The 72,089-nt window shown below is 36.4% G+C and overlaps 2 protein-coding genes and 1 pseudogene across 2 annotated transcripts; 2 read left to right on the forward strand and 1 right to left on the reverse strand.

The window, feature by feature from the left end:
• Positions 1-8,897: 8,897 nt before the first annotated feature.
• LOC137739698 (pleiotropic drug resistance protein 1-like) lies at positions 8,898-16,880 on the forward strand. The gene is made up of 24 exons (XM_068479370.2): positions 8,898-9,634; positions 10,193-10,313; positions 10,407-10,495; positions 10,605-10,689; positions 10,787-10,946; positions 11,050-11,126; positions 11,372-11,425; positions 11,529-11,619; positions 11,707-12,008; positions 12,097-12,378; positions 12,507-12,823; positions 12,913-13,073; positions 13,175-13,278; positions 13,388-13,544; positions 13,628-13,750; positions 13,850-13,959; positions 14,096-14,428; positions 14,674-14,964; positions 15,052-15,135; positions 15,263-15,396; positions 15,526-15,753; positions 15,881-16,052; positions 16,132-16,386; positions 16,484-16,880. The coding sequence occupies exons 1-24, from the start codon at positions 9,309-9,311 to the stop codon at positions 16,739-16,741; spliced, it is 4,314 nt and encodes a 1,437-aa protein (XP_068335471.2). The 5' UTR covers positions 8,898-9,308; the 3' UTR covers positions 16,742-16,880.
• Positions 16,881-38,213: 21,333 nt separating this feature from the next.
• LOC137721833 (L10-interacting MYB domain-containing protein-like) lies at positions 38,214-39,337 on the forward strand (annotated as a pseudogene).
• A 3,863-nt stretch (positions 39,338-43,200) lies between these two features.
• On the reverse strand, positions 43,201-45,177 carry LOC137740815 (gibberellin 3-beta-dioxygenase 1). Its single transcript, XM_068480620.2, has 2 exons — positions 44,516-45,177; positions 43,201-43,929 (listed from the first exon to the last, which is right to left on the reverse strand). The coding sequence occupies exons 1-2, from the start codon at positions 44,998-45,000 to the stop codon at positions 43,299-43,301; spliced, it is 1,116 nt and encodes a 371-aa protein (XP_068336721.2). The 5' UTR covers positions 45,001-45,177; the 3' UTR covers positions 43,201-43,298.
• Between the last annotated feature and the right edge of the window lie 26,912 nt (positions 45,178-72,089).

The following is a 72,089-nucleotide window of genomic DNA, read 5'->3' on the forward strand; positions in this document are numbered from 1 at the left end:
GACTCTTCAAGTGTTCTGCATACCACATTATATATTGATAGCAAAATCAAGAATTTTCATGAATGCAGTTTTTCTTAGTCATATGACAGTGAAAACTCTGAAGTTAAGCAGCTTATTCCACTCAAGAACTTCTTTCTCTCTTTCTTTCTTGTTTTGCAAATCGTCTGTTACTGATACTGACAAGGAGGTCATAGATATTATCATATTACTATATCAAAGCAGTTGCTTCTCTTTGGATGTAGAGAAATAGGAGTATTTTTAATGGTGCTAGGGGAAGGATTATGAATCATTTGTGGAAGTGGAACACATTTTGTTTGTTAACGTCCTTATTGGCTTCAGTTTTCTCAGAATTTGAGGTTTGGTTCTTTCGTGCTATTGGAGCACTGTTGTGTATGAGTTTTTTTGTCCGTTTTCATTGATTTTCTATTTTGTTGTTCTCTAGTCAGGTGTAGTTTTAGGGGGATATACGGAAATGTGCCTCACAAAAATGTATATAAGAAGTTTTGTAAAAAATCGCACCGAACTGAACCAAACGGTTTGGTTTCATTTTGTTTTTGGCTTCAAAACTGCACCGAACTGCAACGCAAAAAGTTTCGGTTTTGGTTTCGCTTTCACTCGAAACCGCACCGTGCCCACCCTTAGTTCGTACAAGAAAGCCAATATTTTTCTTTTAGGTATGAAGAACCAATTACATTATTATATCTTCAATGAAATGCTTTGTTGTTTTTACTTTTAATTGTTTAGTTTAATGGTTTTTTGGATGCTTAAAATATTCTTCGTTCAAAGCTCTCTTTAAACGGATAATTAATTCTATTACCATTTGTTTTATCAGTTAATCTTACTTATTTAAATTAAATGCAAATTCCAATACTCCATTGTTAAGCCCTAAAATTTAAACGTAGTTTTTTTTCACATGAAAATTGAAGGTTTCCATGATTGAGAACTCTCTTTTTGTTCAAATTGTGTTACAAGTTTTGTGTTTTTTTTTTTCCTTTCAACAGGTCGATCTAAAAACGATCATGTTAAACTTCTATTGCGGTCTTTTTTATTTTCATTAAATATTGATGAAAACATTGTTTAATAGAAACCTTATCACAATACCAACAAGGAGATAGATTAGAAATAGAGAGGTGCACTACTAGAAAATGTGCTATAGGCACCGATTTAGAGGCACCATTCTCTATCAGTGGCTTTGTGAATGTATGTCACTATTGTATGAATTTGGTGCCTCAAACATTTTCAACACCATTCATTGGTGTCAACTGTAAAAATTTTGACACCAAAGTCATATTGTTTTGTTTTTTAATTTAGGATTCAGCTTTACTCTCCTATTTTTCAACCAGTCGTTCTCTCTCTGTCTGTCCTCCCTGCGCACAACCCCTCTCCTCCTCCCTAACCCTAGCTCCCTTACCCTTTCGATTGTAAAGATTTCTCGGGTCCTCGCTTGTACGCGGTGTCGTATGGCTTGGGGATCTACATTCTCAACGTCCTCATCGGATTTCTCTCTCCTCAGGTCGACCCGGAGATCCGCGACCTCTCCTCATTGACGTCTCAGACGTGGACGGTTCAGTCGTCAGCTCGTTTGCCAGGGACAACATGTTTTCAATTTTATGATTTGATTTTTTAGATTTATTTTCCCTTTCATGTGTGATCTGGGCTGAGGTGTGATTCTTGAGAGCTTTTACTCTTTCCTACTTTTAGGCTGAAAAGCAGCTGAACTCTAGTTGGTTGAATAATGTCTTTTAATAAGCATGCTCTTATTTCCTAAGCTTACTACTTGGATATTTTATTCCGATTCTCTTTCTTCTTTTGAAGATACTAGTTCGTTTTTTGGTTTCTTCAACGCCTTACAACGTAAATTATAATATTCCAGCTTCTGGTGCAAATGGTGCTATCATACATTACAGAGCAGAACCAGATTAATGGGCCCTTTTTTAAAAAAAAAACATATTACAACATGGCCACCGATGTATAAAAATTATATAATATTTCAAAGGTGTAACTATTCATAGTGCCACCGTTATCTAATTGGTGGTGATTGTAACAATAGAGACTTCTATATAGGACATGGACTTCTATTTAGTGGCTGTTTGGTGGCAATTGAGGTTTGCCACCAACGTCAGTGCCCATTCTTTATAATAGACACCAATGAAAAGGGTGTCCTTTAGCCAAAATTCTAGTAGTGGTGTTAAGTTGATGTTATGTTTACTTTAAAGATTTTGGATAATGATCATAAATTTTGGTGATATTGCATATCTGCTTTGCATATCAATGTGATAGCTAAATGATTCGGTTTGCAGAACATGCTTAAAAATTATAGCTTTAACTAATCACTCATCTTTCATCTATGTCCCTCTCTCTCTTACAGTAATACATGTATTCCGTTTGCTTTTGCTGCTGCCGGTATGCAGGTAAATCTTCATTTTCCTTATAAAGTTTGCATTTTTCTATTCCTAGCACAATCATTTGACACTATGTTTTCTTTCAAGTTGGTCTGTGAGGCATTTTCCATTGATCTTCTCTTGGATTCTTAAGTGAGTTCCATTTAATTTTGTATATATCAAAAGCCATACAAAATCCAAGCATGACTATTAGGAACAAAAGCTGTGTATTTCAGAAAGGCAAGACGTTCCCTGAAAAACTATCTGGAGCAAAAAAAAAAAGAGTAACTACATTTTACATCCATTAGGTTGAGGTTGTTTTTCAAATTGGGCCATGATGTTTTTATCTTTTTCACATTATCACAATATTGTTTGAATTTTCTCCTTTATCCTATGTTGTTTTCAGCTTATTTCAACTTTTAATGAAAATCCATTATTGTAGCTCTCATGTTCTGTCAAAACCTTCTTTGCAATTAGATCATAAGATCTCGATCTCGATCATAGATTGGTTCGATAAAAGCAACACTTAAAATATACATATATTCTATTGATACGGATGTTGCAGATAGAGATTGAGCATGGTGAGCTGAAGGCCTAGTTGTTTCTCTTCGATCGTTTTCTAAATGTGTTGTAATCTACTTATTTTACAACTTTACCATACTCTTTTGGTAATTAGTTTTTGAATAATCTGTAGACACATCTTAGTTATTGGATTGCATGTTTGAAAATTTAACTCTTTGTTTGCAATTTGAATTGCATGACTCAAAATGTATTATATTTTCTTCCATTTCCAGCTTTGAGTTTGGAGAGAAGTAGATGCCATAGTTCAAATCCAATTTCCAATCTTATATCTAAGCCTTTTGTTTTGTCTTTGTTCAGGTAAGGGTCAAATCTATCAAATTTGTCTTCATTTTGGATTGCATGTCTACCTAAGATAGTTAATTAAGGTTTTCTGAATCATCAGTGGTATTGGTTTTTGCATGCTAGTTTCGAAATGTGACTTTTATTTGTTTGTTTTGGTTGATTGTAGATTAGCTATTGTTAAATATTTAATAATTAACTTTTTTTAGGGGTTCTCAGTTAATTATCTGCTGTTTGGAGTTTGAACTTTTTTCCAACCATGTTAAACTCAATAAAATGATACAAAGAAGGCCATATTGTTGGTTCTTCCAGTGGCGTACAAGCTCTTTTAGCTCTTTATATGATTCCATCTCCAAATAATGATTCCATATTTCCTATTTTTACAGGAAGCAAATCTTGAATACACTTGGAAAATTAAGAGTTTTAGTTTTTGGATTCGTATTTGATAAATGGTTTGAAATGGAGAACTTGGTTGATTGAGATAGAGAATTTGACAGCTCAAAACTTTGATTTGCTGATCTTGAAATGGAGAAGTTACTTCTCGCTTCACTTTCACAACGTAAACCAGCTTCTAAGTTCAGTTCTTAGATGTGAGGTTTCATACTAGGTATTTTAAATTGATTACGTTTTGGATTTAAGATTTCAATTTAATAACTTTATATTTTCAAAACTCAAGGTAAAAATTGTTACATAGTTTCCAAATACATAGGATTATTTTCATAACTTTTTGGGTTGCTTTGTTATTGTCTTTTTGTTGCAGATTTAATCCCTTGAACTTGAATTGGATCACTCTTTGGTCAAATGCTTATTAATATTAAGTCCTCCTTCCGCATATGGACCGTCATCCTAGAGTTCCTACTGTCAGATTATAACTAAACCGCACCAGCTGCTTCTCCACCATCATTTCTGAAAAATTAGGTAAAAATCTCTCCTCTGCAAATTTTTTTTAACAATGAACCAATGGATGCACAAAAAAGTTTTGTGCGATCTGATTTTTATGTCTTTGGCTCATTATCTCATGGAACAAATCAATTCCTAGAAGCCATTTTAAGTATGCTAAACACTTTAGATTTCACATTTTGTGTGTCGAATATCAAGATAGAGAAACTTTTCTCTAGAACACCATTTGTCCATTTATGCATTCGTTTTTCTAAGTAAACAATTCTGCAAAATGAGGGTTTATATTTCACTTCTTAAACACTTTAGGCCAAATTTGTTTTAGCGTAATTCAATTGATTGGTTTGAATGCGAATAATTTGTAAAACTTGGATTCATACAGTATTTAAGGTTTAAGGTCATAGTTCAAACCACACATGTTTTTCTCATCGTTATCATCCATAGTTCAAACCTCACATAACATAAAATTTGACATAAACTTTACATATTTGGTTAATAATGCTTAATGTTTTTGTCATTGCAGGACCTGCTGTGCCAACAGTTTTCAACTGTGCGTATAGAAGTACTATAACTTATGATATATATATTTAAAGCATTCCACATGTTTTATACAATTTCAAAATCCATAGCACCGCATGACACTCTTGCTAGTAATATAATAAACTGACAAAAAAGATTACTAAAAGGGAATAGGATCCTCTTCGGATCCTCTTTGTGAGGATCTAGATGATCAATCAATCGTGTTCGTTCATCGTACATCGTACATCATACATCATACATCATGCGGTAGAAGTTATTTTGAATTTTTTCATTTAAAATTGAATATAAATGGTACTTAATAAAAACTGATTGCATGATGTATGATGAAGGACACGATTGATTGATTTTCGAATCCTCACAAAGAGGATATGAAGAGGATCCTTGTTCAACTAAAAGAATATGCTATTAAAAGTTGTCAGGAAAGAGAAAAAAAGAAAGGGAAGAGAAAAATCAGCCATAGAAGCTTTCATCTTCATCGTCTTCTTCAAACTCTTTGCAACTAAATAAAAAAACCAGATTTTTTCCAGCTTTCATCAACTTTTAAACAAAGTCGACGCCCATAATTGAATGCCCCGAGGTGCGCCTAGGTGCACCCTGAAGAAGATAGGTGCGTTTTTCACAGGCTTCCACAAAATAGAAGAGAAATTGATGCCGCCCTGGCCTGCCTACAAAGCTACCTAGGTGCGCCTAGAGGCGAGTTTTTTAGAACATTGATGGTAATGCTAGATATGAGAAAGAGAGAAAGAGAATGATGATGGATAGAATCATAATGTGGTAAACCCTTCAAAGTTACATACAGAAAAAGGTAGTGTTGTAAACATATATGCATGGTTGGTGTTATTTTCAAGATTGTTCTCATGTTTGACAAGATCATGTTGGCTTCTAAGAGAATGATAGTAAGACCAAAGTTCACCAAAATTTTCTTATGCTGCTATTTTAGATTCTACTGCATACGTTTTGTTTTTATATTTCCCAAAAGCTCAATTAGTTGCAACGGACTTGTAGCTAAGTTGGTTAAAAGTGTTTATTGTTGCACTTGAAGTCTTGTAATCCATCCTCCCTCCCCCAATGACTCTTGAATCTTGTATCTAAAAAAACTTTAGTTAAATGAGCTCACCGATCAGAAGGATGTAACAGGATTGTACTAAATCTCTTTTTTGGTGGATGCGAGAAGTAAATTTTGTGTTCAAGCAGAATCTTGCGACTTTTAATCTAAATATGTAGTAATCAATAGCATTCTTTTCTTCTCATTTGAAAAAAACAATAAAAAAACAAATAAAAACAAATATCACTATTCTAATCTACTGTGAAGGGAGGAGGAAGGGTTTGAGTAGGCTTGGTAAACGGGTCATATTGTGTCATACCTGTTAAGAAAAATATTTTTTTTTTCTTAAATTTGCACATGCCACATATTGACACATGAATATTTCTTCAAAACATTAAAACACATTTGTCGTTTAAGCACTACATCTACACTCGAAAATAAGAGCCTAACAAACAAACATCCATACACTACTAGTCTATTACAAAATTTTAAATGTGCAAGGATATGCAAAATGAAGGAGTTTTTGTTTTCAAGATTGTGAAGCCTTTCTCAAATTTTTAAACCTTGCCAATGAAACTCAAAGCTTACATGTTATTTCTTTTATAAAATCCTCAATTTTCATCGATCATCATGACATAAGATTTTATCGTATCCACTAGCGTAAATATTTTAAATTGAAGATCGAATTCTTTCATTGTATTCATATAGGGTCAAGTGTAGCTATAAAAATCATCAAACTGGAGTTACCCGTTAAATCGTGATTTTTCGTTGATAACCGTCAAAAAGTTTTGTCCCATTATTTGATCTATGAATGTTTGTTTTTGCGATTTTTGGCATATACGATCTTGAAGCATATGCAAACAAGTTTGATGGTTGAATCGTTGAAATTAGTTTCGTAGAATGCGTATCCCATCAAAATAATAGATTGACTAACACTTAAGAGTTTATTCATACTTTCATTAAGTATAACATAAGATTTTGTGGTATCTACTAGTGTAAATATTTTAAATTGAAGATCGAGTTCATTCATTGTATTCATATAGGGTCAAGGAGTGTAGCCGTAAAACATCATCAAAATCGGAGTTAAAATAACCGTTAAATTGTGATTTTTCGTTGATAACTGTCAAAAGGTTTTGTCCCGTTACTTGATCTCTGAATGTTTGTGATCAAAGCAGGATAGATTAATTAATTGAGTAATGTTAGAGAGACCATCAATTTAAATTATAGTTTGTAAACCATACATGTCACATACCGGCTCGGGGCGGATCACTTCCCGGACCCGCTCCACCACCGTAGCACGATATTGTCCGCTTTGGGCTTACCATTCCCTCACGGTTTTGTTTTTGGGAACTCACGAGCAACTTCCCAGTGGGTCACCCATCATGGGATTGCTCTAGCCCCCTTCTCGCTTAACTTCGGAGTTCCTACAGAACCCGAAGCCAGTGAGCTCTCAAAAGGTCTCGTGTTAAGTAGGGATGAGAATATACATTTAAGGATCACTCCCTGAGCGATGTGGGATGTCACAATACAACATGGTTGTTGACGATTGGAAAACTTTTTGGGTAGAAAATGACCTCTGTGCCACTTTGTACTATCACGGATGCAATGGTGGATTCAAGAAATTTTCCGATTGTGTGCAAGATGATGAAGAGCATGAAAGATGTTGAAGGTCTTTTCTAAAACCACAAACATTCTATGATGCTTTAAACCATTAAATCTTGATTTTTGTAATTTTGAACAAAGATGGAACAGTTGAAAAGTTGGGAACATCTCATACTCTAGATCACCATAGAAAATCCCCTAAAATAATCATCTTGCATTCGTTCTTTTGGTTTTTCCAATAACCATTAGTGCAATGTTGACTATTTTACCGTGCTAATAACTAACTCCACACAAAAAATTGATGTCAGCGTTGTTTGTAGGAAAAAGAAAGGGATGCAACTGCTAACTTCCATCCAATATTTCAAGAATATGTGCATAATGTGAGCGTTGGCAAACCGGCCAAGACTATGGCATAGAAATTAGAATATGTGGTGTAAGCTTGTTGTGACCTCGTCGTACATGCCTTTAAGAATCCAGCACGTCGGCCGCAGGACTTTTGAGAAAAATATAGTGGCGGTTCAATTAACATTTAATGCACGTTCATGTTTTGTCTCAAGATAAAAACCCTTAAACCACAAGTTTATGATGGAAAATGACGTCTTTCTATAATTTTCAATTTTCAATACTCAATATGATGTGATGTTGTGATGAATCTATTATAATCCTAACTCAGTAAGGAAAATTGAAATGGAATGCGAATGGTCGGTCTGGTCGGTAGATATCAAACTCTCACTCCTTTTCGAATGTGGAGTCGTGTCCTTTTGGTTGGTTTTAAACATTAATACTCCGTATATAACTTATAAAACACTTCAGAAATATGTTCTAGTAGTTTGACTATCAACTCAGATTGAAGACACATATTTCATATGAAGTTGTGTCTCTTAATGAAGAGGTACAAACCAAGTTGTACATGGTTTTTAAAGAAACGATAATAATGTGGTTCAACTTCGTCATTGGCGAGAATAAAAAATAAGACTTCTTACTTACAAGTGAAATGAAGAAAAATACCACTAAACTGTAGTACTAAGTGGCTACAAAAAATAGTCACTTGAATTCCTTCTCAACATCCTCCATTTATTTTAATGACATTAAAACTCTAGGAGCCAAATTCTGTAGATTTAGTTTCTAGAAGTCTTGAGTATCCTTATCGATCTCTTCTTGTATTTCAAAGGAGCTATTTTCACGGTTTCAATTATAAAATTTTATACAATACATATTCGTTATTCACAATAAGTGAGATATGTGCATTATCATAGAGGGATTGAAGTATTATATATCCTTTGGCAAGGGTCTAACATTGTATAATGACTGGCATTAGTAATTTTTTGTTCTTACCGCTCCAATTTTAAATACATGAAAGAAAGAGAAAAATTTATCTTTGAGATTTAAGTCTTCCACTGCCGTACACGGTACACCTGCCTAGCATGGTACATTCTGCTCACACACACCCCCGCCCCTTCCTCTTTCTAACCTAGCACAAATGGTACTTTTCCCTCCCCCACCGTCCCCCCCACCGCCCCGCCACCCACCCCCTCCTTTCTCTATCTAACCTAACATGTTATTATATAGACGCATGTGTGTGTCTGTGTGATAGTCTTTCTCTTCCGTATTTCACCAGTGCACTACCAAGAGCCCTTTATTTTTGAAGCTCTCACAGCCTTGCATTTCAAAGTTCAATATTTGATCAAACATTTGCAGAACAAAATGCATGTTTGCTAAGGATTTAACTTCTAGAAGCTAATATCAAATTAATCCTGGGAATTTGGATTTGATAGTTTTCCCTTCTGGATTATTTCTAGAGTTTTGTATTTGTATTAAGTTTCCATGACCAATTTTTGTGTTACCAGAATTTAAAATTTTGCCTCCATTGGTGCAATAGTTTTTGAAAGAAATTAGTTTTATTTCATGTGTGCGCGTGTTTCATTTGGCGGTTTTTAGTTGCTTTTGCGATTGCAGCAACAATTTGCATTGTCTAATTGGAAATGGAGAGCGGTGATATACATAGAGCCGGAAATGGTCGCCAATTAGGCAGTTCTTTGAGATGGAGGAACAATGGTATGGAAGTTTTTTCGAGTTCTTTGCGTGGAGAAGATGAAGAAGTTGCTCTTAAATGGGCAGCACTTGAGAAGCTTCCCACTTACAACCGTTTGAGGAAAGGTATACTCACTATGCCGGGTGGTGAAGCTAGTGAAATTGATATACCAAATCTTGGCTTCCAAGAAAGAAAGGAATTGATTGAGAGGTTCCTGAAAGGCAACGATGAGGACAACGAGAGGTTCTTGCTGAAGCTTAAGAATCGAATCGATAGGTAATAAGATCCTCCTTATCCCATTTTTTACTATTATTCTTTTATATACAGTTAAGATATGAAGAGAATAATTCTATATAGGTTCAAGAACATTGATAAGTCAACACGAGAAAAGGTATTCAGATTTCAGTTTAGTGCAGGATTCTGAAGGCCTAACTTACAATGAAATTCAGTTGATGGATTCTTTAGTGGTGGTGAATAAAGCCGTGTGCGAGGCGAGAACCGATTGTCACTTGACATAATAGTTTTGATTTATACGGGAGGTTTATGCCTCCAGTCTTTTTATTGGTGTTTTGGCTCTGATAACAGTTTCCATGCAGTCTGCCACTTCCCATCTGACCATGTGGATGTTGAAGAAAGATAGTTGTAAAATTGTTACCTACCGTCCTTAACACGGATATAATTTTTCTACATACATTATTGTTTTAGTTTTTGTATTGAATGTTGATTTGTTAGCATTTAGCAAGTTTCTTAATAATCAAACAAGGGAAATGTGTACTTAAATGTTTTAGCTGAACTTTTTTTATGGGCTGTTTCTGTTTGGTGAATACTTTTCAGGGTTGGAATTGTTCTTCCAACAATTGAAGTTCGATTTGAGCAGTTAAACATAGAAGCGGAAACTTATGTAGGCGGCAGAGCTTTGCCTACACTCTTTAACTTCTGTGTTAACATTATCGAGGTAACATAGATGCAGAAGTTGGTACTTTTTGTTGATTGACTTTTCTGCGACATTGTTCTCACAGTTTAATTACTTTGTCCATTGATCTTGAAGGGCATCCTGAATGGTCTCCGTATTCTTTCAAGTAGAAAGACTCATCTGTCGATCCTCCACAATGTTAGCGGAATCATAAAGCCTAGCAGGTGAGCAAAGGACCTTACTTTGCACTTGTTTTACTTGCTCACCACTAAAAGGAGAAGAAAAGGATATTTTGGCCTCCCAGATTTCATTTGTTTTGGATGCATTTTGTAGGATGACATTGCTATTGGGTCCTCCAAGTTCTGGTAAGACCACGCTCTTGTTGGCTTTGGCAGGAAAGCTGGATCCGGACCTAAAGGTGAAAAGGAATCTCACTTTAAGCTCTAATTTTTCTCTAATTGGTGTCCAGAAATTTATTCACATATCTAATTTGAAAAGAAATTTTTTTGCTTCAGCTTTCTGGAAGGGTGAGTTATAATGGGCATGGAATGAATGAATTTGTACCCCAAAGAACTGCTGCCTACATCGGTCAACATGACCTTCATATCGGAGAAATGACTGTAAGGGAAACATTGGCCTTTTCTGCAAGATGCCAAGGGGTCGGAACACGTTATGGTTAGTTCATTTCGTGGAACTACTTTCTTTTCCTTCCATACTGTTTTTTACGGTACATTCAGACGGGTTTGTGTATCATTTTCAATTATTTGGCCAACTGTAGATATGCTCTCAGAATTGTCCAGAAGAGAGAAAGAAGCTAATATCAAGCCTGATCCAGTCATTGATGTCTTCATGAAGGTGAGAAATAAAGCTACAGTACATTGTTGAACACACAAACACGCACACACGCATCTGCATGCACACGCGCAGTGTCTATAGCATGGCTGGCAGATATCATACCATGGAATTTTTACTGTAACTGATAGTTTAAAAAAAAATTGACAATGATAATAATAGGTGGAAATGAGATTTAATTACTTTTTTCGAATTAAGAGTACTTGCTTGCTTCAAGTGGTTCCAATGATTGGCTTCCAATGTTGTAGGCAATATCAACAGAAGGGCAGGAGGTGAACGTCGTGACAGATTACATTCTAAAAGTAAATAACGCCGAGAAGTTTACCTTTGATCATAAGTGTCCCTTCAAAAATCTCTAAACAATTTTCTTAAATCAGTTATATCTAATTCCTTTTCTTTTAAAAGATTCTGGGACTGGAAGTCTGTGCTGATACCATAGTAGGGGATGAAATGTTAAGAGGCATCTCTGGAGGACAAAAAAAGCGTGTCACAACAGGTAGAGAAATTCAAAAAATAATGTATAATGCATCATCGAATTCTTCTTCTCTGCATACATTCAACATGTTAAAAAATCCTTTTACAGGTGAGATGCTTGTTGGACCTGCGAGGGCATTGTTCATGGACGAGATATCTACTGGTTTGGACAGCTCGACGACATTTCAAATTGTGAATTCAATCAAGCAATGCATTCACATTCTTAATGGAACGGCAGTCATCTCACTGCTACAGCCAGCACCAGAGACTTACGATCTTTTTGATGATATTATCCTCCTCTCGGATGGGCAGATTGTGTACCAGGGTCCCCGCGAACATGTGCTTGAGTTTTTTGAATCTATGGGGTTCAAATGTCCTAAGAGGAAAGCTATTGCCGACTTCCTACAAGAGGTAGCTAGCTGTAAATTATCTTTTGTTATTCTCACCTACTAATTATCATAGAACAATGTAATTGTTTACTTCATCAAATTTTCCATAGGTGACATCAAGGAAAGACCAGGAGCAGTATTGGGTACGGAAAGATGAACCCTACAGTTTCATAACAGTTAAGGAATTTTCGGTGGCATTTCAATCATTCCTTCTGGGACAGAAACTTGGAGATGAACTGTCCATTCCATTTGACAAGAGCAGAAACCACCCGGCAGCTTTGACAATCAAAGAGTATGGTCTTAAAAAAGGAGAACTGTTGAAAGCTTGCTTCTCAAGAGAATATTTGCTCATAAAGAGGAATTCCTTTGTCTACGTCTTCAGGCTGACTCAAGTAGGTTTTAATTATATATATATATATATATATATATATATATATATATATATATATTATAGTTCTTGATTTAGTATTTTAGAAAGAACTCTTTATTAATTAGTTAAAATTCTGTTTGCTGCTTCTAGTTGATAGTTATGGCTCTGATCACCATGACAATCTTCCTACGAACAAAGATGCCCCATGATTCAGTAGACGATGGAGGAGTTTATATGGGTGCTTTGTTCTTCTCAGTGGTCATGGTGATGTTTAATGGGATGGCAGAGCTTTCGATGACCATTATGAAGCTTCCCGTCTTTTATAAGCAAAGAGACCTCCTATTCTTCCCTGCATGGGCATTTGCTCTTCCCACATGGATTCTCAAGATCCCTATAGCAATAATAGAAGTAGGAGTTTGGGTGTTCATGACCTACTATGTGATTGGATTTGATCCAAATGTCGATCGGTAAACAAGTTAAAAATCAGAACTAACTTGTTTGTCCTTCTGCATGCATTTCGATCCCTGATGCTTGGTTTTTTTTGCACATGCTGCAGGTTTTTCAGGCAATATGTACTGCTGTTACTTGTCAATCAGATGGCTTCTGCATTGTTCCGTTTTCTTGCAGCAGTGTGTAGGAACTTGATTGTTGCTAACACCTTAGGGTCATTTGCATTGCTCATACTTTTCACACTGGGTGGCTTCGTGCTTTCGAGAGGTAAGACCAACATATTAACATAACATTTATGCATACGGGAGAGATAGTATTTATTCTTTTTGTTGCAGCTTATATGATGCTTTAATTCCTTAATGTCACAGATGATATTAAAAAATGGTGGATTTGGGGTTACTGGATTTCACCTATGATGTATGCTCAGAATGCAATATCAGTTAACGAACTACTCGGAAACAGTTGGAGACATGTACTTCCTTCAAAATCATCTTGCATTTGTACCTCTTCAAGATAATTCATATATTTTGTGTTTGTTTCTTTAAACGTATCTGATATCTGCATTTACTTTCCAATAAAAGGTGCTCCCAAACTCCACAGTAGCTCTGGGAGTTGCAGCTTTGAAGTCCCGTGGAGTCTTTCCACACCAATATTGGTACTGGATAGGTGTTGGGGCAATGGCTGGATTTGCATTACTATTCAACATTTTTTACATTGTTGCTCTCACGTACCTAAACCGTGGGTATCTTTACCTTATCCGTCCATTTAAACATTTGACGAATTAAGATTATCTTTTCACGTGGGAAACAATTGCCATGCAGCACTTGGGAAACCTCAGGCTGTTAAATCTGAAGAGTCACAAAGCAATGAAAACGATGGAAGAACAGAAAGAACAAGTCAGTTACCACGCAGCCAAAATAGCTCAAGTCAACAAACCAAGCCAGGTGCTAATTCTCATACATAATGTGCATACCTCTAACGCTTGTGTGTGTTTGTGAACTTCTTGCTCTTGGATGAACATCAAAATCTTAATTGGCATGCAGAGAGTAGGAATCAAGAAGCTATTCGTAACAACAGAAGAGGGATGGTTCTTCCATTTGAACCTTATTCCATCACTTTTGATGAAATTATATACTCAGTTGACATGCCACAGGTAACTTCAAACCGAATGCAGTGTTTTAGATCATTTTGTTAGGTTACTTTTTCCGGTGTAGTTTTGTCAAATTACTTCAAGAGAACAGTTATGCCAAACGAAGTCTGAACTAACAGGAAATGATCTGAACTAACAGGAAATGAAGACCCAAGGGGTCCTAGAGGACAAATTAGTGCTTCTGAAGGGGGTGAGTGGTGCTTTCAGGCCAGGTGTTTTAACAGCTTTGATGGGTGTAAGCGGTGCTGGAAAAACCACTCTCATGGATGTATTGGCGGGTAGGAAGACTGGCGGATATATTGAAGGAGACGTCAAAATTTCTGGCTACCCAAAGAAGCAAGAAACATTTGCTCGGATTTCTGGATATTGCGAACAAAATGACATCCACTCCCCTCATGTGACTGTCCATGAGTCTTTGCTCTACTCAGCATGGCTACGTTTGCCACCAGAAGTTAAGGCTGAAACCAGAAAGGTTAGTGTGATGATATCTAAATCTAAAACCAGAATATGTTTCAGGTTTTATGATTAGTGTTACAAAACAAGAAAATTGGGTGTGATCGTGAACAATCCAAACAACCCTTACATTTTCTGTCAAGCCGTTTAACCTTTTTAACAAAAAAAATATAGTCTTATAGTTTTCTTTCTTCTTTTCCGCATGGAAAAAAAAAATATAACTGGTTGTGATAACGTTGATTTCTAATTGTGAATTAATTGCAGTTGTTCATTGAGGAAGTGATGGAACTAGTAGAACTGAAGCCATTGAGGCAAGTGCTAGTTGGGCTGCCTGGCGTGAATGGTCTCTCAACTGAGCAGCGCAAACGGCTAACCATTGCAGTTGAGCTAGTAGCGAACCCCTCGATAATATTCATGGATGAGCCAACTTCAGGTTTAGATGCAAGAGCTGCTGCAATTGTCATGAGAACAGTTAGGAACACAGTGGACACTGGAAGAACAGTTGTTTGCACCATCCACCAGCCCAGCATTGACATATTTGAAGCTTTCGATGAGGTGATAATAATGTTAATTGATTGCAAGTCTAGTTTTTCTTTTCTCTGTCATATATTCGAGTATGATAGAATCATAATGTGATTGCAGCTACTCCTACTGAAGCGAGGAGGACAAGAAATATATGTTGGGCCATTGGGTGGCCACTCTTGCCATCTAATCCAGTATTTTGAGGTAGGATGTGATGGACGAACAAGTAGATGGTCCTATTTCCCTAAAGCAACAATGAATGTTTTGAATTCTTCCTTCATTTCAATAACTTGGGTTAACTGTACGTTAACACTCATTTATTTGAACGAAGGGAATTGAAGGAGTCAGTAAAATAAAAGACGGTTATAATCCAGCAACTTGGATGCTGGAAGCTACTACTTCAGCACAAGAATTATCTTTGGGGATTGATTTTGCCCAAGTTTACAAAAATTCAGAGCTATACAGGTTTGTTAATTGATATGTCACTGCTACATGGTATAATAGTGTACCACGGAAAAATATTGACATCCTTCCCATATGTTTATATATCTTTAATTAGTAGCTGAAATCATTGCTCGGCATAATATGGTTCAGGAGAAACAAGCAACTTATTAAAGAATTCAGCACACCTACTTCTCCTTCAAAGGACCTCTATTTCCCTACTCGATACTCGCAACCATTTCTCATACAGACCATTGCTTGCTTATGGAAACAACATTGGTCATATTGGCGCAACCCTTTATATAATGCAGTAAGATTGCTCTTCACAACTGTCATAGCGTTGATGTTGGGGTCAATGTTCTGGAACCTCGGCTCCAAAACGTAAGTTAGAACAAGGAAACAAAGAAATGAGTTGGTGAAACTCGTTAGCCTTTTCTTGTTTTTTTCTTTTTTTTTTTTTTCCTCTATTTGTCCTGTATTCCGATTTGCTTTGTATTATTTGATGCAGAAGAAGGCAACAAGATTTGTTCAATGCAATGGGTTCTATGTATACTGCTGTTCTCTTCCTCGGGGTACAAAATGCTACCTCAGTGCAGCCTATAGTGGCTATTGAAAGAACAGTCTTCTATAGAGAAAAGGCTGCAGGGATGTATTCTGCTTTGCCATATGCATTTGCTCAGGTCTCTCTCTCTCTCTCTCTCTCTCTCTCTCTCTCTCTCTCTCTCTCTCTCTCTCTCTCTAATTTCTACCTTGTTACAGGTTTTGATTGAGCTCCCATATATTTTACTACAAGCGGTTGTTTATGGTGTCATAACTTATGTGATGATCGGATTTGACATGACTCTTGTTAAATTCTTTTGGTACCTGTTCTTCATGTACTTCACATTGTTGTACTTCACATTTTACGGCATGATGACTGTGGCTGTGACACCAAACCATCATGTTGCTGCGATTGTTTCCTCTGCATTTTATGCACTGTGGAACCTCTTTTCAGGATTCATCATCCCACGGCCGGTAATTGTTGATTATTGTTATGAACTAGAAGAATTTTTCGCGATATATATCAGGTTCTAATATTTCCTTGTCTTTCATTTTTCCACTTGCGCAACAGAGGATTCCCATATGGTGGAGATGGTATTACTGGGCGTGTCCGGTGGCTTGGACCTTGTATGGATTGATCGCATCACAGTTCGGAGATCTGAACGATATGCTCGATAATGGTCAAACTGTCGAACAATTTCTGAGAAGTTACTTTGGTTTCAGACATGATTTTGTGGGAGTTGTTGCAGTAGTGCATGTTGGGGTTACAGTGCTCTTTGGATTCATCTTTGCCTTCTCTATTAGGGCGTTTAATTTCCAAATGCGATAAATGTATCTTTGCATTATTCGCGAAGAGAAATTTTAGATTACTAAAATAACATACATATCAAGTCATTGTAATTCCTTTAATCACCGTTTCATAATTTGTGGTAGGGTAGTGCTATCCGCACACCTATTTTTACTTTTTACACATCTATTTCGATTTTCAACCGTCAAATAAAATGAATTGAAGAAGATTAATGATAAAAAATAACAAGGGTGTGTGAGAGGTAATAGGTGTGTAAATAATACCTTCTTTTGTAGTAAACCCTGAAATATAGAAATATTGTAATGCAAGAAATCGTGTCAATCAAATAATCTGCAAAACCTCATGCTTTGGTAAATACTTGTAACCAAAGAATTTCACTCTGTTAATTAAAAAAATAAGGTAAAAGAAAAAATTTTAGTCGTACAAGAATGGGAGTGCTAATATAAGATGTACAAACGGATAATTGTTTATATTTTGAAGGTATACTAGCTATAAGGGCTTTTTAGCAAAAATGGTCATTGATATTTGCATAACACATCACATTGGTCTCTGAGATTTGAAATCAATAGAAGTGGTCCTTGAGATTGTCCACTATCAATCATTTTGATCATTCCACGCAAAATTATGTTAAATAAGAATCAAAATGACAAATATACCCTCAATTTAGTAAACAATGAGCCAAAATGATTTGACAAAAATTAAATGTATTTTGGTCATTCTATTCTTATTTAATAGAGATTTTTTAAGGAAGGACCAAAACGATTGATGGTGGACAAAATCAAGGACAAATTTTATTGATTTCAAATCTCAGGGACCAAAGTGAGAAGTTATGCAAATCTTAGGGATCATTTTGGCTAAAAAGCCAACTATAAATCATATGTAAAATACTTGATTGATAATAACTTTCATCTTATTTATGAGTTCAGTGATGGTTCTAACCTGTGACATCCAATGTAAATAAATATCTATTGTTGGAAATGGCAAAATAAATTCTGAAGAGAACAACAAATTGTTGATGTGTAAATCGAAGAACTAATTTGAGAGTGTTTACATGTTTTAATCTGTGTAAAATCTCAAGCTCATAGGCTGAGTAAATTGATTAAGAGTAATTAGCTTTATTAGGTCTCATAAGGCTTAGTGAGTGACAATTGTTATAATCTCAGAGAAGTATAAGATGGATGGCTGAGATTACACTTTGAATTGTAACACTCTCTCTCTCCTCCCTAACGGTTATATTTTGTCATGTACTAAGCTCATAAGCTCAGCATGTTTGATGGAATGAATTGGACTGTAGATTGACATTCTATGTGACCCTTGATTGTTTCCTTTCTTCTTCGAAGCTCTCTGAATATTCTCTGACCATTTCATCATCTATTTTCATCACTACTCCTCATAAATTGTATTAGAAGTCTACTTTAACATGGCCTCAAAGCCAAGTTAGGTTTGAGCTTTCCAGGCGTCATTTGTGAAGGATTGAACTCCTATTCACAACAAACACTCATTGCAGTGATTCATGTTTGTATCAACGATCTGAGTCTAATATGGCTGGATCCGGTAGAGGAGAACTGAGAGCACCGATCTTTAATGGTGAAAATTAAAGGATGCTACAACACTTGAAATCATCCAGGGGTGCTGCCTCCGATCAAATTTTCCCATGGATTGTAATGCAAGAGACTGCAAAGGCAGCTTGGGACATTTTGAAGCAAGAATTTGTTGGAGATAAACAAGTAAAATCTATAAAACTCCAAGGTTTTAGACGAGATTTTGAATACACTAGAATGAAGATGAATCACTGTCTGCATATTTTGTTAGATTGTTTGATTTGATCAACCAAATAAGAAGTTATGGTGAAGAGTTAAATAACCAAAGAATAATACATAAGCTATTAATTAGCCTGCCTGAATCGTATGCAGCATTGCATCTATGATATAAAGCATTAAAGATTTATATACCATTCATGCTCAAGATATGGTTGCCATTTTGAAAGGGGTATGCGCATAAAGGTTAAATAGGCATGGCAAAAGTAGCATTAAGGGAGCATTTGCTTGTATGAACATTTCATCTAAGTAAAATAGATTTAATGGTCAAACTAACAATGCGACCAAGTATCAAAAGAATTTCAAAGAAGAGAAACAATGGGGAGATAAGGTTGTTGTTCTTGTGAAAACTGAAGTTGTCGGTACTCGAGAAAAGGGAAATTGTAAGCATTGTGATAAGCTACACTATGGAGAATGCTGGTTCAAGAATGAGGTCAAATGTCACAACTATAGTAAATTTGGTCATTTTGCCAAGAACTGCAACTTGAACAAAAATGTGCAACAAGTTAACTTTGCTCATCAACTAGAAGAAACTAGCAATTTGTTCTATACTAGTCATTCAAATGAAGTCAAAAAGACAAATGATGTGTGGTACATAGACAATAGATGTAGTAATCATATGACATCTAGAAAAGGTTTGCTTGTGGATATCAATAGAAATATGAAAGCCAAAGTCCAAGTAGGCACTAGAGTTTTGGTGGATGTTACAGAGAAAGGAACCTTAGTTATTTAAACAATGAAGGGCAAAAGATATATAAGAGAGGTGATGCTTGTACCTGGTTTTGCATAAAGCTTGAGTGTAGGCCTGATGGTAGAACATGGATATTTTATTCTATTTGGTTATTATAAACTGGGTGTGTTTGATAATAGGTCACTAAGCAATCTTGCGGTCAGTGTCAAATAGAAGGGAAATAGGCGATTTCCATTAATCTTTAGCACAAGCAAACAACTTGCTTTGAGTAGTTGTGTGCAATGAAGTGCAAAGATATAGCACAAAAGGTATGGACATCTCAACTACATAAGTCTTAAGCTTTGGCAAGACCAAGAAATGGTATTGGGTTGCCTGAAATCCAAGAGAGTGAAGAAGTCTTTCAAGGTTGTGCTCTTAGAGAACATCACAGAGTCATTTCCCATGGAATCTTCTTGGAGAGCAAAAGAACCACTTGAATTGGTGCATTCAGATATCTGTAGTCCTATGCAGGTTCCAACCATGAGTGGAAACAAGTATTTCCTCACATTCATTGATAACTATTCAACAATGTGTTGATTTACTTTGTGAGAAACAAGTCTGAAGTATTTGGGATTTTTAAGAAATTCAAAGCTATAGTAAAGTTAAGTGGCTACTCATTGAAGAAGTTAAGAACAAATAGAGAAGGAGAGTTCACTTCTACATAGTTTAATGAGTTCTGTGAGTCACTTGAAATTGGAAGACAAATCACTTTTGCATATACTTTGCAACATAATGGAGTTGCAGAAAGAAAGAATAAAACCATAGTTGAGATGGCTAGAAGCATGTTGCATGAAAAGGGTCTTCTTTACAAGCTTTAGGGTGAGGTAATCAAAACTATTGTCTACTTATTGAATAGGTGTCCTACAAGAGTTCTAGAGAATGTAACACCCTTTGAAATGTATAGTGGAAGAAAGCCTGAGATTAAGCATCTCAGAATATTTGGGTCAGTTTGATACTCACTAATTCCAAGAGCTTTAAGGCACAAATTAGAGGAATGAACTATAAAAGGGATCTTCATTGGCTATGGTTCATATGAAAAGGGATTCAAAATTCTCAATCCCTTAACAATGAAAGTAATGGTGTTTAAAGATGTGATATTTGATGAGAATGGAAAAGGAATTGGGAAGAGAATGAAGTCAATGAAATTTGTGTTCCTTTAATTTCAACTGAGAGTGAAGAGATACGAGAAAATGAAGAAGATAGTGTTGTTATGATACCTGAATTCTTGAATAGATTATGTTCAACAATCTCTTGTGAAGCCTCTAACTCTCAAAATACAAGTGTGCAAGTTAATTATGATAATCCACATAAGTATGATACAACTCCATTAAGACGGAGAAATCTCAGTGAAGTGTATGAACATTGCAACCTATGCATTATTGAACCCAATAACTTTAATGATGTTGCAAAAGATGGTGCTTGGAAAATTGAAATGCAAGAAGAAATGAATATGATTGAGAAAAACAAGACTTGGGAGTTGATAAGTAGGTTACTTGACAAGCCTGTGATTGGAATAAAGTGGCTTTACAAAGCTAAGATGAACCTACATAGGTCAATCCAGAAAAATAAAGCAAGATTAGTAGCAAAAATGTATGCACAAAAGCCTGGAGTTGACTATAATGAAACCTTTGCACAAGTGGCAAGGTTGGATACAATAAGAACATTGATTGCTCTTACTGCAAAGAACAATTGACAGGCTATTTCAACTAGAAGTTAAGTTAGCATTTTTGAATGGTGTCATTCAAGGAGAAGTTTATGTGGATCAACCAAAGGCTTTACTATAAAAGAACAAGAAGACAAGGTGTATAGATTACATAAAGCTATCTATGGCTTGAAACAAGCACCTAGAGCGTGGTATGTAGAAATTGATGCTTATTTTGATAACTTTGGGTTCAAGAAAAGCAGCAGTGAATCAATTTTGTATACAAAAGGAAAAGAAGGTGCAAAAACTCTAATTGTATCCATATATGTGGATGACATTATATATACTAGAAGCTGTATGGAGTTAATGGAGGAATTCAAGTCTAATATGATGAATAAATACGAATTGGCTGATCTTGACAGTTGCATCATTTTATGGGATGAGAGTTATGAAAATCGAATCAAGCATTTTGATTCATGAGAAGAAGTATGTCATCTCACTAATCAAGAAGTTTGGATTGTAGGATTGCAAACTTGTTAGTATCCTTCTTGTTCTAAATGAAAAAAAATGAGAAAAGATGATTACATTGATTTTGCAAATAAAGCTCAATATAGAAAGGTTGCTGGAAGCCTATTGTATCTCACTACAAATAGCCAGATACCATGCATGCTTCTTGCTTGCTTGCAAGAATCATGCATTGTGCAACAAATAAATACTATGGAACTGCTAAGAGAGCTTTGAGGTACATCCAAGGAACTTTGGATTATGGCTTGGAGTACAAGAAAGGACAAGGAACTATGTTGTTTGGATTCTGTGATAGTGACTAAAGTGGCTCTGAAGATGACATGAGGAGTATATTTGGTTATGCTTTTACACTTGGAAGTGGTGTGTTCTCATGGTCATCTGTTAAGCAACACTGTGTTGTTCTTTCAAATGCAAAGGTAGAGTATATCAATGCTGCAGAAGCCACAACACAAGCTACTTTGATGAGATTTGTTTTGGAGTATTTTGGAGAATTCCAAACTATGGCAACACATTTGAACTATGACAATACTTCGGCAATTTCCATCACCAATCATATCTTTCATCAAAAGACCAAACATATCAACATGAGGTATCATTTCATTAAGGAAGCTTCGAAAAATGTAGTTATTGATCTGGTATCTATCAAACCAAAGAACAAGTAGCTGTTGTTTTTACAAAAACTTTGGCTAAGGATCAATTCTACTATCCTAGAGAGTTATTGGTAGTGAAATCAATTAACAATTTAGGAGTGTTGATGTGTAAATCAAAGAACTGATTTTGAGTGTTTACGCTACATAGTGTCAGTTCGTATTCAATCACAATTAATAGGCTTTACAATTAACAATTTAGCATGTTTGTGTGTTTATGAGAACTTATGAAATGTTGTGTCTACTTTGCTGCAATGTTGTCATTTTGTTTCTTCCACAAGCACACAATAAATTTTGATATTGAAAATAAAGCCAATACACTAGTACACACAAACATATAACTCCCACATCCAATTTTAAGTATTGTGTATGTACTCGTCCCACTCTCACAACTAAGATTTAAAGACTTTGTATGATCATTTGAGAACAAAAAAACATGTACTTAACCTACTCCCACAACTAAGCTTGAAAGACTTCTATGATCAATTGTGAACCAAAAAATATGTACTTATCCCACTCCCACAACTAAATTGGTGAAGCATTACCAAATGCAAGGACCTCTTGTACGGTTACATCATGAATGGCTTGATCATTATGCAGCACAAGTTGAACATAAAACTTAAAATAATTAACCTCTTCCTACACAACAAATTTCTTCTTCAATTCTACATCCTCATTAATGTAGGTGCAGCCCTTGGATTTACCTATTGGTTCACTTTTATTCAAGTATTTCATGTGATAGACCCAGGTAAGATTCCTAGTTACCTTTGTTTTTAATTCTATGTTAACCTTATCAACGGTTCCCAACTCGCAACGAATATGTTCAATTTCCTGAACCAACTCAACGTATCTATCTTCCAAAACAAAAAAGACTATGGTGAGCTATATATACCTAAAAGCAGACGCTTGGAATGACGCCTAGCATAACTTCTGTCAGAATGTGGCCGCTTGTGGCGAGAATTTGATTCTTTCGCAGCTCATGTATTGAAAGTAATTGGATTATACGATTTTAAATTGGGCCTTGAACAAACATTTTTGGCGGTTGAAGTATTAAATACAGAACTAGACTTTGTTAGGGAGGTGGGGTATTAAAGAGGATTGCAAGAGGAGTTATAGGTGTTGGTGTATTTAAGAGGATTGGATGAAGAATTTTGGGTGTTGGTGTATTGAAGGGGATTTGAGGAGTTTTGGGTGTTGGTTCCATGATTGAGTGGAGTTAATGATTAATTAAAAGAGTATGGAATTAAAGAGGAGTGGAGTTAATGGAAGAGGTTGAATGGAAGGAGGCATTTTAGGTAAAGATGGGATTAAATTTTCCTTTTTGCGTAGCAATGACCGAGGAGTTGGGAAGGAAAAACTCCGCCAATTTTTTCATTTTCCGCCCCCAATTCCCACCACCAGATTGGCCATGTGGGCGGCTAAGATTCGCATCAGTTATAAAACTAAAACCCAAAAATTTTTCATCTTCCCTCCCCAATAGTCGACTCACTTGGACGCATAAGCTAAGATTCAGCCACATGTAATTAAATTGTTAACAAACAAGTACTAAATAAAAATCATAATAATAAATGTTTAAATGTGAAAAAAATTACGGAAACTCTTTGGATGATATCCTCTACGCTTTCATGAAGGGTAGATGGTGATATGGATTTTGAGACCCTCGAAACCTCTTGAATAGTGTTTTTCCTGTGACTCCCAAAAAAATTGAAAACTATGTAATAATTAATTTGTAAGTGAGAAAATGTAAAAAAAATAATGGAAACGCTCATACTGACAAGGGCTACAGCTTTCGTGAAGGAGTCAATTCGAAATAGGTTATCACAATAAATAGATCTTAGTGACAAACAGTATCCGCTGGATTGTTGTTTACGTTTGTTCTTTGATTTTTCATCACTGGTAGCCTTTTTAGAGTTTCTTTTATGAAAACATTATCTTGTAATGAATTTAAGAATATGAACGATCTAGATCGTTGACATTACGTTCTGATGTTTAAGCTTAGTGCAAATATTGCTTGATGTTAATAAACTCTTTAGAGATTATAGAACATTGAGCAATATTTCCCCTAACCATCAATTTCAGAATGTGATGTCGACAATCCAAGTTGTTTATCTTTTTCATTCCACTACGAGATCACGTTTTCATAAAAGAAACTCCGAAAAATGCTACTAGTGATTAAAAATCAAAGTACACATAAACGACAATTCGACGATTACTATTTGCTACTAAGATTTGTTGATGAGGGATCCTGTTTCGAATTTGATTTCTTCAGTAAAGTTTTAGCCCTTGTCATGACAAACGTTTCGATTATTTTTTCACATTATTCCCACTTATAAATTAATTATTACATATTTTTCAATTTTTTTGGAGTCACAAGAAAAACATTATTCACTAGGGTTTCAAGGGTCTCAAAAATCCATATCACCATCTAACATTCGCCAAAGAGTAGAGGATGTCATCCCATGCATTTTTGTAATTTTTTCACATTCATACATTTATTGTTATGAGTTTTAATTAGGATTACTTGTTTGTTAACAATTTAGTTACACGTGGCTAAACCTTAGCCAACCAAATGTCCAAGTGAGTCTGCTATTGGGATGAGAATATGAAGAATTATTGGGTTTTGATTTTATAACTGAGGCAAATCTTAGTTGACCACATGACCAATATAGTTGTGGTAATTGGGGGTGGGAACTTGAAATTTTTGCCTGGAAATGAAAGGGCGTGTGGCTCTGTGTGCGACAGTTGGGCTCCCCCTAGATTCTGTCAGTTGTTTGAACCGTTGAAGGAGGAAACCCCTCGGCTGTTGTGACCTTTCAATTTTCGTAGCCTCCATCTTCATGACCTCTCGTTTCTAAGCACTTGTTGGTTGGTTGCACACCTCTTAACACCTCTATTTATTGGTGGCCTTAATTGTTTGAAAATTTTACTTGCATATCTCCATCTTTAAACCCCAAACTGGAAACTATCAATTTTTGTCCTACAAACCACCAATAACATATAACTTCCCAATGATTGCTAATTTCTCCTGCAGTCCACGATTAATCTTCAACCTAGCATTCGCTTATGGGTTCCCATTCCTAATTCTTGACCCCAAGAAAGATACAGTTGTCGTGAAAACCGACATTTGTACCTTCAGCATGGAAAATGGTGTAACAAGGGTTCACACTAACCAGGTCTCCTCAATTACTGTGGAACATATGAAGGCAAGGGTCGTCATGGGAAGAATGTTTAGGATATCTTTGCAAGAAGAAGTCATCAAGATGAAGCTAGGTGTGAGTTGGAAGATGGTGTTAAAAATACCTTATATGTGGACCATTTTGTCCACAAGTGGTTTTGTCCTGGAGTTTATAGATGAAGATGAAGTTTAGTACGTGCTTAACAATTGTCCTTGGTACCTGAGAGGACAAAATTTTCATTTGGAGAGGTGGATTGAGGAGTTTAGGGAATGCAATCGTATTAGTTTGTTGACTTTGTGGGTTCAAATTCCTCGTCTACCTGTGCAGTTTAGGGAGCCCTTTATCATAAAAAATATTACGCAACCCATTGGCTGGCTTGTTAGGGTTGATGATGGCTCTATTAATGCACTTAATTCAATGTCTATTAGGGTGTTAATGGAAATAGATGTTCTTCTCCTGATGAAGATGGTTTTAGTGGTTGATGGGGACGATGAAGCTCCAACTTTTGTGAGTTATGAGAAGCTCTTCAAAGTATGCATTTATTGCAAGAGGCATACTGTTGACGCATACGGTTGTGATGAGGAAGATGACGATGTAAGTTGGTTTATGATTAATAGATTGTTTGATGATGAGCCGAAGGTGGTTTCGGAAGAAGTTAAAGATGATTGTGGCAGACCTGAAAAAGGATGTAATGCTTTACTTCCCCAACCAGAGAGTGGTGAGGAAGAAGTTTCTGGGGAGGAGTTAAGGGTCAGTGTGCACAAAGGGAAGATGCATGTCGTTAGGGAGCTTCGTTTGATAAAAAATAAAAAAATAAAAAAATAAGATGTTTTGGCTGAAGTTGATAAGGCCACCCACTGCATCTGTGAGAATAACTAACTTTGGAAGTTGATGTGGAATTGTAGTGTCTTGGTTTATATATATATTATATCTTGGTGGGCAATGTAATTTTCAGTTTTTGAACTCAATACCGTTATTCTTTAATATATGTTCGTATTTTCATCGCTATATGCATGTGAGTGGTCGTGAATTAAATGTCACTTAAAGCATCCCCCTTCATATACAAATTGACTTTATTAACCCGTAAATAATTACCAATGTACATCATCCCTAACTTAATTAATCACAAAATGTAACAATAAATGGCAAAGTTGTCCAGCAACACGAATCAACGCTACAAAAATTCTTTCTACCTAACATTGTTCATCAAACCACTCATTTAGACATTATGACGCCATACAACATGTCAATGACCATCCTCAACCGAAATACAAGGACAACTAAATGCGTAATGACATCCAAAGGAAGCCCGGAAATCAACAATTCAATCACTTTCAGAGTTACAACACTAAAATCCCTTTGTGGCAGACAATAAGTAAACAACTTGCAGTCACATTTCAATCACAATTCAATAACAATTAACTAAATTAACAAGACTCACTAACAAATGCATAAACATTCAACTCACCCATTATCTTGTGGGGACCTTGGACTTACCATAATTGGCCAAGGTCATTCCTTCCCTTGCCAGGACAACCTTCTCAATATATCTAGCAACACGTACGCAAAAGGAGTCAATTTGACATTCGCTTGGCTTTCATGGGTTGTCGTCTTTAATGAGTCATACACAATTATGCTTCCATGGATTAGATTCATCTCGATGGCAACCCAATGGTTTGAAAGTTTCAGGGGCATGAACACCTTATCCACCACCTTTAGCCATGATACACCAAACTCCAATCCCACCCTTTCAATGTTTTCAAAAGGACAGGTTCAAATCCTTTAAACGCATTGCCTTTCCTACGTCTAGTTGCTCGTTTGCATGTCTTCACCTTATGGCATTGTGTACAATAGTTTTATCCACATTTGGAAAACATATAACAGCCCTCATCAATGTTAAATCAAGCAACATGTAGCACACTTCATAAAAAATTTTCAAAAATAGTTGAGCAATTAAGTTGGATACATTACCAGGAAATAGTCAGTTGTGTTGATCGTCAACATTGGCAGCACCATTCAAAGCTCATCTTTGTGCTTCCTCAACAGAAACAGCCGTAAGTGAATGTGTTGCCAAACATAAATTTCAATTTAAACATTCACACTAATGCAATCCTACACATTTCAATTAGTCTATAACAATTACGGTTTAGTCATTTACATTGATGGTCAGCCAACCTTCCAAATGAAGTAGCCGCCTCTAGAAATTGGTGTCTCCTGCCATCGGTATCTCCAACGGGGCAACCAAACTAACAATATAACAAGACACATTAACAACCATCATTGTACTCAATTACTTAATGTTTTCATGGATAAAGAAAATCCAAACTTAAATGCATAACTTATTGCATGTCATTCTCTTTACCATCTTCGTAATCATCTGATAATGATTCTTCAACCAAACCAACAATCTCCAGACATACATCTAATAGGTTGTCTGATTCGACAGTCCCTAAAACCATCTTAAAACCCTCTTCCTCATCTGCTCCTATAAGATCCTTTCCTCTTGATCCCTCTTCATTCTCCAATTGGGAAAATGTTTCGTATGCCCACACCTGCATATACATTGAATTAGTACTCAATCACAGTAATTAATAAATATTAGTACTCAATCAAAGCAACACATAGTACCTAAAAAACATAACTAAACCCTTGGCAACCCCATCCTAATCTTTGCTTCCTCTTACTTCCCATGCCTTCTTCTTCTTCCTCTTCATCTCCCTTTACATCACCATCCACTCTTCCTTTCCCTCACCTATTAGCAGCAAAAGAAAGCTTGCCTTGAAGTTGTTCAAAGGACCCCATGAATAACTGTTGAACTTATCCATGTCCTCCATGAGGTGGAAGTAGTCTAGGTTATAGCCACATTACTTTTCGCCCTATCAAGATCGCCTCGACAAAGTATACAACCCCATCTTCAACACAACATCCTTATTTTTGCATTCTTTAAAAGCCCTCTCAAGCTCGCCATAAGTCACCAAAATCTTTTTCCTCCATTTCTTGGGGGCTATCTTTACTTTATCTTTCCTTTTGCCCTTCTAACCTTGTTACTTTCTCCAACAAAACAAAATTTCTCAGGAAAATACTTAATCAACAGCCTAATGTCGAAATGTTCAACCTCTATATCATAAGGTTTGTCACAACGAAGCCCCATAATGAGGCAAAAGTCCTTCGTGAACCGAGTCACTTCATAGTCTATTAAATATGTGATTTCCTCTAGGTCTTTCATCCCTTGATGAGCCACTCTACGGAGCAACAATTCATGCACCAATTAGCCACTAAAGGATGGTTTATGGAGATGCTCTTAGTGTGAAATCCTGTTCCTGGATTTCACTATTATAATCTACATATGTGTATTACTGAGATTTTATATTATTTTTCGAGAATTTTTATTAATTTATTTGAATTTAGATTTGAATTTAACTAGTTACGAAGTTTGAAGTTTGGAAATTAATTATCTAAAATCTGTAGACCTTTCGAGGTCACAATTTATATTTTGAAATAGAAGTCGATCTCACGAATGCGTAGATGTAGACCGTTCGTGAAACTGAGTTATAACGAAAAAGTTATTAACGTTTAAATTTAGGGACAGTTTGTAATTTTGGCCCTCATCTTGAAGGCTCCAGATTTGTTGGAGCTTTGATCAGGTGCCATGTGTGTGGCTGTGATGAAAAGGAAAGGAAGGGAAATGAGGGAGAGAGAGGGCACGAGATCAGCGGCCCGTTTCCCTTTGCCAACCAGACCCGGTTTTGCTCATTTTATCCAACGGTTTTACTGGCGAACCATGTCACTCCACCACCTGCAACCTCTTCCACAACCTCCTCTCTACCATTCCCCCCCCCCCAAGATCGAAAGGATTTAGTTCCAAATTCGCGATGAACTTCACCGGAGCACTGGAGGTACTCGACGGTGATTTTGCTATTTCGGCGAGTTGCACCACCCACCACCATCCTTAATCAACTCCCTTTAGACCCAAGAACAAGACCCAACTAGTTGTAGGGGCGTCGGAACACAGAGTAAGGAGAATCGAAGCTCACCTATTCTAGGGTTTCCGAAGGGTGCGGCCTAATTTGGGACCTTTCCTAGCCAAATTGGACTTGGCCACATGTATGAAACTTGCTCCACTCATTAAGATCTACATGCCTGTAAAATTTGATAATTTTGGAAATAGTTGAATTTTCCGGCAAGGCGGGGCGGTGCATGGGCTGAGGCATCCCCTGACCTTCCTAGGCTAAATTTAATACCCCAATTCCATATGTGAAGTCCGATTGATGAAATCTCATCGTTTGAGCATAGTTTTGATAGAGACCACCATTTGATCATTATATGAATTGATAATCCAACCGTGTGATCAACACCAAACTTTAGTGCATTATAGTATGTAATATTTGAGGATATTAGGAACTGATGGATCGGGAATTTGATGTACGGATCTTCCTGGATTGGTTTTCTAAGTTTGTAAAACTAAACGTTGGCTGCCATGTAATTTTAGCGATTGATGGAAATCCAACCGCTGGATCGTTCCAAAATTTTAAGAGATTGTTCTAGAAGATTAAAGAGACTCTTGGGAAGTTATGAATCAGAAATTTTATAGGCAAATCATCCGGATTAGGTTACTAGGGTTGTGGACCCTACCCTCGACCTTTATTGACGGTTGACTTTTTAGTCAACTAGCCCAAATTATTCTAGCGTGTCATTTATCTTAAAGTGTTGTTGAGATTGCATAGAGCTTAATGGGCTCATCCTGATGATGTGCGTTTGGATTTATGGACTAGTGGCACCATATTGAGTTATACTTGTTTATTAAATGTGATTTCTATTGAATTGTTATTTTTATTTTTAGCCATCGATCTATGCTTATTAATTGTGATTCGACTGCAGCTTGGAAATGTTTATGAAATGTGGTTTGAATTGTATGATTGGTATGATTTGTATGATTATTTTTATGACGATGTGAACCTAGAATCTTATTAGAAGTATTAGGTAGAACTTTTATGCTTGTAAGACAAGATAGTTAGTGGTCATGAGAAGTTGATAGTGCAGGTGCCTACGTTGTAAATCATAGGGATTGAGGTAGGGGTAGATTGTGAGTTAAATTGATTACACCAGGTAGTAGTGGTACTTGGATGGTCCTGCTTGGTATATCCACGATAGGGGACCACACGTTAGACTATGTATATGGTTATGCTTGGTTTATCCATAATAGGGGACCATATGCATTATAGGGGTGATCATTCTTGGTATATCCGCGATAGGTGGTTACTACCTAGAGATATAGGATACAGTCCTACTTGGTATATCCGCAATGGGGGACTGGTAGGAGTGATCATGCTTGGTATATCTATGATGGGTGATCACTGTCAGCACATTTAAATCATGCTTATGGTTCTGCTTGGTACATCCGCAATGGGGGACCATATGCATACTAGGGGTGATGATGATTAGTTGTACTTGGTACATTTCGATAGGTAACCTTATTTTAGTTGAATTCCGTTGATGGGTCTGTAACTCCTACTCTTGCTCATTTCCATAAGGTTAGTCCGGCCTTAGATTCAAGTGAATAGTAATTGCTCATAGTAGGCATCATGTTTATAAATTAGATTTACCATGTTATTATTTATAATCTAAATGGGGAATTGTATAGACTTCTTTTATTAAATTTTTTGAGGTGATACATGATCTTGTTGATTGATTAATGTAATTAAATATTAATATCTTGCCTCCTTGATTCATGGAATTGGTTAATTGAAGTGATTGTGGAGGAAAATATTGTGCTTTGTTGATCCTTAGATATGTTACATGCTTTGGATTGCAATATTATGTTGAAAACATAATGATTTTATGATGGATGGAATGGAAATCTTGAATGTCATATGGGTGTGTAGCTCGAATCAATTAACTCATGCTTGTCAAGTCCAAATAATTGATTGAGGAATGATACGCCTTCCTATTAAAACGTATTGGGATAAGTGTCGGAGTTTAGTGAATGACAAACTACGAATGGCTTGATCCCTATTTAGGGTACGTAGGTAGTCTAACGAGGATGTTAGATGTAGCCATAAAGTATATGAAAAATCATTACGCAGTTGGATCTCGAGTTGTGCTTTGCCCATATCCTGGAGGCGGGATATGTTGGAGATGTGGGTATATAGTGACGTCACGTGTCGATCCTGGACGTATGTCGGGATCAGAGTGTGACACTAAGTGTGCAAAACATGATGCCCTAAAGGCAGCCAGCTGTGTGTCATTAAACTTTTGACGCATGACTCCTAGCACATGACTTGCTTGAGAAAGGTTCTTCCCCTATACAATTCTTCCTCTTTTATTGCTAGTTGAACCCCTTGAATTGCCATCTCCTGTACACATAACAATACAAGCATTCAACACAACCAAATTCAACAATATATAAGCTTAACAAAACCTGTCAACAAGTTTTCATAACAATACATATACTGTGAACAGAACTTCATAACTTAAGCAATATCAAGATAATTGATAAAATTAAAAAATATTTCAACAAAAATCAATACCAACTCAAGAATATAACTTCAACAAAACAATAGTTAACAACCTAGCCCTTATACACAACCTGTCAACAACATTTCATAAACCCACATCACAAATTTCCCAAATATTCCACAAATATCCACCAATTTCAACTAATTTCAACATGCATAATTAACATTAAACACTAAATTAATTAATCAAATTTACATAAACAACATAATTTATTTTTAGGGTTCCAAATTTCCAAACTAACCAAATTTCAAATTTACTTTGGGGAATGATGTATGACGTTGAGTATTGGGAAAGTAAAGACTGTGAACCCAACTCGAATCAAGCAAGCACCACGTCCGTTCTGTGGAACCAACTGGACACCCTCGAACCAAAATTGCCTGATTTTCTAAACTTCTGCGTGGAACTGCAGTGAGGTCAGTGACGACAAGCACAACACAAGTACCAATGGGTTTCGAATGACAAGGAAATTTTCGAATGGGAACGAAGTTTTCAATAGGTAGGAATTTCAAATGGCTTGCAGGAGATAAGAGTTTTGCTTTAAGTTAATTGTTGGTGAGAGAGGTGAGGCGAGATTTATACGACACACAAATTAAACCCTATTTGTGACAATTGTAGTAATGATGTAAGTAGGGATCGTTCTAACCGGGGATTAACTAGGGGTGCTAATCTTCTTTGAATTGACTCAAAAACATAAAAACTAAACGTAAAGACTCTTAACAAGACTACTATGACTCAGAACAGCTTTGAAACACTCAAATTGCCTAAAACAATCAAATTGACTCAAAGAGAAACTAGAACTTGATTTGGACGAATTTAAAAGTGTTTATGACTCTAAATGCTTAAAGACACAAAAATAAAAACAAATACGAATTATTACGACTCAACAGAATATGGGGGGAATGTGTTTGGACGAGATTAAATTAAATGGACAGATTATAATTAAAACAGATTGTAAAACAAATTGTGATGAATTAATGGATGATGGAATAGCCAAGGGGTTCTTCTCCACACATGTTACACTTGCATACAAGATGATTTTCAGTTGGTCTTTCGATAAATTATGAAACTCAACACCCCGAGTTAATTAGGTCCGCTTAAATTAACCGTCAAGTTTTCCTTAAGTTAATGAATTGGATGGGTTTGCGCAACGCAATTCACAACATTCTCCAAAAGTCCTTTACGTGAAAAGCACAATAAAGATACAATCAAAGATCATTAAGCATTATGAAAACTATAAGTGTTGACGAGGCCTTCGTTACTATGATGAGCATGAAACTAGTGCCAAGAATTCATTTAACGCGATTGTTTATAAGCAACCTCCACTACTTGTGAATATAAGTTCATAACTATTAGGTGAAACTCACTTATATTCTAGCGTCATATTCATGCATGAAAATTAAGCGTGCACTCTCAATAAACATACATAAATAAGTTATCAATCAAACGGTTAAACAAATTGAATCCACAACTTATGAAATTCCAACCAAAGGTAATCAATTCATATTGCAAGCATAAACATGGTTTCGAATCACCCCCTAGCTAAAGGGGGTTTAGTTCCTCATACGTACAAGACAAAGAAAATTGAAATTAAACATTAAAATCAAAGAAACACCTAAACATTCCAACAACTCAAACTTGAATTGTATGAACGTTTAGGCCCTCTTCTCTTCCTCTTCGTTGCGGCACAAGGTCTAAGGATAGGTTTTGGGGAGATGAGGAGTGGTTGGAGTGGCTGCAATGAAGAGAAAATATGCAGAAAATGGAAGGGATATGCACGGCAAGAATGGGGGATTTTGTGTTGGTGTGTTGTGTGATTGTTTTGTGGTGAATGGAATGGTTTGTATGAATGCATTGCATGGTTTTATAGGGAGAGAATGGATGGGAGAGCATGTGAATGGCAGCTAGGAATGATTAAAGAAGGGAATGCATGTGGAATGACAACTAGGTTGGTTGGTGGAAAGCTAAAAATGCAAATGGGAATGCTGGAAATGCAAGGGATGCACGGCAAGGTGTGTTTGTGATGCATGTGGCTGAATTGTTTGTTGGGAAAGCTTGTGAGTGAATGATTAAAGATGCATGTGGATGAATTATAGAATGGGAAAGCATGTGATTGACAACTAGGGTGAATGGTGGCTGCAATGATGAAGTGGGATGGCTGAAATTAGATGGAAAGCCACGACAATGGGATGTGTTTTGTGGAATTGCAAGGTAGGGTGAATGATGATGAATGCATGTGGATTAAAGAAGAATATGGAAGTGAATAAATTAGAATAGGGCTGCAAGGTTAAAGGGCTAGGGTTTAAGTACATAGAATGGGCCTAAAATAGGGTGGTTTGCATGGCAAGGGAAGGGAAATATGGTTTAAGCCCATGGCAAGGTTGTGTAATTGGGTTAGGGCCATTGTTTTGTGTCCTCAAGTGCATACAAGGCCTTCAATTTCATCCAACACTTTGGCTCCAAGCATAAGCTATCCATCCTTAGCCCAATAGTGCTCCAAAAGACCCAAAATGCACTTCTTTGCTCCTTTAGCCCTTAGAACCTGAAAACATACGAAAATAACTTAAAAGACTTAAAGAACTAAGAAATAACAACGTAAATGCACAAGAACAAGCCAACTAAGGGCCTGTTTGGGATTGAGGTGATTAAAAAAAAAACTACTATGAAAAAAAGCTATGAAAATTTTTGGTGTTTGGTAAACTTTGAAAAACAACTTTGTTTCAAAGTTGAGGGTGAAAAAAAGCCCAAAACCAGGAGATGACAAGAAGCTGCAATTTGCAGCTTCCAAAAGCAGCTTATTTTCACCCACACACGGGTGAACAGTGTACATGTTTAATGAAATATGAATAACCCAAAACTGCCCTCCCTTTCCCTTCACCTACGCTCTAACCTTTCCAGAGCTCTCTCGCACGCTCTTCAGCTCAGAGCTCTCTCGCATTACCCGAACCAGAGCGATCTCTCTCGTTCTCTCGTTCCAAAAACTAGCGAACTTGTTCTCTCGTTCTCCAGGTTTCTCCAGGTAAGCTTCTCATTTATTTGTTTGGATTTTTCAAATTAGGGATGGGGAGATTAGGGAAAGAGGGGTGGGAAGAGCAAAGGGATGAGGGTATGGGTGTCGGGAAAAACAATTGGGGATGGAGGGTGGGGAAAAATTAATTGGGGAAGGTGATATGGTTTGTGGAAAAAATTAATTGGGAAAAAATTAATTGGGGAAAAAATTAGGGTTTGTGGAGGAAACAAAAAAAAATTGAGAGAGAAGTTTGATTACTTGTGATATTTGTGATATTTGATTATTTGTGATATTTGATTTGTGATATTTGATTCTTTGGCGGAGATTGTAAGACATGTGTTAATTATTTGTGATATTTGATTTGTTTCTGTCCATTGTTCCATGATTGCTTGGTTTCTGGTTTTTCTCAGTGTGTTCTCATGCTGTCTGCATTATCTTTTTTGTGGTACGGTCTAAATTCTGAGTAGAGTTTCCTACTTTCAGTAGTTTGTGCACTCCTGAAGGCCGTCTTTTGGTGCAATCAGATTTTAATAAACAAAGTGAACAACATAATGCTAATTGAAAAAAAAAAACATGAAAACAAGAAAGAAAGGAACGGATTTAATCTAACCTGGTAACGTTTCAGGTAATGCTATTACTGTTAAAAGTATGGTCATACTGTTAAAAGTATGATCACAAGGCTTCACACATTCTGACTTGTTAGCTAATGCATTGTTAGCTCATTAATTAACAGTTTAATCTTTTGGGGTTCATTGGTTGTCTATTATTGACCAAAATGGATGCCATTGGAGGAAGTTTAGTAGTAAGAGGATGCAGAGCAATAAGTGTTTTTTGTTTTGAGAGACAAACTAGCTGATACGATGATGGGTATCACGTGTTGGCATTGCTTGTACAAAGATTGAACTTAATTTTAGGTACATTTAGAGCTGCAATATTATACCCCCATGATGTTTGGGTTTATTATCCCTGTTTCAAGATGTTTTTAGTTCTACATATTGGGAGTCGATGATGAAATTTTGGTTTAAACATGGTATTGGATGACAAAAGTGCACCGAGAGATAGGAAGCAATCTGGGTAAGGAGAAGGTAGATTCTGATGATTTATCTTTGTCAATTTAGTCTCTGAACACATATAATCGGACCTTAGTGATGGGTCCAGCCAATTATTAATCATGGCACCTTATACTCATGGACTCTTTTTTTTTTTTTTTTTTTTTTTTTTTTTTTTTTTTTTTTGGAGTTGTAGTTTGGTTGCATGAATGATTTAACAACTTTTTGAGCTATTGAAGATTCATGTGGTTCATGTTGATGTTACAGTTAGGTTTGGCCACATATTTTAGAATATATAAATATATGAGTTTGATTCAATAAGAAGGAAGAAATACCAAGGATGAAGAGCAACATTAAGTTGTCATGAGTTTGAAAGAATTAGTAGAATTACTTCGATAAGGCATGGCATCCACCACGTGGGATAAGGCTTGGTTGTTGTATATGATAAACAAATAATTTTCAAAACGAGAAACAGGTATTGGTGCAGTAATACCTCTGGCTCCAGCATGAATCTAATAGCACTGTACATCGTAAAATAGTGCAATTAGATATCCAACAAAAAAATTACAATGGTGAACGATAAAGCATCCATTCTCCCAGAAATAAATGATTTTAGAATGACCACACTGACTGAAAAGAACATTACCCCAGCTCTCAATCCTGTAGCCGTAGTCCCAGCACCACCATGATGAACCTGCATATTTACAATAGTACAGCTTTTAAAAACATGCAGTAAAAATCAATATCCACAACTGTGAACCAAAACTGTGATGTAATCTTTTGTATGTATATGTATGTATATGTATGTATATGTATATGTATGTATATGTATGTATATGTATGTATGATTTCGCCAATCTGGGAGTGTGGGATGTTAAATAGGCCGCAGTTCGAATTCTCAAATGTCAAACTGCATTATTATGCTCACATTCCTTCATTGTTGTTCTTGTTGTTTCTTTTACTCATTGTATTTTTAAAGTTCTTTCGGAGGGATAAGTTAAAGGATTCAAGTTAATGCTCTCGTCGATGAGGTTTAAGAGTAATGCTTTATTTTCTGTAGGTTCAATGTGGTTTAGGTCGAACTGGGTATCTCTGGGCTCATGAGGCTTGTGATGTATATGTATGTATATGTATGTATATGTATTACAAACTATAATCTCTTGTATTACAAACTGTGAACCCAAACTGTGATAATTTGGGATGAGATGAAGGAAAATAGGGTTGTGGGATTGAAAGCAATATTGCAGAAGTCTGTGATGTAATCTTGTATGTATATGTATCAAACTGTATATATATATCAAACTGTATATCTATGTATTACAAACTGTAATCCCTTGAGGTTTTTGGACTTGTATGTATATGTATCAAACTGTATATATATTACAAACTGCACCGAAGTCTGTGATGTAATCTTTTGTATGCATATGTATGTATATGTATGTATATGTATTACAAACTGTTTCCACTTCAAACGCTGTCCCCAAACGCTGTCCCCAAACACTGTCCCCAAACGCTGTCCCCTTAACTGTTTCCACTTCAAACAGGTATTGGACTCGGGACTACATAAAAGTCAATTTTTTGTCAAATTATGTACCACATTAGTATATATATGTGTGTATACGATTACCATAATTAAAACTTTAATATTTAATCACGATATTGAATTTGTCGGTACAAGTGACCAAGAAAATTGGCGGTTCCAACTCAATCAGAAAACTATAGTAGAAAGGAATGTGTCCAAAGAAGAATGTAGCTGGTATCAAGGTCCAAAGAAAGAAAATACTACATTAATATTAGGTATTAAATTAAGTACTATCACATCATCTGATATGATTGAAAATGATGTGAATCCGTTGATTGGGTGGAGGTCTTGGGGCAGATCCTCGACGATCCATTTGGTTTTGTTACATGCCACGGTCATCTTTGCTTCATCGTTTTGACCTTTCTCCTTTTATATAGGGTTAGTAAAGTGTTATCGTCATAAATATTGCTACCAACAAGGCAAGGATAAAAAGAAGTGTTCCATACGTAAGCCCTTTCTTTTTACCAATTATAAATAAGAATTAGAATTTTGTGATGAAAAGTAAACAAGAGTTAAACTTGACATTGACAAAATTCCAAGCTAAATACAAATAAATAGGATCCAAGATAAGAAGATATTTATTGGTTATTTCTTGATATATTTATATATATATATATATGTGTGTATTTATATGTATGTATATATACAAACTGTGAACCCAATTTGTGATGTAATGAATTTGTAGTTGTATGTGGATCATTTATCGGTTATTTCTTGGTTATATTACAATATCATTTGTTCGTGTTTTAATATATATATATATATATATATATGTATATATACAAATCAGTAGTTGGTATCGATGGCAAAGAAGAGGGCATCTTCGTCAAATCCTGTAGCTACATGGAATGCGCACAATATATCAATATTTTGTGATCTTTGCATCAAGGAGGTTGAGGCCGGACATCGTCCGGGCACTCACTTTGACAAAGAAGGATATGCAAATATTAGAGCTAACTTCAAGGCAGAGACAGGGCATGATTATAAAAAAAAAGCAACTGAAAAATAAGTGGGATGCACTTAAAAATGAGTGGAAGTTGTGGAAAGAATTAGTTGGTAAAGAAACTGGCCTAGGGTGGAATTCAAGCAAGGGTACCGTTGATGCCTCTGAGGAGTGGTGGAACAATAAAATTCAGGTTTGTGTATTTATCTTTTAATATGTATTATGATATCATGCAATATGTATTAACCATATTCTTTCTTACTTGTAGATAAACAAAGAATATGGAAAGTTGCGAAAAAAAGGCATTAGTCCTGAGATGGAGGACAAATTAGATAGGATGTTCTTGAGTACAATTGCTACCGGTGAACATGCCTGGGCACCTTCATCTGGAGTACTACCACCAGAGTAAAGAGAGGAATCTGTAGGACAAATTGATTCATATGATAAGGAAGAAACTGAGACTATGCAGGATCTAAGGCAAGCAAGTAGGAAGGGAAAAAAAAGAGCGGCTAACCAAGGAGAATTGCAAAAGAAGAAGATTGATAAGAAAGGGAAAAAAATTGGAGGTGCTGCAAAACTTTGTGGTCAAATTGACCGTCTTGTTGAAGCTTATGAAACTAGGAGTTCTGCAAACTCATTGATGAGGTCGCTGCATATAGGTAGTAGTATTCCGGAAGTGTTAGCGGTTGTTGCACAATTGCCTGGTTGTGAGCCACCTAGCGAGTTATGGTTGTTTGCTACATGTTTATTTTGTTCTGCAGAGAAGCGAGAGGTGTTTACTACGATACAAGATCCTGAAGTCCAGCTGACTTGGTTGAAATATATGTTCAACAAAGAACAATAAGAAGCTATAACTATGAATTAGAACTTTGTGTAGTTTGTACTTTGCATTAAGACTATGTGTTGAATGTGGCTTGTATTTTGTGTTTATTGAATGTTGGATTATGATTTCTTGTTAAACGTTGGATTGACTTGTTCTTGAATGTCGGATTATGACTTCTTAGTGATTGTTAGATTATGACTTGTGGAATGTTGAATTATGTGTTAGGTTACAGGTATATTCAATATGAACACCTCTAATGATGATGTTGAGGAGTTGGAGGATGGTCTAATTATATGCGCTGTAGCGAGAGTTGTTGAAACATATTATTTAAAATATGTCCACAAAACTCCATGTATGAATTCTTCCCATACAGGTAATATTTGGTTGATGGAAGTACTGCAAGGAAATGATGTGTGATGCTATAGAATGTTTAGGATGAACAAAGATGTCTTTTATAGATTATCCAATGACTTGCAAACTAATTATGGATTGAAAGGTTCAAGGAAAATGAATGCAACTGAAATATTAGGAATGTTCTTGCATATGTTGGGACATGGTGTGAAAAATAGATTAGCTCAAGAGAGATTTCAACATTCTGGTGAGACTGTTAGTAGATATTTTGGTGCTATGTTGGATATCGTATGTAAGATGGCAATAGATATTATCAAACCAATGGATTCGGAGTTTCGTGGCATTCCCCCAGAAATAAGGAGAGATACAAGATACATGCCTTATTTTAAGGTAAAATTTGACTCGTATTCTAACTTATTTGCAAACTATAAGTGTAGGTTGACGATTTTCTTTTATATTATTATTTTTAGGATTGTATTGGTGCCGTAGATGGAGTGCATGTTGAGGCTTCAATACCACCTCCGGATCAAGTTCCATACATTGGTAGGAAAGGAATACCGACTCAAAATGTTATGGCTGCATGTAATTTTGACATGCAATTCACATTTGCTTGTGCCGGATGGGAAGGCACTGCACATGATACAAGGGTTTTTCTATCCGTGCTACGGAATCCAAATTTAAACTTTTCTGAGCCTCCAAATGGTAATCTTCTTCATACTCTTATTATAACATTTTACATACTTGTTTTGTATAATTATTACAATACAAAACAAATTTTCAATTGTCAGGAAAATATTACTTGGTAGATGCGGGGTACCCACAAATGAGAGGTTATTTGGGACCATATAAAGGTGAAAGATATCACCTCCCGGACTTTCGTAGGGGTGCCGAATCAACGGGTCACAAAGAGGTATTCAACCACAGGCATTCTTCTCTTAGGAGCATCATTGAACGAACTTTTGGGGTATGGAAGAAAAGATGGGCAATTTTAAGGGATATGCCTAATTACCCGTTCAATAAGCAAGTGAAGATTGTCATTGCTACAATGGCTCTTCATAACTACATACGGAGGTATTCTGAACGTGATCGTCATTTTGATGACCCCAGGGACTTTTGTGAAGAAAGCGATAGTAGTGATGATGATGATGATGAATATCAAAATTATCAAGTTGAAGGATCACATGAGATAGAGGCATTAAGAAATAGAATAGCAACAAGTTTGATGAATGCATCTAATTAGACTACTTTCAAGTACATTAACAATATTGTACTAATGAATCCTAGCTATTCACTCTAAAATATTTCTATTAAAGTAGTTTGTCATACTAATTAATATTTAAGATAAAGTTTATAAATATTTTTCTTCTAAAAATAAAATATATTTAGTAATTCACTTTTATTTGTTAAGAAAATTAAATTAATAGCACATCTAGTAATATACCCTTTTTGGTCATTTCACACAGTCACAGCTGTTTTACAAAAAAGTTTACCAAACACTATGATACTGCTTTTTTTTTCCAAAAGCACTTTTACAAAAAAGTTTACCAAACACTTTGCTGGCTTTATTTCACAGCCGCTTATTCTCACAGCACAGCCGCTTATTCTCACAGCAGTTTTTTTTCAAAGCACAGCAATACCAAACCAAGCCTAAGTTGCCTAAATATGCTCCTATCAAGAGGGAAAGTTTAAATCCCAAACTTTAAAACAATTGTGGGCACTACTTTTAAATAATGACAAGTCATTTAGGACTTGATTTTATCGTAAGCTCATTTTGATGTTTCTGTTTTTAGTCGTTTAGATTTGATCCAACGAATGGACCAATTTGGTCCACACCTCAAGTCCGCAAAGTTTAATCCGCACCTTAGAAATCGTGATATGGCCTTTCTTTCTAGTTTGAAGTTTTGAACCAAGAACGCATGGTTCTTAAATTTGTTATGTTTTTATTCATTCTAAATTGTGTCCAACTCAAACAGCTATAAGTACTTTATGGTAAAACCTAGCAATAGCTCTACAAACGTAGTTTAATTGAGAAACGATGGGAAAATAGAAAACATTTTAAGCCAAAAAGGTAAAAAACTGCCTCGTCCCATGATTGTAATGGAAAGCCAACATTTAGGGTTGGTTGCTGGCCAATGCCAAGAAGCACAGATAAGATAAGGATTGTCTGACCTCCCACTTTCGGTGCCCTTCCATGCTCTCCTATTTGTGTGGTCACGGTTAAGTCACGTCAACATTTTATATTACTATTCATTTTTGTTTTATTCTCTTGATAAAAAAAATAATATAAAATGTTGACGTGGCTTAATCGTGACCACACAAAATAAGAGGGCACGAGAGAGTATTAGAAGTGGGAGGGCAGACAATCCTTGTCTGAGAAGCACATGGTGGCAGATGCAATGCCATCAGCTCATGCAGCACACGGGACAATTTTGGGCATGGGGAATGCCTGACAATATATATGTTTATGTCTTTTGCAAAATAATTATGCATTCCCATTTATTGAGTTCAATCACACAAAAAGCGATTATCACAAGCGACAACGTTGGCCCGACATTCCTGAGATCAACATGACAATCATTGCAATTCATAGCTTTATGTTTTACTTTCTAATAATGTTAGGGAGATAAAATTTGTAAACTGAATTTTATGAATTAAATGATTTGGAAGTTGATAATTAGATTATTATTTAATCATTGATAAACGTGCTTATTTTCTATTGGTGACACATCATTTGATTTACTAATTTAGTCTACAAATTTAGTCTCTCTAATATTACTCTAACTTTTAATAGATATGTAGGAAATAAAGGATGGGATTTTATTTGTCCATTGGATTTCATTTTTCAACACCATTTTCGAAGCTTTATCGAATTAGGGTAATGTTAGAGAAATTAAATATGTAAATTAAATGATATGAAAGTTGATGATTGGATTATCACTAAAATATTGTTTAACGTGCTTATTTCTTATTGGTGCACATCATTTAGTTTACAAATTTAATATGCGAATTCAATCTAGCTAACAGTAGTATGCATGCAACTTACCCTTTTTATTTTGATACATTCATAGCTTCATATTTTACTTTTCTAACTTTTAATATATATGTGGGAAATAAAGGATGGGATTTTATTTGTCCATTGGATTTCGTTTTTCAACACCATTTTCGAAGCTCTATTGGAATGGAATGTTAGAGAAACTACATATGTAAATTAAATAACATGAAATTTAATGATTAGATTATTACTAATATGTTATTTAACGTGCTTATTTTTCATTGATGCACATTATTTAGTTTACAAATTTAATCTAGCTAGCATTAGTATGCATGCAACTTACCCTTTTTATTTTGATACATGTCTTATTCTTTGGAGGGGATCTCCCTTTGTATCCTGGGCATAGATAAAATGTCGTTTTACATGTCTCTTATTGGAATATTCAAATTGAGCAATTTTCCTTCTATCTCTTTCAAACCCTAGGACAAAGGACACTAGCAGCCAGAAGGGGCTCCTTGTTGCATCCCTTTAAATGACTTGATTTAATATATTTGATGCATTTGCTGCTCTTGCAGATTTTCTTATTTAAATTTTCCATTGGAATGTAATGCCTAATTTTATTTTGTTTATTCCTTTTTTGTGTTGCAGCCTACAGTGGTCCAAGACATGAAATCCGAGAATCCCCAAGAACATGGCCAACCAATATATTGGGAAAATGCAGAAAATTCACACCAACATATAGTACTTACTTTGTAGAAAATGTAAAAAATTTATTTATCTAGCCGACTTTTACGCTGTTGTGATCATTTACATCTACTAATGAATTTAGAGGAGCACAAAGTCTGACCGATGAAAGTGCCTTATTGAAATGCTTTGCTTTAGTGCCAAGGTACTCATTCCAACTAATTGGGCGGTAGAGAGGAGGATGACTTGGACCTACTAATTTTGATAGGGGTGAGATTTGGATACTAGCCGGGGGGCCGAACAAGTAAGCGATGGATAGACGATGTTGGGTCCGGTTCACTACTGCCCGATGAAGGACACTTGGGTACAACCCGTTAGATAATATATGGAAGAGATCACCAACGTTGATCACCAAAGCACCGGGCATTGGTGGAACCGTGACCCACCCGGTGCCCTCCCGAAGCACTTGCAAACCACTAGTGTTGCTTTGGTAGAGGATTGTGAGGAGGGTAGAATCCGTATGTGCAGCCAAACCCATGGCCCGATCTGGCTCTGGACAAGCGGGGTAAGAATTCAATTGTAAGGCAGCTGATGCACCTTTGAATTTACCTTTCGAGCCAGCCCATTTGATATCTTCCATGGATATGCCTAGTGAGCCAAGCATAAGCCGCATCAACCTCCCAGCAAGCATTTTCATTTCTTTCTCATATTCCTCAATGATATTGCTGCAAGAACAAAACAAGAGAAAATAAAAATCAAAACATTGTATAATAGATGACTGACAAAGTTGATATTAAGAAGATTTAGTCTCTTTGGGACTGCATCTCTAGAGTGCACATGCACTCATAACCGTTTTTGCTAAAAGTTTTTTTTTATTAAAAATGGGACGAAATATTTACATAAAAATGAATAATTAAAAAAAAATCAAAGTCCTTTATGAAACAACACTCAGACGTGCGTTCTGAAGAAGCATTCAGAAAGTACTTTTACGAGCCACAATTACTTTAAAAAAATTTTTTGTCATAGCAGTAACAAAACACTTCTATTTGTCAAAAGAACAATTATACGCTTATAGCTCTTTCAAAACTCCTAGTCTCAAAGAGGCCATGTTGGATATTCTCACGCACAATCTTCTTAGTGGGTCCATAGCTCTCACTGTAATCTTTTGCAACTTGCATTATGGTACAGAAAAATAGGCATTTTGCCTACATGGCCATATAGTATTCTCCACCCAAAAGAAGAACCCAAAAAAAAAAAACAAATGAAGAATATATATTACCACTGATGTTATTGAATTAATGTGATTAATACCAGAATTTGTCGTAATCTTGGGGCCAAAGTTGGCGAAAATGGTCAACTGGTGAGCCAACAATAGTGAAACCCTCCGACCACATGAGCTTCTTAAAAAACGAAGATATCCGAGCAAAACCATAGCCGGAAATGCCATCTGGCGATCGGGCAGCTTTGAGCTTCTGCTGGACTGGTAGAGAGAAAAGGCTTTTGCCTGCGGATTCAATGTCATCAAGAAGCTTCTGTGGGATGCCATGGTTAGTGACTTGGAAGACTCCCCAAGTCTTACATGCATGGCCTGTGAGCTTAAGAGCATTGGTGTCAGAGAGATCGATGACCGGAACAGAATCGTCTGCCCCAAACGAGGTTAGGAAAGATGGGTAGTGATCATCATTGTTTGTCCATGCATAGGAGTCTGGCAATTCACGTATTGAGTTGAAATCTGGGTGTTTGAGTTGGAGGTTGACAGGGTGGGATTTGAAGGCATCCGAGAGTCTTGCATGCATATTGATAAGTAGAGTTTTTGTGTTCAACTGGAGAGAGAGAGAGAGAGAGAGAGAGAGAGAGAGAGAGAGAGAGATGGGGGCTATGTTTTGTGTGGTTAGAAGAAAATTAAGGGTTTTCTGAAGATTTGGAGATAGGGTTAGAAACAAGTATAATGGTGGTAGTACTTGTTGCTTGAAAACATAGAATGATGATATAAAAGAAAGATAAGGTTTAGTGAGTATATATAGAGATGGCGGACAAGATAGTGACATGTTGCCCAAGCCCTCCACCCCAAAACAGAGTGATATGTTTTTTTTTTTTTTTTTTCGTTCAAACCATATATTTGTTAAAGTAGATATTAGATTAGGGAGCCGATTGAGTTTGAACCACACCATGATGCAAGGACAACGTTGCTCTTCATCATTGTGGTAGAGGACCACTTGCAATAGAGTGGTATGTTTGGAAAGCTAAAACCAAAATATAATTTCATGTGCTTAGAAGTTTCAAGAAAATTACTACATGTATTTCTTCTTTTTTTTTAATTTTTATTTGGAGAGTTCATGCATTTATTTGTAGAATATAGGGCTAACTATATTTTACACCTTCAAAGTTTGAGGTGATTTTTAAATTGAACCATGAGGTTTTAATTTTCTCATATTACTCTCCAAGATTTTGAAATTGTAGCAATTTACACCTTTCCTATATTTGAACATCTAGTTATGCATTAAACTGATGAGCTTTTTAGATTATGTGGTGCAAATGTGGCATACATGTTAACCATGTCATCAATTTAATGAAGATCCAAATAATTTATGAGTCAAAGGTATAAATTGATACAATTTCAAAACTTTAAGAGGCAATATGAGCAAATTGAAACCTCGTGATCCATTTTGAAAATCATCCCAAACATAAAGGGTGGGAAATATAGTTAGCCCCTAATATATAAATATCATCACTCTATCAACAACTAGTTTGGTGGGTTACGTGCTTCAAATATGCCCTTGTACCAACAAAGCTATTGATATGTTTCTGGAAAATTAAACAAGTTCACGCATTGTCTTAATTAGTTCCTTTATCTCTCTTTTTTTGGGTAGAAAGCTCATCTATCTCTTTAGTACGTAATTGTTTGGTTAGTGTTTAATTGCGTCTCTCTTTAGTAATTAATTGCCCTTCCCATATGAATTAATAAGTGGAATCAATCAAGTTATCTATTAGTTTGTGTTTTCTTTTCCATTTCTCTTTCAAACTTTTATGTTAATCTTTATCCTTCAGTAAAGTAATGTGTCCCAGTTGAGAGAGATATGACAAGTTGAGTGTGTGAAGATAGATTCTACTGTGCAATTAGGAATATACTGTTTTGTTTTCATATTATTTTTATATATCATCACGGACGTGAAATAGAATTAGATATATATATATATATATATATATATATATATATATATATATATATAATTAACTAGAGATATATAGTGTGGTGAAGAGGGTGTTCGTTTTGTATCAAGGTTTCATTGTTAGCTGAGTAGTGAGGAAGGAGACAAAAATCTATATAAAGGAGAGGGTAAGGTATGTCCATTGGACAGGGGAAGGAACAAAAATGAAAAGGACCATGTTGTCTTTATAATATGGGAATGGAGAGGCCTAGTACCCTCTCAAACCAAAGGAGTTTTGAGGAGAAGAGGGGACACTTCCATTCTCCTCCAATTAGAAAAACATCTTAATCAACACACCTCCTCCTCTCAATCTTAGTCCTAATCTCCATTCACAACAGAACAACCCCATTATACATGACCAAATTGCCCCTTTTTGACAGTGATGAAGCTTCTCTAAAGTCTATGGAACCAACAGGTTTTCGTTTTAGAGTTCTCTTGTCATTAAGGCATCCATATATATAACTATATATGTAAGAAGACAATTAGTAGTGTACACGGTTTCTCTACTACATTTAACAGTTTCCGAAACGAAGGACACTTGGTTGTGCAAAGAGAAATTTTGTTGCATAAGAAATTAGGCGACGAAATCTTCATCGTGCAGTAATCATCACGCAAAACTCGTGAAAAAAGACATTGCGTGACGAAATTATGAAATTCATTGCTCAACAAAGGATTGCACGATGAAATAAAGGTTCATCAGGGTGCTGGCTTTGTTTCGGGTGGAAGGGTTTGGAGGTGGACGGGACAACACCGGGTGGGAGACGGATGCTGGACAAACTGAGGGCTTGTACGATCAGTGACATCTGACATCTGACACCTGGTGGGAATCATATGGAAGAGAAAAATCTTGGCTATGGACTTTTACCACTCGTGATAGACTCTGTCAAGTTGAAATTTTCATAATAAAATTTTGTAACACATGTTACGCTTTAATTGAATAATGCATCCCTTTTCAATTTTCTTCTCCAACGAGAAGGGTGATTATGTTTGCCAAATACAATCAAAGGTGGAAAATGGAAATTAAATTAATTCTCCATTGCTATCACTTGTATCATTGGTTATTTCCAAAAAAAGTAGTAAAGGCTCTTTTGGTTTTACGTTGGCAATTTGTTTGCCCCAAATGACTCCAATGAGCTCCTAATGTCCAACGCTAACAGACATATTTGGGGGTGTTTCAAAACAAACGTTTAATGGGTCTTTTTGTTTTGGTTTCAAATCTAGTTCCTTGGTTTATAGTTTAGGGTGGTGATATTCACACACTCAATTTTACTTATCACACACTTCTCTCGATATTTGGTTGTCGAATCAAATAAATTAAAAAAGATCAATGTACAAAAATTAACAAAGATATGTGAAATGTTAAAAAATAAAAAAATGTGTGAATATTATAGCCTATAGTTTATACTTTAATTTTTCCATTGGCAAGTTGGGAAAGTTCTTATTTCTCTTTCTGTTCCTTTTTTTATATTTATTTATTTATTTATTTATTTATTTTTGTGGTTGTTATTCAGGCACAATAGAAATCGTGATCTTTTTATTATGATGCCATATGAGTCATGCATCCCAATCCTATCTTTTGCCATCTCTAATGTCTCATGAGAGATGAACATAAATATCATGCATGGGACATGTGCTCTTGGGTGCACCACCACATGCATATACTCATTCTGCATGCATGTGCAGATCTCGTGCTACAAACATGGCAAGGTCGGGTCGTTATACGCGACGGTCACCAAAAATAATTGATTCAGAAAGGTTCAATAATAAATATTACTAGAGAAACTTCCTCCAGTTGTTTTAGAAGTTGGAGAGGGTTCAAAATTCAAATTATTTCTTCTTTGATATGTGTGTGTGTGTATAGATAGATATGTCAATGGTTAGGAATAAGATTCTCTTACCTTCTATTTGTGTCCCCCTTATACTTTCTTTTTTTATCTTTTTCTTTCCACAAAACAAAACAAGACATTAATGTGACTTAATTCTAACTATCTAAAAAGAAAATGAGGGAAGATGAGAGACACTATGAAAGGAGAAAATTCTACTTCCAAAAATTATTGAACTGTCAGACTGAACCAGAGAAACTTCTTCCGGTTGATTGCATGTAAACTTCTATTCTTCCAATTTATAATGCCTTTTGTTTTAGGGTAGTGTTATTCATACTTATTTTTATTTTTTACGTATTTCTTTTGATATTTGATTGTTTGATTAAATAAACTGAAGTAAATTATGATAAAAAAAATAATAATAAAAGTATGTAAGAACTAAAAATAAGTGTATAAATAACATTATCCTTTTTTTTTAATGATAAGATCTCAGGCGTGCACACTGGTTAGTCTTGTTATATACTGTAGCAAAAAGTTAGGCTCATTCCTAATAAAAGTAAAATGATTGATTACGTAGCAGTTCCAAATAAAGACACTCTTTCTGCTTTCTAAAATTTCTTTTTTAAAACCATTTAGAACTACGGTCTAGTGATATTTTTCTTTATTCGTAAGTAAGAGATCTTAAGTTCGATTCACTAATAATTGATCACCCAGTGTAAGACTTAATCCTCTTCCCCACCCCCTTAGTCTAGATACTATCGTTGGTTCATAACAAATAAATTTCTCTCTTAAAAAAACAGCTATCGGTTCTGTGAGGGGTGACCTATATAATTAAGAAAACTCTCATTATCAACCATCTCACAAGAAATCACACTGACATCTCGTCAATTAATTTCAGTAATTGATTCCTAAAACTAAGGTAGCTCCAGTCATTACTAGTTTTCTACATTTAAGATTTATAAACTGTCCCCCTTTCATTTATTGTTCTAATTTTCAATCCAATTGGGAAAAGATTAAGGGAGCTTTAATGAAAAGGGCTTGGGCCAACATATATTTAACCAAAAACCATCCCAAAATGTTATTTAACCAAAATGGCTCAAAGTTTAATTAAAAACCATCCTCTTCTCACCCTTCTCTAGCTTAAGCGGTGCAAGCTCCACACAGCACTTGGGTTTTTTCAACTTCTCCAACAATGGCAACCCCGACAACATCTTCGGTGTCGAGTTTGATGTCTTCGAAAACCAAGAGTTCCAGGATCCTGATGACAACCATGTTGGTTTGGACATCAACTCCCTTACGTCTAATGCTTCGAGCACAGCAGGGTTTGTTTGTTGACTTTTTTCTGACGGTTTTGTTGATGGGTTTGACGGTGTGGGAGTTGATCGATCGCCTCGGAGCTTTAGGTTTGGCCATGGTGAAGATTCTAGAGGCTCATCGCCCAAACCAGACACGCAGGATTTGGAATTTGGAATTTGGAAGAAGAAATGTAGGATACTTCGTTAAGGGGTTGGATTGTAGAATCATAGGATGGACGCATCTACAGAGGACAATAGCTCCTTTATTATAGAGGACTTTTTCTTCTACCTATTGACTCGGGTTTGTTTGTTGACTTTTTTAAAATGAAATTGTTTCGACTCCTGGAACTGCGAGGTTGGACTTGAAATTATGTTTTCTTGGTTTCCCACTTGCTGCAGTTTGTTAAGTCACTCATCCTTTAACACTATTGAACTAGGCAGAAAAAAGAACCAAAACATAAAACTGTTTCTGGAGAACACAAAACATAACACTGTTATTGGAAAAAAGAATCAGATACAATGTCTGTTTTGTCTGTGCACAAACAAGCACTGTATCTGGAAATAAAATAACCAAAATCCAGAAAAAGTTACTTAAATTCTAGAAACAGTGACTTAAATTCCAGAAATAATCTATGTTTTAACATTTGACTGTTTCTTTTCTTTCATGCATCAGTTGATTATATTTAAGAAACATGATGCTTAATTTGCTTTGAATCCAAATACAGTGAATTTCACTATTTCTTTTCTAGCTTACATTTAAGAAATAGTGTGTCTATTTCATTTTGATCCATAAATAGTGTTACTTAAAATCCAGAGACAGTTTATTTTTACAGTCTAGAAACAGTGACCCGTCGTTATTATTGAATAGCATGCAAATCTCAAATTTATTTTCTGGAGAAACAAACGATGAACTCCTTTGACGAAGAAAAATTAAAAAATAGTATCTCGAATACACTATGAATAATAACGATGATCACATTTCAACGAAATAATACAAAATATAAATTAAATAGCATGAGGATCTATATTTTTGTTTCAAAGAAAAAGAACAAGGTTTGCAAAACAACGATGAACTCCATTAACAACGAAAATCTGGAACTCAAACTAAAAAGGTCAAGGGTAAAATCGACAAATCATAATTTATTATGGTTGGGCTATTTTTAGTTGGACTACTTTAATATGGGCCTTGTATTAATCATTAAACAAAACTTATAACATGGTTTTTTTTATATTAAAACTAAAACTTTTAAAGCCATTTTCATTAGTTTTCCTAAAGATTAATTGGTAGTGCATGCTTGATAGAGATGGAGACACTGCCGTAAGTTACTATATATTAATTTATCTTATAAAATTTTGCCTGACAAAAATAGTACTTTCGTCGAACTAAACACCTTTACTCGACATATTACAAAGGTTTGTCGGGCAAAAGAGTCAACGTGTTGGCTTCTTCAAAGGCTTTTGCCCAACGAATACTATTTGATAGGCAAAATTTATGTCGTTGGGTTAAGTTTTCGTGCCAAGAGAAAACACTTGGCACATTATATGGCATTCTTTACATAACGAATCATTCAGCAAGTTTCATCACGCAAAGGTATATTTTATGATTTAGAGTTTAGGCTTCAGGATTTATAATTAGTAGGGCAAATATACTATTTCGTCGGGCAAAGTTCAGGGACATGACTGGCATATTTAATTCTTTCGATGATTTTCGGAATCTACAAAATTAATTTCAACAATTAAACTGTCAAACTTGTTTTTATATACTCTGAATTACATTTGCCAACAATAAAAAAAATGAAAAAAATTTTGGGGGTAAGGAATCAGGACAAAATCATTCGACATTTAGAAACGAAAAATCACAATTTAACGGTTATTTTAGCTCCAATTTTGATGATTTTAACAACTACACTTCTCGACCATAGAAGAATACAATGAACGAATCCGCTCATCAATATTGTGGATACCACAAATCTTACATTTGAAGTATATAATAAACTCTAAGTGTTTGTTGAATCAATTGTTTTGGTTGGATACGCAATACGAAGCCAATTTCAACGATACAACTTGTGGAGCAAAAAATAATCCCAAAAGTCGTGGAGATGACACATGGATTTTTGGACAAAAAGGATGAGATTACCCTCGACCCACGCGCATGCAACGGACAATAATGACTCAATCAAGAAAGAGTCAAAGATGATCAATATAGAATTTATTTCACATTCCTCTCATCACTCCTCATCAATCCCTTATGGATTTATTCAAAAGATAACTCCCAAAACTTCCTATTTAAATTAGGAAAAATTGCCATGTTAATTGCAATATATTATTTCACATAATATCTTGCAATTGTCACCCAAATACACCATAAAGGGCCAGCCACTCCTCACCCTAAGGGCCATCCACTCTCTTATAAATACCCCACTTACCCCACTAAAATGTTGAGCCATTTGCTACTCCCAAACTCCTAAACATATTCTTTTCAGAATTCTAACTTTACCATTGGAGATTCTTCGGCCAAAGCCCCCCCCCCCATTCATCATGGGCGTGTAAGGCTTTTGGCCTTAATTGATTGTGTTATTATTTCACAGGTGCATTTTCGTCAAAGGAAAAGTTGGCGGAACTTTACATCCACAAATTGGTGCTTTCATTGAGAGTTTGATTCACACATTTGAAGAAGACTCTCGTATTCAAAGTTTATGATTTCTCGTTCGTTCGTAAATTTTTTGTAACTTCTTATTCCTAGAATTTTTTTAACTCCTTGAATAGATGTAGGAGAAAAATACAATGGCGGGAAATTCAGAAACCATGATGAACGGAACTTTCTACGTTGATAGACCCATATCAAATGATGGACATCCCGATGTAGCCCCACCACAACGATCCACAAGACACACCACAACAAGAGAAGTAGCCTTGCCACCATGAAGCACCATTACCCTGGTAGCCATGGCAACTCCTGTGGCAGTGGGGAGTGGGACAGCTCCATAGCAGCTAGGCTATAAAGCAAGGACAGCTGTAGCTCAATGAGCAACAATACAGTGAGCAGCTGCAAAGCAGCAAGCCCACAAGGTAGCAGTTGTTACAGTGCAGCTAGCTCAAGACTCGCAAGCCTAGAACACCATGCAAGCCCAAGCCCCACCAAGAGGAGGAAAGGCTCAACACCCACGCACTCCTGCAATTCGACCCCACCTATGATCTAGCCCACTCTCATGGCCCAACTAGTTGCCCAATCGAATCCAAGATCAGTTCAACCGTCCTGACTTCAGATTTTTGAACCAACGATTAAACCAGCGATATTCTCACATCTAGCTTTTGCTGATTTGACCTATCTTGGCTTAAATTTTTTACCCGGAGTCCATTACACTTCTACCACCCATGGAGAAACCTACCATCCAAGCTCTTCTATCCCGCATGACGAACAACACTTGTCTTGACAAATTATAGAGTTGACAAGCGTCCTCCCATATCAGACGACCTTAGTGAATCAACTTTTGCAGCGCACTAAGGTGCAACGTACCCTAGATGACGTGTCCTGAATCAAGACAAGGGCAGACAATGACCATCTCCAATAGCTCTCGATAAAAAAACCTCTCGACCAGCCACGAGTCAAGCGTTCTGGCAGTGTATACTCTCACCTAGGCCTCCATGATAACGTATACTCTCATCTTAACGTGCGGAGGAGTGTGCAATCTCGATTAGGCCAACGGACAAGCATATATTCATGGTTAGGGCAACACTCTGATACCACCTCACATCGGAGTAGGCAGCACAGCGGGCGGAGAAAAGCAGTCACTCAATCCTGCTGAAGTTCAATTGGCAGCCTGCAAGTAACTCGCTCGCCTACCATGAACGTACCACATACACCGCAGCCTGCAAGTAGCTCATTGCGCTTCCCACTTACACCCTTACGTGGGTTCCACGAGCAGTTTGAAGCCTCAAGCAGATTACCAAACAAGACCTCATAGGCTGAGGATTATTTCAGTTGTCTAGTAGTCCAGTTTTCTAAATCAGTGTTCACAACAACGACTTCCATGCTCTCCAATGTGAGAGGGTAAACTAATTCCCCAACACCCATATGGGTATGCTCTCCAGTGCGATAGGGTAAACTAATTGTTCTTCAGTGCAAGAGGGTAAACCAATCCACCGACACCCATCTGGGTAAGCTCTCTAGTATGAGAGGGTAAACTGATTCCCCGACACCCATCTGGGTATGCTCTCCCGTGCGAAAGGGTAAACTAATTGATCTCCAGTGCGAGAGGGTAAACTAATTCCTTGACATCCATCTTGGTAAGCTCTCTAGTGCGAGAAGGTAAACTACTTACTTTCAAGTGCTAGAGGATAAACCAATCCCCCCGATACCCATCTAGGTAAGCTCTCCAGTGCGAAAAGGTAAACTAATTGCTCTCTAGTGCGAGAAGGTAAACCAATCCCCCGACACTCATCTGGGTAAGTTCTCTAGTGCGAGAGGGTAAACCAATTCCCCAACACCAATTTGGATAAGTTATCCAATGCGAAAGGGTAAACTAATTGCTCTCTAGTCTGAGAGGGTAGACAATTTTCTTGACACCCATTTGGGTAAGTTCTCTAGTGCAAAATGGTAAACTAATTGCTCTTCAGTGCGAGAGGGTAAACTAATCCCCCCGACACCCATATGGGTAAGCTCTCCAGTGTGAGAGGGTAAACTAATTGCTCTTTAGTGCGAGAAGGTAAACTAATTTCCCGACACCCATATGAGTATGATTTCCAGTGCGAGAGGGTAAAGCAATCCCTCGACACTCATATGGGTAAGTTCTCTAGTATGAGAGGGTAAACTAATTGCTTTCCAGTGTGAGAGGGTAAACCAATTCCCCAACACCCATATGGGTAAGCTCTCCAGTGCGAGAGGGTAAACTAATTGCTCTTCAGTGTGAGAGGGTAAACCAATTTCCCGACACCCATATGGGTTTGCTCTCTAGTGCAAAAGGATAAATTAATTCTCCGACACCCATTTGGGTCTATTCTTCAGCTGAAATGGGCAAGTTGCCTATGAATTTCCACACAACTACTCATTTTATTGTGATTAGTTAACAATTTTCATATTCCACAAATCCTTATCAAGCTATGATGCAGGTCACATAGCTCAAATGATTGAATACTCGAAGACCAGCTAAGTAGCAAATGGTCAGGAGGTAACAACCGACAATGAACACAACAACTTAATGCCTAAAAATCCAAAACTCACGGCCATAATGACTTTATGGAATAATCAAATTTTTTCGTAGCAGTGAACCCAAACAACGGTTCTATGGGTAAAAGTTTTGCAAGACACTTCAAGTAAGCAAAGTTTTAAGAAAAATGAAGATGGAGTAAAGCGAAGAAAGTAGTTTATTTCTAGCAAATTGATAAACTTATACAAAGGTCATCAAAATCTGACACAAGCTAAATAGAGCATACTTTAGCACCTTGGATAACCTTGGGCTTTCCAGGAACCATCCTACCATTAACAACCATTTCACACTCAACAATTTGCCCATCTGACACTTCATCTTCAGCAGCTTTGATCTTGGTAGCTCCGCCTATGATTGCTTAATTTACAGCAGTTAAGGAATCAAACTCAAGCAGTTTTCTCCTTCTTGGCAAGCAACATAGACGTGGCTGCCTAAACTATGACCCATGCCATGCCACTTCCTCGACCCATGTGGAGCTAGCCCTTGGCTCTAGCCAAGCCATGACCTTTGCCACACCACCTCTTCACTTATGCCGAGCCAATTCCTGGCCCCTGCCAGCCGATGTGTCGCACAACCCCGATGACTGCTCAACAGTAGCACCATCTAAGAAAAAGACAAAGAAAATCAAGTTTTTCTAACCTTAGTGCGGCTCAGAGAAGACAAAGAAATAAACAGAAGAAGGTTCTTTGCACAGGCAAGCGAAGAAGAATGCTAAGGAAGAGGGAACAAATATCCTCTAGCTTTCTCTCTTTCTTGTAGGGATAAATAATTGCCCTTTGAAGTTGATTTAATCCCCTACTTAAGGTAGGCTTAAATAGGCCTTGGTGGCGATTTATTTTCCTTTCCAAGAAGAATCTAATTCGAAGTCCAAGTGGGAATCTGCACCAAAGTTGGAGATCTCTACGCCCTAGTTTAGTACTGAGGTGATTCTGTAAAAAGTGGCTATCAAAAAACGCTGGGAGCTTTTTTCTATTTGGTAAACATTCAGCTTCAGCTTTTTTTTCACAGTTTTGGGTGAAAAAAAAGCCAAAAACACAAGGGTGCAAAACCCAACTTTGAAAAACTAGTTTTTTTTCACATCTGTTTTACATAAAAGTTATCAAACACTATAATACAGCTTTTTTTTTTTTTTTCAAAAGCACTTTTAGAAAAAAGTTTACCAAACACTCTGCTGCTTTATTTCACAGTTGCTTATTCTCAGAGCACAGCAGAAGCATTTTTTTTTTCAAAGCACAGCAATACCAAACCAACCCTACATCTACTGCCCTTTCCTGCAAGCAGCCCAGCAAGTGTCGGCCATTTGTGGAGCCAAAAATAATCCCAAAAATTATGGAGATAACACATGGATTTTTGGACAAGAATGATGAGATTACCCTTAAGGCACACCGGAATTCCCACGCACATGCAACAAACAATAACGGCGCAATCAAGGAAGGTGATCAATATGGAGTTTATTACATATTCCTCTCATCACTCCTCATCAATCCTTTATTGATTTTATTCAAAAGGTAACTTCCAAAACTTTCTATTTAAATTACGAATAATTGCCATGTTAATTGCAAGATATTATTTCATATAATATCTTGCAATTATTACCCAAATACACCATAAAGGGCCGACCACTCCTCACCCTAAGGGTTAGCCACTCCTCACCCTAAGGGCCGGCCACTCTCTTATAAATACCCCACTTATCCCACTAAAATGTCGAGCCATTTGTTACCGACAAACTCCTAAACACATTTTTTCAAAATTCTAACTTTGGCATGGGAAAATCTTCGCGTAAAGCCTGTCCCCATTCATCATGGGTGTGTGAGGCTTTTGGCCTTAATCGAAGGTGATTATTTTGCAAGTACATTTTTGTCAAAGGAAGAGATGGCGAAAATTTGCATCCACACAACCGTTAAACTTGTTTGCTATTGCATATGCCAAAAATCATAAAAAATAAACTTTCATAGATTAGGTAACGGAACGAAATCATTTGACAATTAGAAACGAAAAATCATGATTTAATAGTTATTTTAGATCTAATTTTGATGATTTTTTTTAAGGATGCTAATTGAGAGTAAAATCATTGATTAGATTGACCTGATCATCAAATTGGATGATCGTTTAACCGTTTGAAATTAAATTAAAAATAAGAAAAATAAAATTTTGAGGTTTCCCGACGTATATGTGGTTTTCGTCTGGCAAACGTAAAAATTTTCCTTCACTTTTTTCCAAAGTCAAATTTCCCCAAATAAAAGGTTTGCCCGTTATGTTCACAACTGAAGACACCACAAGCCTGTGCCGGCCCCAGTCCATCCTGCTGATGCCTTGGAGGCTGATTCGGCGGCCGTACGCCTGGAGAGAGACAGAGAACTCCCAACCTAGAAGAAGAGAAAAATGCGGGGAATCTGTAAAGGCATGGATTCTAACTGGATCACCCACTTATCACAAAGACTGGATCATTGTTGATTACAACCCACTCCATCAGCGAGCGAGCCGTAAATTCAACGTGTTGGCTCATGACACGGGTATCATCTGCACTAAGTGCCCTATGGTGGCCTTTTCAGTGAAGAAGCTCTCCCCCAAGGTGTCTGAAGAGATGAAGAGACAAATTTTGGGAAGTGTGAATTTTTTTTTTAATTTATTCTTATTTTTTTACTTTCACTTATTTAATTTTTTTTTTTTTTTAAACTAATACACTTGTTTTTATTTTTATTTTTTTTGCCTATTTCAACCAACTTCTCCATGGAACACTCAAATACGAAATAGTACATACATCGAGTGTGGACTGAGGGTATAAAAAGTGGAAGTATGAGTTGTACATGTACTACAAGACCTATGCAAGGTCCTACAGATCCACCCTTGTAGTTTAAGGAAAGGATTGGTAAGACAGAGTGGTTGTGTGGTCATTTTTAGAGACTGACATTTCTAGTAAGTTTTTATTTATTTTTATTTTTATTTTTATTTTTTAATTTGAATTCCATTTTTTATATATTTAAGGTTTCTTTTTTAGTTTAATTAATTTTTTTTATTTTACAACATAAATCAACAGCAAATAAGGTAACGAGGAAGTAGAATCGTACCTTCAGCACTTCGATTTTCGGCCCCTATCTTTCCGAGTCGAGGAACGGTGTGCGCAAGGCTTGGTTTTCCTAAAATTCAAGGCATGGATGGGATACACATGTCAATTATGGCAACTAGGTGGCTGATGACATTTATGTAAGTATTCCATTCAAAGTTTTAATTTCAAATTTCATTACGCTTAAAAATATTTAAATTATGATTGGTAATAATTGGTTTCTTTTTTGTAGGCCTTTATGTCACAGATGAAGGATGAGTACCTCGCCAACCTCTCACAGCAGCAACCAAAAAAGGCCAATGGAAGAGTTAACTTATGGTTCAAAGGTGTCTCTATAGTTGTTGATGGATGAGGTTGGCCGACGGAAAGGCAAAGAACTTTACGGCCTAAGAGCGGGTTAGGTTCAAGACCTTAGAGGTTCTTCTTCATCTAGCTGTCATACTGTAAGCAGGATGTCTTCCAGACTACACTAGTTGGAGATGAAGCTAGCAAGTGAGCAAGAAGAAGATACGAGCGAGCGGTGCGCTAGTGAGAGGAATGCCTTATATGGTACGTTGCTTGGATGGATCAAGCAATGTCATCCTCTGGCATTCACATTCCCGATTCCGAGCGACCTTTAACTGCCATTCCACAAGTCACCTCAGCAACTACCGCAATAGTCGTAATTAGTTTATTATTATTTTTATATACAATTGTACGAATATATTATTTTTAATAAAATTAAATAAAATTCTTTAATTTTGTGATTTATTTTAGCTTTTTAGATTAATATAATTAGAATTAATTAAGTTAAATATTGTTTTAATTTCAAAATTTTAATAAAGACTTTGTCTGATGAATATTTTGTCAAGCAAATATTTCTTCTATTTTTTATTTTTTCTTTTAAACTTGTCGGGCGAAATATTTTTTAATTATTTTATTCCAAAAACTTGACGAAATAGTGTCGTTAAGCAAGCTTAATTTGTTGGGTAAGGTCGGTCAACACTCTTTTACCCGACGACTTTGTTTTGTTAGGACAAATCTATTTGCCCGACAAATGTTTATTATCCATCTGGCAAATCTTTAATCGACGGATTTTGCGTGTATTGTTGGGCAAAATTGTAAGCGATGAAAAAATATTTTGCCCGATAAAATTAAAGGAATCTTAATGAAACACTCCTAGTACTGTTCACTTTTAACATTAAGGACATTTTAACCTTGAAAAGTCACTCCTGGTATTCACTTACATCTTTATTTTGTCATTTTCATTAAAACTAAAGTTTTTTTAAGACTTTTCATTAGTTTTCCTTAAAATTAATTCGTCTTGAAAGGATTTTTCCCTGTAGTGAGACTTTTTCTAGTTATCCTTTCCTTTCCGCGAAGAGAGAACTGCATGTACGTATTTGTACAAAAATTCTCATGTTAATGTGCTCTGTATGTGTATATGTTTGATTGTGTGCTTGCGTAAGCACAGGACCCATGCATGCTAAAGAGAAGGGGATCTGCAGATCTAGCTAGCTACATTTTCAGGGACAACATTTGGTTTTAGACTCCCTTGTCTCTAATTGAGTAAGCAAAATTTTGTTTAGACGTGATGATTTGTATGATTGAAAGCTCTCCATTCAAAAGCTCCAATACTTTGAATTTAATTATAGAATAAGGCCGACTGAATTTGGAACTACTCCACTTTGTTCAGCTTTCACTACAGTAATGATTTTATTTAGTATAAGAATAAGTTAAAAGCATCACGAAAGCAAGATGCTTTTTGCTTAAACCTTGTTGGCTTGAAGAATCAAAATTAAAATGACTTTTTTTTTCTATTAATTTGTCATCAAACAATAAAAAAGGCAGACTGAAATGAGCATCATTCATGTGTCGTAAGAAATCATTTAATCATAAAGATAAACTAAGAAAATGGCCTTAAAACAATACATATAGCTGTGTGGTATTTCTTAATTTGTGAGATAAGATGATAGTGTATTACAGGAATTAAATATTTTTTAAAAACTAAACTGTATTTTTTATTAAAGCACCTTTAAAAAACAATATATAGACTACTTTTAAAAGCCATTGTCTAGAGACTATTGTTTTTAAAATAAGTAAGATATTTTATTTTTACCAAACATTTTTTTACTGCTTAACTTTAAAGTGAAACAAATTTTGATGAAAAAGGCTGTACCAAACTAAACCTTAGTCAACTGAGAATCTACTCCAACAAATATCAAATATTCTTTGGTGGGTAAGAAATTTGCCATCTAAACATCCGTCATTATTAACTTTATCAAACTTAATTTAAATAACACCTTGAAATGCCCTCCTTAATGTTGTATGTACTTTCAACTTGTAAAACAGACAAAATTCCAAAAGAAGAATCAAAATTGTACGATCTAGAGAATTTCTATTTAAAACAATCTGCAACAGAATCACCATTGGGTTTAAAACTTTCGTCGAAACTAATTTTAACATAATCATTGTTTGGAGGTTTCCAGCCATATTTCTTATAATTTTTATTTTTATTTTTCTAGCAATTTAATTTAATTTAATTTTTTTTCAATATTCACTTGAAACTCTTTGTGAGAATGTGATGACAAAGCTTCACATCAGTGAGGAACCAACTATGGAAGAGCTTATAAGAAGTAGAGCTATTTTTAATATTGACAATTGATTTTATAGTCGAATCTCAACTTACTTCATGGTATCAGAGCAAGATTGGCCCACATGTGAAGCTCAAATGGCCACATGTGCTTCATGTCACCCTGTTTGTGTTGTTTATGTATTAGACTTGAAAATTCGCTACATATGAAGGGGCATGTAAGAATATGAGGACAAAGTCTTACATCGGTGAGAGACCAAACTACGCAAAGGCTTATAAAAGGTTGCGTTATTCCATATATTGTCAATTAGTAGCATATATACAGAAAAATTATAAAGATTAGAAATAGTTTCTAAATGTATACTTACATATAATTAACAAATACAAATGTCAACAAATTTTAAAATCCTAGTTCGCATATTTGAGCAATTTTGTACTAAAAGCCAAAGTAAAAGCTAAAACGTTTGGAGGCAATTTAAGTTTCCAAGTTTTTGCTAAATTGTTGTCAATAGAAGTTAGAAAGTAATCCAGTAGCAGTTTATTTATATTAGAGCCAGCCAACATTTGTACCAAGAAAACGAGATGAAGAAATAGAACAATGTTACACACACACACACACACACACACACACACACTCTATTTATTTCTTATTTCTTAAGTGTTTTCTAATGAAATTTTAAACTTCTTTTGACGAAGTGAAGATTGGATGCTAGGACTAAATTTCATTAACAGATAACGATGTTAAAAGATAACTTATACCATAAATCCTTTTGTGATTTCCAACGATATTAATAAGGTTGACAACATGATAAATACCTTGACTTATTAATTTCACATTACCAAGTTCAGCTCGACAAATTGATACAATTCGGCAAAACTCTAAAATATTGGCTGCTTTTGAATCTAGCTGTTTCCGTCGTTTGTAATCACCACAAATGGGTACGTGTGTCTATGTAACCTTAAAATGATAATCAAATAAGACATGCACACTGAACTATCATGGAGTAGCGCACGTGTCTTCATTGAATTGGCCGTACTACTGATTGAAGTAAAATCAATCAAAGTACACCCCCAAACAAAAGGAATATATTTGACTTTAATAAAAGATTAGTCCAATTTTTGTTTATAATTCAAGGGTTTCAGATCAAGACATCGTCCTTCAATCAATCAATGTATGATCTTTTCATGTTTGAATGCATGGTACATGTAAGTTACTGTTATTAGACATGGATTGCCGTAAAATTTTAGACTGACTAGAATCTTAGATTCAACTTTATTAATTTGAATATTTTGATTGAAATACTTGAAAGACAAAATGGTAAATTTGAGGGAGAAATAACAAAAATTATTAAATCCCTTCCTAAAATCATGCAATTAATAGCAAATAGAATTTTTTTAGTTTGAATTGTATGAAAACTAATCAAATTTTTTATATTTCAAAATACAAAATACAAATTTTTATTTTTATTTTTAAATATTGATGCGTTTTAAGTTAAAAAGGATACTGACACACCCCGATCGAGATCAGGGCATGCTGGCCGTCACGTGGAAGTGACGTAACCATGTGCACAGTGCGGAAGTTAATAAAATAATAATATAAATAGTACGAATAAATAAAAACTAGCTTTACACAAAGTAATAATAAACAAGTGCAAGCGTAAGTGCGACACTAAGTTCAGAGCATGAAAGCCTAATGCAGTCCAGGAGAAAACGACGCAACAAAAGCACACCCGAAGGTGGTCCTACACTGGTGGTGGCCTGTCAGATATGTCGGGGAAATCCTCAGGGAAACCACCAAACGTGCTAGCCAACTAGAACCTGGAGGGGCGCAAAACAAAAGTGTGAGTGGGCAAAAACAAAGCTTTTTGAAAACCATTTAATAAATAAGTTCTAACCCCTCGCCGTAAAACCTGTATACTTCCCAGAAAAAAAAAAAATATATATATATATATATATTTATATAATTCATGCTCAGGAATATGCTATGCCAGAACCTCAAAGTAAAATGCAAGTGCTCAGGTACTATCACATCAATGTCATATAATCTGTCAGCCGGAGTCACCTAACGTGACCTGTACTGTTGAATCTAGAGCTCAAATCTCACTCTCACTAACTAGACCTGCACACGAGTCGGAACCACCTAAAGTGTTCTGTACGACAAGCCTGGGTGTAACATACATATATGCTCAAGTGCTACGATCACGTGAAGGCTGGGCGAATAATCGCGGGTCACCTACGAGTCGGAACCACCTAAAGTGGTCTGTACGACAAGACTGTGCACCTAACTTGGATCCAAGCAGAGCGTGTGGTGCGGGAGGTGAACATCATGTGAAGGACTGTGCCCAACTCTGGGTGGGAGCACTGACACCGGGGGTGCAGGTTATGAGCTCTCTATGCAACTCAAATCATTACTGAATGTAAACATACTCACAACTCACCTGGCACTTACCTGTGTGTCCGCAACACCAAACATACATATATATATATATATATATATATATATAAACAATTAACAATGCATAAACAACGACAACTATAGGCATGGCATATAAATAAATAAACGTTCTAAATCAATTTATGGGAAAAGTATAAGTATATAGGTATATACGGAAAACCAAAAGCCCACTCACTGGTATGTGGAAGGGTCGTAACCCCCCTGCCTCGAGTGACCACGCTCGTCCTCGGGATAGGTATCACCTATATGCGAAACAACTATAAAAACGTTAATTTTAAAGCACATAACCAATCTTAAGAAATAACTTCTCATACATGCTCAAATGGGGTGTATGAATACACCAACGTGATCTACTCAACCTCAGGAACATCCCCATATTTTTAGAAAAAAATTTCACCACCGCACGCGCCGGCCACGCACAGGCACGTGCCTGGTACGCTGACGGCGTCAGTTAACGCCGTCAGGAATATTCCGTTAACTTTAACGGATTCCGTCAACGACGTTAGGAATATTCCGTCCAAACTGACGGAATATTCTGTCGTCTTCTCCAGTGAGGCTCCGGCACCGGCAACGGCGCAGGAAAATCGGGAAAATTTTCAAATTGTCCTATCTTCTTCGTTTTTCAACCAAATTTCACAAAATTGGTACCAAATTGAAGCTTACAACGAGAGGAACAAAATAATACCACTTTCAAGTGCTAAAATCCACGAAATCTCGCCGGGAAAATACCCCCAACTCCGGCCAACCTCGAAACTCGCGATCCCGACGTCCAAAACCTTCAAACGAACCACCCCGAGCCTCCTAAGAACCTCACCAAGCTTCCTACAAGCTTGAAATTCCCAAAAACATAAGAATTTACGTGTGCATGAACAGTACCAAAAATTGGGTATCCCGAGTTCGACGTGAAAACGAAGGTATCCTTACCTGAAATGGGTATGGTTGGACTCCAATTGACACACCCCGACCCAGAAAGTCAACTTGGACCCTGAATCGAGCTGTGCTGGCCGACACCTAGAAGGTGACGAAGCCATAAAATGTGATAGTGTATAAAAAGTGAATAAATTTGAATCTAAAAGTGTCTAAGTACCAGAGTGCGCTACGAGTGGGAGCGAACCCATTTCACACGCGATGTCAGAGCATAAGTAAGGTACAGTAGTGTGGGTAAGAATCATACCCTCAGAAATATCCATCAATACTAAGATTCACCACAGATTCTTGTCGATACAAACTCAGCAGCTAAAACCTGGAGGGCACCAAACAGAAGGTGTGAGTAAGCAATAAAACCAAGCTTCCCAAAGTTATTACCTCTCTAAAAGTAATGCCCCTAATTGTAAAACCCGTATCGTTTTCCATAAGACAGTACAACATATATACATATATCCAAACCATACTCAGAAATGACCAAAACCACGGTTTTCCATCAACTCCACCATACATTAATAAGTAGGCCAAATGAACTAAATCAATACAAAGTGATATATCAGTCAAAGTCATAAAAAATGACATGTACGACTTATCCATATCTCATCAATCCTGGCTAGCATATAAGTCGGAGCCACCTGTAGTGACCTGTACGACTTATCCATATCTCATCAATCATGGCTAGCATATAAGTCGGAGTCACCTATAGTGACCTGTACAACTTATCCATATCTCATCAATCCTGGCTAGCATATAAGTCGGAGTCACCTATAGTGACCTGTATGACTTATCCATATCTCATCAATCCTGGCTAGCCAATAGCTCAATAAGTATACCTAAACACAAGTCGGAACCACCTAAAGTGGTATGTACGACAGGACTGGGTGTAAATAAATACGCTCAAGTGCTACGATCACGTGAAGACTGGGCGAATAATCGCGGGTCATCTACAAGTCGGAACCACCTAAAGTGGTCTGTACGACAGGATTGTGCACCTACGTTGAATCCAAGGTGAGCGTAAGGTGCGGGAGGTGAACATCACGTGAAGGACTATGCCCTGGCCACAGACGGGAGCACTAACACCGGGGTGCAGGTTTATGAGCTCTCAATGCATCTCAATATAACATGTGGAACTCATGGCAACCAGTACGACAGTATCGAAGTTGCCTAACACATAACTGTAGTCATGCTATAACTCAATCGATTCAACTAATACCATATACTCACCTGAACTTACATGGGTGTCCTGAGTTCACCGTTGCACTTAAAAGCATTCCCAATAATTATATGCAAGTAATATACATATGGATATACCATGATGCAATCTAATACTCAACCATGTCGTAGCATTTTCAATTATAAACAATACAGTGAGAAGTGTACAATCAATAACGTCCTACTCCCAAACTACTTATTTTCAGGGATAATTATCCATGACAACCCAATTAACACTAATTTAACAAACTAATTCATAAAACTAAAACTTGCCTTTACCAATTTCCTTCGCATTACTCAATTTTCCAAGCAAGGCTTTTATCTCAAATATTTTATGGCTGCATCTAACGTCTCGTTAGACTGCCTACGTACCCTAGACAGGGATCAAGTCATTCGTAGTTCATATAGGTACTTCAAGCATTCACAATAATTATACGAAGGTAATATACCTAATCAATTTAAAAGTGTCGATAGAACTCTCAACAATATGTACGATAAAAAGGAAAAGATCCACTCACCTGGAGTCCACGCTATGATTCTCTAGCGCACACATCAAGGCGTCCTGCATGATTGGTCCCTGTGACCAATTATCAAATCACATCTCAGAACTCTTATCCGAAGAATACGTAATTCACATAAAACACAACCTCAACGACATTCTAAAATAGTTTGAGACCCATTGACCACAAGTCAACAGTCGATCAAAGATCGATGGTAGGGTTTACAACCCTGCACAACTTGACCCGGAAGATCCAAATATCAGATTTCCAATCCGAAACTCCAAACGATACACAATATTTTTCCACAATAACATATTAAAATTTCATTATGATCCAACGGTCAGATCTCCGCCAATTGCTTAAAACAAGTGGCCGTGAACATTTATTTTGCTAACTTACAAATCCAATTCAGGAAGATCCGTAAGTCGGATTCCCGATCCATAAATTCCTATGATCTTTAAATATTACGTATTATAATGTACCCAATTTTGGTGACGATCCAACGGTCGGATCATCGATTCACATTTTTATCAAGTAACGTATCGTAACGAATTTAGGTTCCAACTATCAACCTACGTCATTCAAATGACAAAACTGAATTCAATACATTTTACATAGCCTAAAAATAGCATTGGGGGCCCACTGGCCATGTGTCGCCGCACGCGCTGCCGTGGGTGGCGGTTAGCCGCCCCGACTCGCCGGAAAATCCAACTATTTCCAAAAATTCTCAAACTTCACAGAAATGAAGATCTCAGTGAGTGGAGAAACTTTCATACCTGCCATGAAGTCCAAAAGTGGACGGAAGATGGTCAATTTTGCCCACAAAGCCAGCGGGTGCCTAAAACTTCCCGACGTCGATTCGTCGTCTACGGTGGTCCAACGAGGTCAAGGTTGGTTGAGTTTTTCTCCTGGGATGATGGGCTACAAAGCCCAAGTGGTGGCATCGTCCATCGCTTTGCCAATTTGCCGGAAAATCGAAAAGGGTGGTCGGAGCACCATTGATTTTCGTCAACTTCCGTGACCTCAAACCGCCTCATACCATGGTTAATCAAGGTGGTTCTTGGGTGGGTTTTGTAGAGGGGAATGAGAGCTTGAAGATGGTGTTGGTGCCGTCGAAAAAATCCACCGGAGTTGGCTGGAATCGGCCTTGGAAAATGGGTGGTCGCAGGTTGGAAAAACCCACGGGAAAGCTGGGATTTTTTTTTTTTTTTTTTTTCTTCTTCTTTCTATTTCTGATTGGGTCTCACCCTCTCCCTATAATTTAAATGGGTTCCTTCCTACTTGTGCCTAAAATCAGATTGGCCACTTTCCCACAAGGTGAGAATTCAAATAATTTATAACTAAACTTTAAATAGCCATTTTCAAACGTCCATAACTATACCGTTATAATCCGGACTCGCAAATAGCTTTCGCCTATACGTTCGTACCAATGAGTACTACAAGGATACGCTAAAAGAATAAGTCCCACATCTCTCAAGTCGATGGTCAACGGAAGTCAAAGTCCTTGCCTCTAGGGCAATTTCGTAAATTCACGCTTTTAAAATAAAATAAAAACGTAAAATTTGGAACGGGTTGTCACACCAATGGACCTCACGAGCATGGATATGTACTTTGTTTCTTCGATCTGTGAAGATTACATGGGTTTTGGAGGTGTGTCCGTACAAGGGATATGAAAATGGGAAGGGAAATGGGCACGGGTCAGGTGCAGGGATAGGGGGAAAGGGTAAGGGAAATTATGGGAGTGTGTGTGTGGTCCACAACCAGCCACACCAACTCAAAACAACCACACAACGTAAAAAAAATCACACTAGGGGCAAAATCGTATTTTCACGCGTATGTTTTAAAATTTTCGGAACGGGTTGTCACAATACAGTTTATTATAAAATATGGGTATCTAAACTACATATTAATAGAACCTTCATTGTCAACCAAAGTCTCATAAAATTACTATTCTAATCCTCTAATTAAAACTGAACATAAATAAGTAATATGGATAGTAATGTAAATTCATACAACCAAAATTTTACTTTTTTTATTTTTTATTTTTCAAATCCACACCTATATGTGGTTTTAACATATCTCTAGTTAAAAATAAAATAAAATAAAATAAAGCTATCTCCCTTCTCTCCCCACTCCTATGTTCTCTCTCACTCTCTTCATCTTTCCTTCCATTTTAAAAACAAAGATAAAAAAAAATTTCACACAAATTTTGTCTGTGCCCATATGCTAGTATAAATTAAAAAAAAAGTGAATAAATTTTACATTAAGAAAATGAGTACATTACATAAAAAAGAATTTGTACATTTTACATATATATAACAAAGTGGTACATTTTTTTTTTTTATGACAAATTGGTACATTACAAATAATTTATGGTTACAAGTATAAGTTCAAAAAATAATGGATACAAATTTGGGTGGTGCTATCAAAACACTCATTTTTACCACTCACTATTACAAAAAAGTGTTTTCCTAAGGAAAACCAATTCGTTGTGCAAAGAGAAAGTTTGCCGTGCAAAATTTGGGGCAACAAAACTTTGTCATCCAAGAAATCCTCGGGCAAAGGTTGAGAAGCAAATAGTTGCGCGATGAAGACAAAAGATAAGGGGATGAAGATCATTCGTCGTGCCAACTTTAAGGTTATGCACGACGGACCATTGTCCAACGTTAAATTTTAGGCGACGACATATTCTCGTCGGACAAAATACTTTTTTAATAATTAATTTTTTTGTTAAGTTTGATATTTTAATTAATTTAATGCTTTCTTACTTAAATAAGAAAAAATAAACATATGTACAAGCAATAAAAAAGTTATAATATCCTTGTACAGAAAAATTATAAAAGCAGAGCTCGAAATCTGCTGCTGGGTGGGGCGTCTTGGGATCTGCTGGGTGGAGCAGCTAGGAACTAGATGTTTGAGATGGCTAGGAATCTGGCATTGGAAATAGAAGGGTAGACAATTGAAGCGAATGTGAGATCTGGCTCATTTGGTCACCCTAGGCTGCAAGCTGCCGCTTCAAGTGTTTAACTTCTGCCGTCTACGTGGCGATCTGTCCCGACCTCTCTCTAGAAGTAGAAGCACCAGTGTCATGGGCCAAGGACTAGCTTCAGGTGTATGCTCACATGCACCATTTATGTGCACTTTAGATCCAGAGTAGGTGTCAGCCTATCCTTAGTTTTGTATTAAACAACTAGGACCCGTTTGTGAGCACTTAGCTCCAGCTTTACGTGATTATAGTACTAGAATGTAAATTACACACCCAACACGTTCATGTAGCAACTTTTTGCATGACTTGTGTGCTTACATGATTTGATGAGCAATGACTAGTTGTTATCACTATTGCTTTTACTATTCCCTACCCGTATTCTTTTATTTCAACATTTGTTGGGTACTGTACAATATACTTATGAATAATATGTTATTTTGGGAAACTATACTTGTTTTACAGTGCAAGGTTATAACTTTACGAAAACAACGGTTTTACAAAACTTTGTTTGTCAGCCAACTCACCTTTGTTTTTCACCCCTCCAAGAGTTAGTGGCATTGCTTTTGTGATGACGAGGATTACTGGCAAATGCTAACCTCCACTTCTGTTGATGTAGGAGGTTTCTCGTTTCTGTACAAACATTCCTTACTTTACTGTACTCATACTTATGCTTTGACATAACATGTGTAATAAAAGTTCGTCCTGTTATTGCGCACTTATGCTATCAATTTAAATAATTCTAGACTTTTAGGTTTTGATTCATTCGCATTTTTCTACATTACCTTCACTTTATAACTTCGTCACCTTTCAAGTGTTGACCAACACAACTCTATTTAGGTGTCTAGGTGGATATTCCTAATCGGGTGTGTCAACATCAATCAAAAGAATTAAATATTTGGGTACAAACTAAAACAAAAGAAAAAAATAGTACATATGGAAAAAAAATGGTTGTAAATTAAAAGATAAGTACAAATTGAAAATATAAATACATGATACAAAATTCAGCCATAAATATAAATTTACCAAATGTAACATTTCTAACAGTAAATGGATCTATTTGAAAATGTTTAAGTCATTTTTAATTAAAAAATTTAAATATGTTGACATGTAAATGTTTTATTTTATTGAAATAATGATGTGGATAAAAATCAAAGGCCCTTGACAAAAATTTCACAAAAAAAAAAAAAAAGAAAAAAAGAAAAAAACATTTCAACAATAAAATTAAAAAATGAGGGATGAGAATTAATTTCTCCATTTCCAAATTTTAAAGAGTTTTGTTACGTAAACAAAATTTCCTATGTTTATTTTTGGTTTAATTGTATTGAAATATGTATAAAAAAAACCTCAAGTTTGGTTTGATGTTGATCAATATGAAGAGTCCTAGCAAGTGTGAGAAAAGATAGTAAGGTGTTTTTTTTAAAGAAATTTGAAGTTGTGCCATAAAACTTGATAGGTAATAAGGGGAGTAGCACAAGTATTTATAGGCACATGCAAGGTCCATTCTTTCTCTGATGTGAGATTCATTATCTCACAACGCCCCTTCACGTGTGACAAAATTTTCAAGTCTTGCACCTAGCAGACCACAAATTGCGTCATGTGGAGCACATGTCACCGTTGACCTTCACTCGAGGAACAACCTGCTTTATACCATAAATAAAATTGAGTTTCCACCATAAAACTTGACAATATGAAAAGTAACCTAATTTACTTATTAAGCACATAAAATGTCCATTTTTCTCCAATATAAAGTCATACTATCAGCAATTTCTGCTTAAGCAATTCATCACACATTATGCAACAAATGTCCATTTTATTAATGTTATAGTGGTACAAATTCCTATAATCCCTCATGTTAATTTTCATCGGCCTTCGTTGAGAGCTGCAAGCCCTAGGGTGGAAGAATGTTAAAAAGACTCTTAAAAGTAGTACTTTTCATGGACTTTCCGACATTATATATTTTTTACATAATTTCCGTCCTAACACTATTAAATATTGTGTCAAAAACATGAAGTGGTGGAAAATCCATGAAGAGTCCCGTTTTGAGATAGTCTCGTTAGCATTTCTCGGAGTAACTAACATATATAGAGAGTGTAAACACGAAAAATTCCTGAAACAAGAAACAAGAATACGTGTACAAAATAATATTTGTAGTAATGATGATTTTGGGTTACAATCTCTTTGTAATTTGATCTTCTGATTCTATCTTCATAATGTGTTGATTTATGGATGAGCTGTTAATCCAAAGGGCCGTCAGGGCTTGATCTAGGGATGAACAGTTGATGAATGGATCTTTAAGGGGCGTTGGGCTTGACCTTGAAGAATGGGTGTATGGGTTTGTTGAGGTTATTGTTCCAAAGGGCCGTTGGGGCTTGATCTTAGGATGAACGGATGATGAATGATCAACACTTTCTTCAAGGGGCTGTCGGGGCTCGATCTTGAGTTGGTAGAAGTTCTTCAAGGGCCATTGGGGCTTGACCTTGAAGGAGGATTTGACGAAGAACGAAGAGTGCTTTCTTGATCCTTCGGGATTTCTTTTGAGAGCTTTAGAGTTTCAAGGCTTCAAGGTTTTGATGTGTATGTAAATTCCTCCCCTTTTCTCCAGATCGGAAGACTGACTCCAAGTACCGGCTGATTGCTCTCTTTCTCTTTGCCCTGCGAGTAAGAACAATGACAAAGGAAAGGACACGGAGAAAGCATGATATGAGATACTTTTGCTTTTTGAAGAAGTGTTGACGATTTACCGGCGTCGCGCGGCGAGGCTTTGCTCTTTGGCGACGGCGCTAGTGGAGGGTTGTTGAGGCTTCTCGAGCTCTTTGATTAGAACAATGATGTCGAGCTTGGATTTGACTTAAACTCCTCTGTCTAGATGGTTCTGCAGGGGAAGGCGTCGCGCTCCAGCAATTTGTTCCAGCTCCTTGTACCGCATTATTCTCTGCTTGTTTCTTTTACATAGCCGAGGTGGTGCGCAACCCTTTGCCTTTAAATGGTCTTTCAGAGCATGATGTCTCAACAATTCATCCATGCTTAGCAGCTTTAGTGTAAAGAGCCGACACTCCGTCACCTGTCCTGAAGTATGCGCTGAGGGAATTCGAGACTCACCAACAATTGAAGATGAGTACTCGAGAGCAACGCTAGGTAAGCAACCAGGCAAAGGTTCTGGGCAATCAATTCCAGATCGGAAATTTGATTTCGGGTTCCGACTGATTGTTTTCTTTCTCCTTGTCTTGGAGGCAAGAGCAAGGGCAAAGGAAAAGACAGGGAAAAAGCATGATATGAGATACCTTTGCTTTCGCCCTTGATGATATGATATATTTTTGCTTTGGAAGAAGCAGCGAATGAATCAGCACATATATTTGTTGCGCTTGTCTCCACATGCTTCGATCTACCGTTTCCTCCTGCCTCAATCTGTACTGCAGGCATCTGGTATTTTCTTTGGGGGTACATTAATAGTTGAAGATGAGTATTTGAGAGCAGGGCTGGATAAGCAATCAGGGAAGGGATTCCAGGCAGTCGGCTCCAAACGGGAAGCTTGATTCCAAGTGCCGACTGATCTCTCTCTCTCTCTTTGTCTTTCAGGGAAGAACAAGAACAAAGGAAAGGACGGGGGAAAGGCAAGCTATGAGATACTCTTGCTTTCA

The sequence above is a fragment of the Pyrus communis genome, chromosome 9 (genome assembly GCF_041283825.1).
Source record: "Pyrus communis isolate YQ-2024b chromosome 9, ASM4128382v1, whole genome shotgun sequence".
NCBI classification, from domain to species: Eukaryota; Viridiplantae; Streptophyta; class Magnoliopsida; order Rosales; family Rosaceae; genus Pyrus; species Pyrus communis.

Excerpts from the sequence above, each read along its gene's own strand:
- LOC137739698 (XM_068479370.2), top strand. The coding sequence starts at position 9,309 with ATGGAGAGCGGTGATATACATAGAGCCGGAAATGGTCGCCAATTAGGC. Across the intron at positions 10,496-10,604 it reads GGAATCATAAAGCCTAGCAG|GATGACATTGCTATTGGGTC; the intron begins GTGAGCAAAGGA and ends TGCATTTTGTAG. Across the intron at positions 14,429-14,673 it reads TTAAGGCTGAAACCAGAAAG|TTGTTCATTGAGGAAGTGAT; the intron begins GTTAGTGTGATG and ends AATTAATTGCAG.
- LOC137740815 (XM_068480620.2), bottom strand. The coding sequence starts at position 45,000 with ATGCATGCAAGACTCTCGGATGCCTTCAAATCCCACCCTGTCAACCTC. Across the intron at positions 43,930-44,515 it reads CAAGATTACGACAAATTCTG|CAATATCATTGAGGAATATG; the intron begins GTATTAATCACA and ends TTGTTCTTGCAG.